The following is a 72,089-nucleotide window of genomic DNA, read 5'->3' as shown; positions in this document are numbered from 1 at the left end:
CATCGAATTTCACAAATACTTTTTCTTCCCTAGGAATAAAAATTCAAAAGACATAAATAAAAACTTTTCTTGACACTCAACACCTTGCTGCCTGAGAAAACTGTTTCACTCTTCCCAGTTTCTATTGGAAAGAAAAAGGTATTTTTGACATTTTTTACATTTCTCTCTAGCTAGAATAAGCTCTCTTTTGTTCCAAGTTATATTACACTACTAACCAGAACATACAAAACATTTGTTAGACCAATTCTTGAATACAGCTCATCTGTCTGGAACCCACACTGCGTATCGGACATTAATACAATTGAACATGTCCAGAAATATTTCACAAGAGGAGTCCTCCACTCCTTCGCTCGCAACAAAATACCTTATGCCACCAGACTTGAAATTTTGGGATTAGAAAATTTAGAACTACGCCGCCTTCGGTATGACCTGAGCATAGCTCATAAAATCATCTGCTACAATGTCCTCCTATCTGTCGAAGACTACTTCAGCTTCAACCACAACAATACACAAACACACAATAGATACAAACTTAAAGTGAACTGCTCCAAACTTGATTGCAGAAAATATCACTTCAGCAACAGAGTGGTCAATGCCTGGAATGCACTACCTGACTCTGTGGTTTCATCCCAAACCCCCCAAAATTTTAACCTTAGATTGCCTAGTGTTGGCCTCACCCCATTCCTAAGAGGTCTGTAAGGGGCATGCATAAGAGCACCAGCGTGCCTACCGGCCCTGTCCTAATATTCTCTTTAATTGTATTCATTTTATGTATTCAATTCATGCTTATATATATTATCTAATACGTACTCGACAAATAAAAATAAATAAATAAATAAATAAATAAATAAATAAATAAATAAATAAAATAAAATAAAGTTGGCAGCAACACACAAGATAGTTCTTTACAGGGAGGAAGGTATAATGCAGTCTATAACTGTATTAAAGTCTCTCTTTCTCATTCTCTCTGTGTGACAGAAAGATAATTTAACATTTAACTCAGTCTGTTCATATATAGAAAACTGCTTATTTTTCCCATTATAGCATAGAAGTAAATGTTTATGGAGATTCTTAGTCATCCAGGTCATAGTTGTCCCAAAGGTGCTTTTTCAAGAGGAAACTGGATTTTCTGGTTTTTCTTTGAAGATGTTTTGTTTTTCACCCAAGAAGCTTCTTTATTCTGAAGAAGCTTCTTGGATGAGAAGGAAAACATCTTCAAAGAAAAACCAGAAAGTCCAGTTTCCTCTTGAAAAAGCACCTTTGAGACAGAGGATTTAATAATGTTTTACACAACAAGATGAAGCAGCCATGGTCCTTCTCCTAAAACTACTAAGGATGCAGGTTTGGATTAGAAACTTTGTTACTTCTTTGGACATAAGGTCTGTACCCTGAAATCATCTCATTTGCAAGAATAAGTTTCTGCCAAAGTTTGTAGTGGTAGACCAGAGCAAGAGAGAACAATCAAAAAGTAAGACGCATCCTGACACATAAGATGGAGAATAGGAAGTAGCAGAGATAGTGATATAACAAGGGGGATAGCTAGAGGCCCCAGTCTCTTTTGATACAAGCTTTAACTTCTCCAGGGTAGACTAGCACACAAATCACAAACTTCTACTTAGCATTATGCCTGAGTACTCTATAATGTAACATTGATTACAGAAATATCATTGCCTTAAAGATGCTTAAGTAATAAAATGGCAAAAGGATCTTTGAGGGGAGAAATAATTGCAAGATGATTGACATGTTTTCTTTTAATGCAGTCTATTACTTGAGTCCATCTCCTCATCTGGTGAAAATTGGTGTTTGCTTCCAAGAAAGGAAGCCAAGTGACCCAAGAGGAGAGTGCTCTATTATACCTTTTTTGGAAATGATTGCCCTATGAATGAATCCTCCTCATAGAATTTGCTACGATGACAATTTGGCTCTAATCTTCCCTTCCATTCTTATAAATGTTAAATACTATCTTTATCTCAATCTACCTTCTCCAATCTGATATCCATCAAGTATGCTGTGATTCCATTCTCAAAGTTGTGGTACCTACATATTATCAAGCACACTAAACTGGGGAAAGCTAAAACATAAACCTGATGTCAGCTTTCCTTTATTTTTAAAAATTTAGAAATTTATTTATTTTAGAAATTTAGAATTTTGTAGATCATTTTCTAATTCCATAAAAAAAAATCTTAAAGAAATCTCTTAACCATTATAAAACACGAATTTTTCCATCCATTTCAAGGCTTTTTATTTGAAAATGAGAATTCATCCAATTTTTAACCTGTTCTACAGAATATATAACATGTATATCACATTCTCTTGTTATGTTTGAAAAAATAATTGCTACCAACCTGCCTTCCATTGAGGACCTGTATACTGCACGAATCAAGAAGAGGGCCGTGAAAATATTTACAGACCCCTCGCATCCTGGACATAAACTGTTTCAACTACTACCCTCAAAACGACGCTATAGAGCACTGCACACCAGAACAACTAGACACAAGAACAGTTTTTTCCCGAAGGCCATCACTCTGCTAAACAAATAATTCCATCAACACTGTCAGACTATTTACTGAATCTGCACTACTATTAATCATTTCATAGTTCCCATCACCAATCTCTTTCCACTTATGACTGTATGACTATAACTTGTTGCTGGCAATCCTTATGATTTATATTGATATATTGACCATCAATTGTGTTGTAAATGTTGTACCTTGATGAACGTATCTTTTCTTTTATGTACACTGAGAGCATATGCACCAAGACAAATTCCTTGTGTGTCCAATCACACTTGGCCAATAAAAATTCTATTCTATTCTATTCTATTCTATTCTATTCTATTCTATTCTATGTTTACCAGAATTCCCAACTTGACTGAAGACTATTGGAGTTGTGGACAAATAGATGTAAATATATCTAAATTCATAGCATAACTATTTGTGATGCTAGGTAATAAGCACTTGGTGAACGCTAACCTTGTGCCAAATATTATGTCTCTCATTTCTTATTCTGTTTGTGGAAAAGACACATTGCATCTTCTCATCATTAGAAACTGATAACAACCTCCTAATCAACTGCTCTCTTATTTTTCTCCCTCCCTCCTTTTTTCCCTCTGCATTGTGGAATTAGCATGCGTCTATGTTTGCAAACTCTGTGACACTGTAATCTAACACCACTGTGTTATGGTTAGGTAGGGCTGCTATATTTCCATGATCAGGTTTTTTTAAAAGCTTATCCACTGGGAGAGGCAGGATTTATACTTGGTGAAGCCTTAAATTGTATAAAAGTTGGAGACTTCTTGTTAAAAAGTTACTACCAAAAAGTTTCATTAAGATACTGTGCACTAAAACGTGGTCTTGGGCTGCACAAAAAACCTGAAGACATAAATATGCCTTTTAATGATTTAATAGCAAGATGTTTAAAGTGAAAAAATACAGATTACTTTCAAATGCATTTTCTGATTACATATTTATCATTTGGCTGGCTTCATGTCTCTTATAGATTGTAATATACCACTATATTATAATAAAATATAGCATATCCTGGAAACAATACTTAATGCAATTTTTAAAATAATTTTAAGAATCAGTAATATATATAGAAAATGCTGACAAAATAAATAATCAAAATCACTTGTAATAATCAAACTTGTTTGCAAAGTCAGAAAACTGGTATAAGATACAACTTAAAACATTTTCTTTCTTGTTTTTCAAAAGAAAAACCATGATTGTGTGCTCAAATCATATGCTGCACAGCTGATCGCTTTCTATGCACATTAAATTAATTGCATATAAAGCCATTTTAAAACTACACATAAAAATTTGCCACATCAGATTTTCAAAACTACAGTACACATAAAAAGCCACATAAAATCTAAAAATTAAAAAAATATATGATTTTTTTGGTGAGGCTTCGCGGATTGTAAGCCCCTAAAACTGTAGCTTCTTTAGTTTATGCCTAAATCTGGCACTGGGAAGATGCAGCCACTAAGATCTGAGAAGAAAAATTCAGTTACCTTCTTCTCTTTTCCTCCGTGAAAAGAAAGCTAGTTTATATCACTAGCTTTATAGTTTAGTTTTAGTTTAGTGCTATAAACTATAGCACTAGTTTATATAGTGAGTTATGGACATGAGCCATACATTTATTATAAACACAGATAATTACCGGCAAACTGTAGTATATTTATTGGTTTCTTAAAAAACAAGGAAGCTAAGGATTACTAGTAAGCAAATGGCATATGTATGAAAAACTTGTGGAGAAGGCAAGATCTGATATGACTCAAAGGGAAGAGGAAGAGGAGGATAGACCAAATCTCTGGAAAAAAGCAAGCAGTGGTTTCATGTAGATGTTAAATAGTATAAGAGGAGCATAAAGGACCCAAAATATCTCATAAAACCACAACTGTTGTCTAGAACAAATTCCCCAAGCCATGACTGAGATATGGGAGAAGGAGAGTGTCTCCACTACTTATATAATTGTGTGTGATATTATGAGAGAAATCTGAAAGTACGAAAGGGGTGGAAATTGTGTTATATTGTCATGAAGTACATTGATCATTTTGGCATTATTATGCCTATATAGATGCCTATTTTGGCTACTCCTTCTTTTGAAGTGTTTGGTTGGGAAGAATAAGAACTACTGCAAAACATTATCCCTGAAGCTCCATTGAGCAAGATGATTTAGATTAGAAGGATGCTGTGGTTGGAAGTTATTAAAACTCATTAACAGTTCAAATGAATCAACAAGAATGTCTATCCCCATTCAGTTCCGAGCATAAGTCATCTACCAGGCTGACCTTGCCTGGTTCTCTTTCAAAGCCAAACAGAAATCTGAACTGGAATGAATCCAAAAATCAATATTCTCCAATGTCACCTGTGTACATTTTATGACCTTTTAAAAAGATTTATGATGTGCTATATTAATCGCACAAAAGTTATATGATGGCTCCTCCCCTACATATTCCATGTGTGTCAGCCTATAATCCCCACCAACCTCAACTAGCATTTCATTGGTTGTGGTAGCTGAGGGTTATGGCAGATGTAGTTCAATGTTTCTAGAGAGTACCCACAGTCAATCTTTTTATCTATTACTGTTACTAATTGGGAACCCAATGCAAGATACAGTAGATAAAAAAAATCTAAATATAACTTTTCAAAGATGTGTATCAACTAAGTGCACATGTAGACACGCAATTTGGGGAAGCTGGAGTTGTATGTTCACAAAACTGTTTGCAAAAGGAAATATATTTAAAGAGCAAGCATATTGGGTAGTATTCTATAAGACTGAGGAGGAAAATCTATGGCTGTTGATCTTCTGTCCAGCTTGCAACAGTCATACATAAACAACTTGTCTTATTACTAATGATGTGGGACCTATAATTCAACTATCATCTAATAAATTCATAGTTCACCATCTATGTTTTATGACATACAAATGGATATATTAAACTCTCTTCATAATGGAATTTGGAAGCCATTTTTATTTGACTTTGCTTATGATTGAAAGGCTCTGTCAACAGATATTTTATTTTTATTTTATTTTATTTGTCACAACAATATATATAAGTATCACACAAAAGATTATATAGTATATAAACATATATATGAGGAAATATAAGGAGGTATAAGCATATATATATATAAGAAGAAAAAAGAAAAACAATAGGACAGGAACGGTAGGCATGTTTGTGCTCTTATGCACGCCCCTTATGGTCCTCTTAGGAATGGGGTGAGGTCAATAGTAGAAAGTTTTTGGTTAAAGCTTTTGGGATTATGGGAAGAGACCACAGAGTCAGGTAATGTGTTCCAAGCACTGATGATTCTGTTACAGAAGTCATATTTTCTGCAATCTAGATTAAAGCGGTTAACATTAAGTTTAAATCTATTGGTTGCTCTTGTATTATTGCAATTAAAGCTGAAGTAGTCTTTAACAGGAAGGACATTACAATAGATGATTCTGTGAGTTAAACTTAGGTCTTGTCGAAGGTGACGGAGTTCTAAGTTTTCTAAGCCTAGGATTTCAAGTCTGGTGGTGTCGTGTCCCACTCCCCCACTGATGACCGGGTCAAGAAAGTCCGAATCAAACGTGGCAACGAAGCCTCTGCAGCTTGCCAAATTCCTTCGAGGTTTATCAGGGCAGGCAGGAGTCCAAGTTGTGACTTCAGCGATAGAGTCCGATATCAGGAAACTAGATGAGACTTTGCTTGACTCAAGGTTGGAATGCCAAAAGCAGGTCCTTTATATAGGCTGTGGGGTATGGCTCCATGACTCAGCATTTATCCAGGCCTGCCCCTCCCTTCCTTCTGCTGGCGTCGCCTCTCAGATCTTCGGAAGCGAGGATCCTCCCACTTTGAATTGTCTTCTGCTGTTTGGGAAAGGGAGGGGTCAGAAGGAGTAGGCCCGAGCAATTCCAATCCCTGGCTGGCTTCCTCTGACATGCCGTATGAGTGAGGTTTCTCGGGCTTATTTGTTCACTCCTGGAATCCTCTCCAGGCATGGGGCCAGGGCCGGGGGCTGGAGGCATGACAGGCCATTCATCTTCATTATCAGACTCGGAGTCTGATAACAGGCCCGGTTGGAGACGGGAGGGGCCCGGCTGAGAGAGGAAGGAGGACGAGTCACAAGAAGTGGGATAAGGTATTTTGTTTTTTTCAGAGGAATGGAGAACTCTTCTTGTAAAATATTTCTGGACACGTTCAATTGTATTGATGTCAGAAATGTGGTGTGGGTTCCAGACAGGCGAGCTGTATTCTAGAATTGGCTTAGCAAATGTTTTATATGCTCTGGTTAGTAGTGTAGTGTTTTTGGAAAAGAAACTACGCAAGATTAGGTTTACAACTCTTAGAGCCTTTTTTGCTATGTAGTTGCAGTAGGCTTTGGCACTTAGATCATTTGATATGAAAACTCCAAGGTCTTTAACGGGATGGGGGTCGTCTGTAAGGTAATGTCCATCTAGTATGTACTTAGTGTTTAGGTTCTTTTTTCCAATATGTAAGACTGTAATTTGTAATGCAAGACTGAGCATTTGCTGGTTGATATAAAGATTTAGATATTATACCTCAACTCTTTTTAAAAAACAACTTTATATCCCTTCAAAAGAATTCATTCAATAATTAGTTAGCAAGATTTAAATTTATGTTTCTGTTGTTCAATACTACTCACTATGCTTGCTGTTAGATTGATAGGTATAAAAGACTCGTTCAAACAACTTCAAATGAGATACATACAGATGCATATCTCTTTTCTAATCTGCTTCTTGTGGTTTCTAGGAAATCTCAGCTTATGGAATGAATTGTTTGTGTGCAAAAAGTCCATTGATTAAAATCCCCCAGAACCAGATTTTGATTTATGTGATAGGTTATCTTTTTTTCTTGCTATGTGTATTCATTTAATTCTTTTCAGCAGTAAAATATGACAGTTAAATATTTGTTTCCTTCCTTTTGAACCATTTTAATATACATTTGCATTATGGAACTGATTGTTTTGTTTTTCTATAGGAATCCTGGAAAAACCTATTTTTTTTTTTTTTTTTTTTTTGTTCAAAAAGTTTTTATTGGTCAAAAAAGGTTTATACAAATACATATCAGGTATGGTAAATTTTCATTTTCTTATCTAAAATAAAATTTTACTCAAATTTTTAACACATACAACAGCCATATGGCAAGCAGGTGACAAGTAGTTAAGTTTACAAATCTTACATACACAATAAAGAAGGGTCAAGAATAAACAGAATATCGTACAAAAGAGAATAAGGAAAACCAACACAATACCAAATATCTTTATCACTTCCTAGTTTTGGATCTCAGAACTCTGGGTTCAGCCTGACCCAACTCCAGGGCCGCAACAGCGGCAGCCCACCGCCCCATGATCTATAACCTCCCCTTCTTCAATTCCTGGGTCATCTGATTCCAGGAGGGCTTTGTGTTCCTCCACGTAGGCCGTAGCCTCCGCAATTGTACTAATTTTTTTCGTAATGCCCTCCCGGAAAATCATCAATCCCTCTGGCATCAGCCATCTGAAGCCTACTCCCTTCTGGTACAATTTGCTTGACAAAAAGTAATATTTCTTTCTCATTTCACGTACCTGTCTGGGAATCTGCCTCAGAATGGCTATCTCCCTGCCCCTGTAAGTCAGTGCCCCACTCCTATGTTTTCTAAGAATTTCATCTCTCGTCTCTCTTCTCACAAATTTGACATGAACCTCTCTGGGAACTGCATGCGTGCGTGCATATTGTGAATTAACTCTATAAACTCGATCCACATCCCAATTCATGAAATCAACACCTCTCCCAAGAAATTCTCCCAACAATTTAGTCACAACATCTCTCAAATCTTCTTGGTCCACTTCTTCCAAATTTTGAAACCTAAGGAAATAAGACATTTTATCCATCTGTAGTCCAAGCACAGCATTGCCTGTCGTCTCCTCTCTTTTCTGCACTGCCGCATCTCACCCTCCAGACCTTCCACTTTCTGCTTGTTTTCTGCTGAGACTTGTTGAGTATCCTTTAAATCCTTTTGGATAGTCACAATTTCTGCTCTTATTTCCGTTTGGCCTCTTTGCAAATCATCCAGTTTCTTGTCCATATTGGATAACTTTTCCAGAATTCTCTCCATCTCTCCAGCAGTTGGTCTCTGACCTTTTGCCATTTAAAAAAAAAAAATTCAAAATCCTCAGGCAAGCACAGTATCCTTGTAATTTCCTCCGGATCCACCAGGGGGCACTCACAGGAGCAACGAGTCCAGAGTACAGTTAGTCAACCAGGAAGCCGAAGGGAAGTGATGTCATCAAAATTCTCATAGTGAAGGCGGAAGCTGGACGCCACCACTGTTCCCCAGAGGGAGGGGGGGCCTCAAACCCTCCCTCCTAAATTTCTCCATCACCTCTTCTCTCCAGAGCTCCACAAAACCGGTAATCTTCTTATTTTAAGTTCTCCTCTCTCCAGAATGACTCGTGCTCCTTCCAGCCGCGGGAGAAAACCCCCGCACTCCGGGCACTCCACTCGCGTTACCGATATCCCTTCCTTCTCCATTCCTCAATTCTTCTCCGTTCCTGTTCACCACCAGGCTGCTGCAGTTATAAATCCAAAGCCCGGTGTCACGGGCACAGCGGCCCAGGCGACGACCAAAGTAATGGCCGTGGCCCGTGGCCTCCAAACCCCGCCGAGCCTAGGACGCGCCAGCATCGGTCCCCCCAGTCCTGTATGTCGGCTGGGAGACCCCTGGCGAGCCGTCCGTGCGGCAGGTGTCCTTTTCGGAACACCTGGCCCCTGGGGGCCTCGGCGGCGGCCGGATTCGGGCGCTGGGGGCAGGAGAAGCCTCCAGACGACCGTTGCCTCTGGACACCGGAAGTCGTCTCGGAAAAACCTATTTTTAATGAGGTAGACCAGTCTGGCGCCTTCCAGGTGAATGGAATTTCAGTTCCCAACAGGCTGAGAATTCTTGAAGTTTTACAGATTTGGATGTCGTCAGTTTCAAGAGGACTTTGCCTCTTAAAAACATTTTAAGTTTTGGGCTTTATGTTAACATAAAAAAACAGGGAATATATATATGCATAGACATGTTTACTGGCACACACATTTATCACCAATTAGGATTATTGGCTTAAAAAACCAATTAAACCAAACCATTTTAAACTGCCTATCCAAATATTGCATTGTTACAATTCACGGGCTTTGCCATAGCTAAATATTCAGATCCCAAAGATGACTTGCCAAATTACTTTCACGTAAGTGTCACATAGTTCGTGAAAATAACTAGCAATATGTCAAAATTTATTTATTTATTATTTATTTATTATTTACATTTGTATACCGCCCTTCTCCCGAAGGACTCAGGGCGGTTCACAGCCAAATAAAAATACAATACTATAAATACAGATTAAAAATACAATTAAAAAACTTATTAAAATTGGCCAGAATTAAAATTTGGAACTAAAAACCCATTAAAACCCATTAAAACACTAACCCAGTCCAGCGCAGATGAATAAATAGGTTTTAAGCTCGCGGCGAAAGGTTCGGAGGTCCGGAAGGTGGCGAAGTCCTGGGGAGTTCGTTCCAGAGCGGAGCCCCCACAGAGAAGGCCCTTCCCTGGGTGTCGCCAGGCGACACTGTCGCGCCGATGGCACCCTGAGGAGCCCCTCTCTGTGAGGCGCCTGGTCGGTGAGAGGTATTCGGTAGCAGCAGGCGGTCCCGTAAGTATCCCGGCCCTATGCCATGGGCGCTTTAAGACATTCACCAACACCTTGAAGCGCACCGGAAGGCCACAGGTAGCCAGTGCAGCGGCGCAGGATAGGTGTCACTCGGGAGCCACGAGGGCTCCCTCAATCACCAGCCGCTGCATTCTGGACTAACTGTAGCCTCGGATGCCCCTCAAGGGAGCCCCATGTAGAGAGCATTGCAGTAGTCCAGGCGAGGCGTCACAAGGCGTGGTGACTGTGCACAAGGCATCCCGGTCTAGAAAGGCGCAATTGGCGCACCAGGCGAACCTGGTGGAAAGCTCTCCTGGAGACGGCCGTCAAATGGTCTTCAAAGACAGCCGTTCATCCAGGAGAACGCCCAAATTGCGCACCCTCTCCATCGGGGCCAATGACTCGCTCCGACAGTCAGCCGCGGACTCAGCTGGCTGTACCGGGATGCCGGCATCCACAGCCACTCCGTCTTGGAGGGATTGAGCTTGAGCCTGTTCCTCCCCATCCAGACCCGTCGGCCTCCAGACACCGGGACAGCACTTGATGGCTTCATTGGGGTGGCCCGGTGTGGGCACAGCTGGGTGTCATCAGCGTACAGCTGGTACCTCACACGAAGCCACTGATGATCTCACCCAGCGGCTTCATATAGATGTTGAACAGAAGGCGAGAGAATCGACCCTCGGCACCCACAAGTGAGGCGCCGGGGTCGACCTCTGCCCCCGTCAACACCGTCTGCGACCGGTCGGAGAGATAGGAGGAGAACCACCGATAAACGGTGCCTCCCACTCCCAATCCCCAACCGGCGCAGCAGGATACCATGGTCGATGGTATCAAAAGCCGCTGAGAGGTCTAATAGGACCAGGGCAGAGGAATAACCCCTATCCCTGGCCCTCCAGAGATCATCCTGCTTGACCAAAGCCGTCTCAGTGCTGTAACGGGCGGAAGCCGGACTGGAGCAGGTCCAGATAGACAGTTTCCTCCAGGTGAAGGGGAACTGATATGCCACCATACTCTCTACAACCTTCGCGCCGAAGGTTGGAGACTGGACGATAATTACCTAAAACAGCCGGGTCCAGGGAAGGCTTCTTGAGGAGGGGCCTCACCACCGCCTCTTTCAAGGCGGCCGGAAAGACTCCCTCCAACAAGGAAGCACTCGTAATCGCCTGGAGCCAGCCTCGTGTCACCTCCTGAGTGGCCAGCACCAGCCAGGAGGGGCACGGGTCCAGTAAACATGTGGTGGCATTCAATCTACCCAGCAACCTGTCCATGTCCTCGGGAGTCACAGGGTCAAACTCATCCCATACAACATCACCAAGACCGCCCTTAGACAGCTCGTCCGAATCGCTGCAATCTTGGTCCAGACCGTCCTTCAGCTGAACGATTTTATCGTATAGATAACCGTTAAACTCCTCAGCACGTCCCTGTAACGGGTCATCCCGCTCCCCCTGGTGAAGGAGGGAGCGGGTCACTCGAACAGGGCAGCTGGGCGGTTATCTGCCGACGCAATGAGGGAGGAGGCGAGCAACGCTTCCCTCAGTGCCACTAGGTAGGTCCTAGTATAGGATCTAACTAGTGTCCGATCAGCCTCTGAGCGGCTGGACCTCCAGGAACTCTCTAGGCGTCTTCTCCGGCGTTTCATCCCCTCAGCTCCTCGGAGAACCAAGGAGCCGGTTGGGATCTCGCCGGGTCAGAGGCCGCAAAGGCACGACACGGTCTAAAGCCCGCCGCAGCCCGTTCCCAGGCTGCAGCCAGTTCCTCTGCCGTGCCGTGAGCCAGATCCTCAGGAAGTGGCCCAAGCTCCGTCCGGAACCTCTCTGGGTCCATCAGGCGCCTGGGACGGTACCAACGTAATGGTTCCGTCTCCCTGCGGTGTTGGGTAGCGGTCAGAAAGTCCAGGCGAAGGGGAGGTGATCTGACCATGACAAAGGTTCAATGACTATTTCCTTTAAGTCCAGATCTCTCAACCACTGACCAGAGACAAAAATCAGGTCCAGTGTGCCACCCCCGATGTGAGTGGGGCCATCCACTACTTGAGTCAGGTCCAAGGCCGTCATGGAGGCCAAGAACTCCCGAGCTACCGTCGATGACGAGCCGGCAGATGGCAGGTTAAAGTCCCCCATGACTAAAAGTCTGGGGGTCTCCACCGCCACCCCGGCAAGCACCTCTAGGAGCTCGGGCAGGGCCGCTGTCACGCAGCAAGGAGCCAGGTACGCGACCAGCAAGCCCATCTGACATCTATGACCCCACCTCACAAAGAGGGATTCACATCCGGATATCTGAGGTACAGTGGTCTCCCTCGGCTCTAAACTCTCTTTAATCACAACCGCCACCCCTCCACCCCTACCCTGGGCCCTCGGCTGATGGAATGCACGGAAACCCGGTGGGCACATCTCAACCAGGGGTACACCCCCTTCATTGCCCAACCAGGTCTCCGTAACGCCTATAATATCCGGCACCCCTGAATTAGATCATGTATTAGGGGCCACACGGCCCGTGCGTTCCATACCACCAGACGAGGCCCCGGGCCCGGAGGGCCCTGACCACCGGGGGAAGGGGTAAAGTTGGGGGGACCGGGGCACGCGATCGCCTGCATACATCGAACGCGTGACCCCCTATATCGATACGATCCCCCCCTTCCGCCATATCTGCCCCTCCCACTTACCGTGCCAATAGACTCACCCTCACACAAAGGAACACCCTCCCCCATAACCTCCGAACCCATTTGATAATCGCCACGAGCATGCGCTGGAACTGGTTTCCCTCGACGGGCTACCCCATCACCCGCCCTACCCTCCACCCCTTAAAATGCCCTGTCTAAACCCCCAAAGGCTCTTTCTTCTCGCATGCCACCTCTGTGGGTCCCAAGACCTGTCATTGAGGCCGGCCCTTGGTAGCGATATGGGCCATTCCTGCGGCGGGGCACCTGCAGGCGCAAGAGTTCATGTGCAGTGTAGCGCATAGGAAAGTGCGAATCGGCGAGGGATGCTAAGGTGGTAAAATCCCAAAGTAATAGAAATGGTGAGTCTTCTAGCGGGAGTCCAGTTGGTCAAAGGACAGATGGAGCAGGAGCCGGATAACGATAACAGAACAGGAACAGACAGGCCGACAGTCTCCATAGCATGCCTATGGGAAGCAGTTCTACAGATCTTAATCAAGTAGGCGTGGCTAGCGGTCAGCCCAAGTCCCGAGACCAGTCCAAGCTAGTCCAATCCAGTCCAATCCACTCCATCCCGCTGATGGAAATGCATGACCGCCCAGTTTAGATGACCCATGGTCCGGGATAGGGATAGAGGGGAGCGGAAATAAAATGGAGCAAGCCAGGCCATAAGGCCACAAAGGAAAATACGATGGAGCACGCCAGGCCACCAAGGGCCATTCGATGACACATGATGGAAAGCTGCGACCAAACAGGCCACAAGAGGGGACCAACCTCAGCCATGGTTCCGGCCTCCTCTCCCACCGAGGCATTACCACACCCATCCTCGGTGGGGCTGCCTAATACAGGGCGCCGTTGGACAGGCACCCGCGGTCCACAGCCCCCCGGGCCCAACCAGCACCGATGGAACTGGCGCCCGATGGAACTGGCGCCGAAGGAGCCGGCAAGCCACCGACAGGCAAAAGCGGGCGGGATTCGCGCCAGCGAAACCAGGCGAATCAACACCCCGAAGCCGTCGGAGCCAGGCCGGAATCACCGACGATCTCACGCCGCTGAAATTTGGCCAAGATCGCCGGGGTCGCCGCTGGAAAGGGCTCCGCTAGGCAGGGCTCGCCGCTGGACCGCTGGGCAGGGCTCCGCTGGGCAGGGCTCCGCTGGGCAGGGCTCCGCTGGGCAGGGCTCCGCTGAGCAGGGCCCGCCACTGGGCCGCTGGGCAAATCTCCGCTGAGCAGGGCTCGCCGCTGGGCAGGGCTCCGCTCCGCTGGGCAGGGCTCCGCTGAGCAGGGCTCGCCACTGGGCCGCTGGGCAGGGCTCCGCTGGGCAAGGCAGGGCCAGAACCGAGGCCGAGGCCGAAGCCCGTAACAAACAGCAGGCCTCCCTCGCCTCCCACGCATCTTCGCTTCCTCCAAAATGGCCGCCCCCTTCCGGACCGCACTCCGTCCCTCGGCCCGTTCTCGGCTGTCGCATGACCGAGAGGCCACAAACCTCTCCAGCGGCAGCCAGACCGATCGAACCACACGCCGAGGGACCGGAGCAGCCTGGTGAGTCAGCCCAAAGCCTCCATTTCAAGGAAAAGCCGCCATCGCCGATTCGGGCTCCTCTAGGTCGCTACCATTCTCGCGCATGCGCAGGTGCCTTCCCTAGTGAAACCATTCTCCCCAGAAGCAGATTTAGAATTGCAAGTTTTCTGGATGTTTTATCCCCATCTTATTATATCAAACTTAAAGCAAAACAGTGAAGATGCTTCCATGTTCTATACTGAGCCCAATCCCAACGATCATATGCGTCACTAGCTTCTTCCACTTCCTCAATCTCATCTTTATGGGTAATATGGAGAATCAGCCCTAATTTATAAAACCTGCACTAATTTATCAGACATATCTAGCTTGTTTTTCATGATAATGTGTAGTAGTAGTGTATCCATAAACTGAATAGAATAGAATAGAATAGAATAGAATAGAATAGAATAGAATAGAATAGAATAGAATAGAATTTATTGGCCAAGTGTGATTGGATACACAAGGAATTTGTTTTGGTGCCTATGTTCTCAGTGTACATAAAATAAAAGAAAAAGAAAGAGAAAGAGAAAGAAAAAAATACCTTCATCAAAGGTACAACATTTACAACACAAATGGTGGTCATAGGTTGCAATTTAACCCTTAGTGATAGCAACAAAAAGTTATAGTCATACAGTCATAAGTGGAAAGAGATTGGTGATGGGAACTATGAAACGATTAATAGTAGTGCAGATTCAGTAAATAGTCTGACAGTGTTGAGGGAATTATTTGTTTAGCAGAGTGATGGCCTTCGGGGAAAAACTGTTCTTGTGTCTAGTTGTTCTGGTGTGCAATGCTCTATAGCGTCATTTTGATAGTAGGAGTTGAAACAGTTTATGTCCAGGATGTGAGGGATCTGTAAATATTTTCACAGCCCTCTTCTTGATTCGTGCAGTATACAGGTCTTCAATGCAAGGCAGGTTGGTAGCAATTATTTTTTCTGCAGTTTTAATTAACCTCTGAAGTCTGTGTCTTTCTTGTTGGGTTGCAGAACCAAACCAGACAATTATAGAGGTGCAAATGACAGACTCAATAATTCCTCTGTAGAACTGGATCAGTAGCTCCTTGGGCAGTTTGAGCTTTCTGAATTGGCGCAGAAAGAACATTCTTTGTTGTCCTTTTTTGATGATGTTTTTGATGTTAACTGTCCATTTTAGATCTCGTGATATGATAGAACCTAGAAAATAGAATTGAAAATACATTACAGTATAATAATTCTGCTTGTCATATCTACATAATCCCTGATATAAACAATTCAGCATTGCTAAAAATGCCTGAGACTGAAATAAGGTGATATGTCACATTAATTAACTATCTGCAATATCAATTCTATCTACAATTTGCAAGAAGCTGTTGCAGCTATATAACTCCATTCCCAATTGATTCTTATCAAAGATTTAAATGACAAGAACATTGGGGAGAAAAGACACTGACAATCCTGATACAAGGTTTCTGTCACGTGGAAAATGCGAATTATTTTCTTATGCCTTTGTCCATTATCGCAGAAAGTCAGTCGCAAGATTTTATCAATTGAAGAAATGTCCTTTCTTTTTGTGGCTGATCTCAAAGGGCAAACATTTAATTCATGTGCCTGAAATCTTGAGAATTAGTTGGGAACTAAAGATAGGCCTTCAGGCTAGACTATATAAATAGCAAATAGGCAGAAATTGCACTTGATGAAGTTAGTGCTATCTACAGAAAAGATACAGATCCTGCAGGGGCTCTGAAGGGGGAATAGGAACAGTTGAACTACCGGGCTGCTGTAAAAGATGTCTGATCACCCATAGCTTATAAAAAATCCTACCAAAATACAAGTGGATGAGACTTGCTCCTTATTTTTCTAGAAGACAGCAAGAATATTTTTAATGGAAGCCAAACTAAAATCCGTTTATCCACTGGTACACACAGTATAAAAAACCCATAGTCTCTCTTTGTAATACAGTACTTAGTCAAGAGAATACATTAGTTTGGAAACATCATCACAGTCAGTGCAAGCAATTTATTTTTAATATCAGAAAGATTAAGGGTAGCAATGGTGGCTGAGAATATACTTGCATGTGATCAGCAAACCTAGTTGTGCAGGAAGTGTTGAATCAGTCCATGATCCAGCACACTCCAGGTCTGAGTAGTTACGGTAATATCTAATACCTAGAAACACTAAAGAAAAAAAAGTTTAGAATACACAATTTTCTTGTCAAACAAAGCCTTCACCAGAGAGATTATGTATTGGCTCAGTATGGCATGCTTGTACCGTAACTGTACAATTAGCAGGTTCAGTTATGTTTTCTAACACATGGGTGGCCAACAGTCATTCATAAGTAATTTATTTCCCTTTCTAAAATGACTTCCAAAAATGACATTTTGTGATCGGGAAAATTTTAAAATTATTCTCATCCCTGGGCAAAAGTTCATTTTGGGACAACTATATTTTGCAACCACAAGTTTCCAGCTGTTACAGTTATGATTGAATTGAATTTAGCTATACAAGGCCAAAAATATTTGCTTGGACAAACTTTAACAGTTGGCTTTAACCACAAAATCCAGTACTACATTTGTTTCTGGATAATGAGTGAACTTCTGTTGTATGAATATTTTGTAAAATGTATTTGTATATATGCTGGAACTCTCAATGAACAACAGAGCCAACAGATAAAAGGCTGATGACAAGTGTAATAAAGTATACACTTACGGTACTTTATTCCAATTGTTTTTTTTAAAAAAACCCAGAGCTCAAAAAGCAGTAACGAAAGGAGAAAAACTTTTATTTTATATAATAAACAGATATCCTTTTCAAGGTCAAACACCATTCTTCATGGTCCACACAACCTGATGTGAAAATCCCATAAAACCTTTCATTAGACTGCTCTCCCCTCCCTGCTTCATTGAGAATTGCAAGATTAGGCCAGAGATAATGAGTAGCTCACTGTGGAAATACAGTAAGAAAGAGTCACACTGAAATTAGATCTAGACAACGCGGTAATGAAAAGCATTGACCAATATTGCAGTATTATAACTGATGGGGATATTTATCATAATTTTGTTCATTATGATGGATTGTTGGTTTGAGGATTAGCCACATAACTATCCAGCAAATGGAGGCAAGGCATATGTTTGAAGGTGATGATATTTACTACCTAAGTCATGACGGATGTAAAACCGTTAGTAACATAAACAGTGTTGGCTTCTCAAATATTGCTGACAGTTTAATTCTGCTTCTGCTATTAAAATGAAATATGAAGTAAGAAAACAGAAAGCCTGGAGACATTGAAATTGTTCAAATATATACTGTCAGCTTTCCTGTTAGTCAGTGTTGTTTAAAGTCATATCTATGAGAGAACTTGTATCTGGGTGAATGTGTGTAATATGTACTTATACCAAAATCATAGATCTCCAGTACTGCAGTATTCCAAAATACGTATTTTCATAAATATTCTGAACTTTGAAATTCATATATATCAATGTTGGTCAATATTTTGGGCTGGTGTGCACATTTGTAATTTTGAGAGCATAATGTGGACTCTTGCACAAATGGCTACCATGAATAGAATAGAATGAATAGAATAGAATAGAATAGAATTTATTGAGCAAGTGTGATTGGCCACACAAGGAATTTGTTTTGGTGCATATGCTCTCAGTGTACATAAAAGAAAAAAAAAACCTTCATCAAAGGTACAACTTTTACAACACAAATGATGGTCATAGGTTGCAATTTAACCCTTAATGATAGCAACAAAAAGTTACAGCCATACAGTCATAAGTGGAAAGAGATTGGTGATGATGAAGTAGTTTTATTATTTACAAAATGGCTGCAACAATAGGTGTGGCCATTCACGAAACAGTCCTTTACCAGAAGGTGACATTTAAGGCAGTTCCATTGCATCAGTTCTTTCAGCTTCCAACGATGCTCCCTGTCACGATAGCTGAGCTTTGGGGTTATGTCCCCCTGTCAGTGGACACACTTCCCCTCCAAACCCCTCCCCACACAAACATATGGCTATAGCTGTTTACCATTTGTCTTTTATAGGAATGCCCATAAACGTATGAAGGGCCAAAAGATATTCTTGTAAATCAATATGATGCTGGAGACAATTACTTTGCAGCAAGCCCGTTTTTCATTTCTAATCAGTTTTGAATTAGAAGGAACCATCTTTAAAAATATGAAGTCAGAGGAGGACAACCTGGTAGGATCCCAAGGGAGGTAGCCACTACTCAGTCACAGGTGCCACTTAAGACTTCCTTGAGCAGTACTTCTACGGTGGTTTGAAGGAAGACACCAATGAATAGCAAAACCTTATTTGTTACCAAAGAGCCAAAAATTGTAAATGTCATTTCTTCTCCTTTGCAAATAATGGTCAAGTTAGGTTAGAACAGACAGTATAAGGAAATTAGAAGGGACAAATCAAGCAGGACACAGGAACAGGACACAGCTTTTTTCGGCAGTGATGGGAGTTGCCCCACTTTCTGCGCTGCCTTCTGGGAAGCGGGGATGGTATCCATCTTCTGCTTCTTGGCCCAAATTCTTTTACAGGGCTATGTCACTGCTCCTTCCATTTTCTAACCATGTTGTCCAGCCTTCTGGCTTTTCGGGAAAATGGCAAGAGCTGCCTCTGCCAATTGGCATGATATGAAACCGTGTGGTTGGTTGGGGGCTTGAGGTCACTCCCTCCCCAGCCCCTTTACATTTTTAACCTTTAAATTTTTAGCCTCTAATTTCATATTTTATATATTCTAGCCTCTAATTTCATAATTCTACTTTTAACTCTGTTTTTAATTAGGTTTTTTACGTTACTGTATATTTTTTATTTGTAAACCACTCGGTGTCACTTAGGTAAATAAAATGTCCTATTGAAGTCCTAAAAAAAATTCACAACTGTTAACAGAATAACTGAGTTGGAAGGGACCTTGTAGGTCATCTAGTCCAACCCCCCCCGCCGCTGCCCAAGTAGGAGACTCTACACCATTTCTGACAGATTGCAGTCCAGTCTCTTCTTGAAAGCTTCCAGTGATGAAGCTCTTCTGGAGGCAAGCTGTTCCATTGTTTGATTGTTCTTACTGTCAGAAAATTTCTCCTTATTTCTAGGTTGAATCTCTCCTTGATCAGTTTCCATCCATTATTCCTTGCTTGGCCTTCAGGTGCTTTGGAAAATAGGTTGACCTCCTCCTCTCTGTGACAGCCCTTCAAATATTGGAACACTGCTATGACGTCTCCCTTGGTCCTTCTCTTCACTAGACTAGCCATGCCCAGTTCCTGCAACTGTTCTTCATATAGCCTCCAGTCCCCTAATCATCGTTGCTCTTCTCTCCACTCTTTCTAGAATCTCAACATCTATTTTATAGTATGGTATGGTGACCAAAACTGGATGCTGTATTTGAGATACTGCATCTATATGCCAGTATTCTAAGGCTTTAGAGCAGTGGTTCCCAACCAGTGTGCCGCGGCACTAAGGGGTGCCGTGAGATCTTTTGAGGGTGCCGGGAACTTTTGAGCTACGGAGATTTTAAATATCTATTTCCTTATAAGGGTGCCGGGAACTTTTGAAAGGCTTTCCAAGGGTGCCTCAAACAAGAAAAGGTTGTGCCTCAAACAAGAAAAGGTTGGGAACCACTGCTTTAGAGAGTGGTATTGGTACCTCATGTGAATCCCTCTGTTAATGCAATTTAGGATTGCATTGGCTTTTTTGGCTGCTGCTGCACACTGTTGGCTCATATTTGCTCCATTAAGACTCCAAGATCCCTCTCAACAATTTCTGCTGTTAAGCCTGGTGTCTCCCAATCTATAATTGTACTTTTGGTTTTTCTTGCCTAAGTTCTCACAAACCAAATCAAACTAAGTACCTCTGCTATGTAATTTTCCGGCTAATTACAAATTTTTTTTATTCCCTTGGGAAAACTCCTAAAGCTTTTATTTCCTATCTGCTAAGCCATCATTTGACAGGAACTGCGTTCATACGTGGCCCCTAAAGGCTGCCCTCCCACCCAGGCTCTATGTGCACATCACCACCATCCATATAAATGCTGGTGCCTGTCAAGGACCTTGGAGTACTCATTTCTAAAGATCAAAGTGCCAGAGCCCAATGTAACAACATTGCCAAAAAAGGCACTAAGAATTGTTAATCTAATCTGGCATAGCTTCTTCTCTGGTAATATTGTACTACTAACTAGAGCAGTGGTTCTCAACCTTTATAGTGCTGCGACCCCTTTAATACAATTCCCCATGATGTGGCCACCCCCAACCGTAAAATTATTTTCATTTTGAATTTATCGTACCTGAAGCCGTATTGGCTAGCGATCTGAACTGCTTGCGATTGCCTTGAGGACGGAGGCATTAAAGCGGAGACTCCTCCCCTAGTAAGTTTATCGCGCCTGAAGCCAGATTAGGCTAGTGATTGGGAGTGATTGCAGCTGGCTTGAGAAGGAGACATCAGAGCAAAGATTTCTCTCTTTTTTAATTCATTGCGCCTGAAGCCGAATTCGGCTAGCGATTTGAAGAGCCTGCAGCTGGTTTGTGGAGTCAACCATTGGAGCGCGATTCTTCGACTCGCAAGTATACTTCCCATATTTTTGATAGTTTTAGGTGACCTCTGGCAAATCGTCATTCGACCCCCAACGGGGTCGCGACCCACAGGTTGAGAACCACTGAACTAGAGCATACAAAACATTTCTTAGACCAGTTCTTGAATTCAGCTCGTCTGTCTGGAACCCGCACTGCATATCGGACATAAAATAATGTCAAGAGAGGCCAGAGATATTTTACGAGAAGAGTCCTCCACTCCTCTACCCACAATAAAATACTTTATGCCACCAGACTCCAAATTTTGGGCTTAGACCAGAGGTCTCCAACCTTGGCAACTTTCAGCCTGGCGGACTTGAACTCCCAGAATCCCCCAGCCAACAAAGCTGGCTGGGGAATTCTGGGAGTTGAAGTCCGCCAGGCTGAAAGTTGCCAAGGTTGGAGACCTCTGGCTTAGACGTAACTACGCCGACTTGAGTCTGACCTAAGCATAGTACATCAAATTATCTACCACAATGTCCTACCTGTCAATGACTACTTCAGCTTCAACCACAACAATACACGAGCAAATAATAGATACAAACTCAAGGTAAACTGCTCCAAACTCGATTGCAGAAAATATAACTTCAGTAATAGAGTGGTCAGTGCCTGGAATGCACTACCTGACCCTGTGGTTTCTTCCCCAAACCCCCAAAACAAACAAACAAACTAACTAACTAACTGAAATGAATGAATGAATGAATGGATCTGAGGGTTGAGGCAATCAGCGTTGCGGGAATTTTTATTTAGGGATAGGTACTCATTCCCCACCTTTAGCCCTTCGTCAAAAATGCCAGGCGGGGAAAAAGGGCAAAAACAAATTCACGCATTTCGCGATCAGCGAGCCCATCAGAGGTTTGCACTTCGGTGGACTACAATGCACGTCACCCAACCACGACTCTGACACACCCGGGTGCGAATCATGGGAGAACCGGGACCTCAATCCCTTCCTGGCTCAGACCCGCCGCGGCTCTTGGGAGCAGGCGGCTTTCTCTTCGCTCTTGCAAGCGGGCGCTTTCTCCTCCGAGGGGCGGAGCAGGCCCCGGATGCACTTTTCCCGCAGGCTGGTCGGCGCAGCCGCCGTGCTCTTCGCTTGGTGTCCTTAACCTTCGGCCGCTTGCGACGCGGCCTGGTGGGGACGGGAGTGGAAGGGACTCTCCTGTCCTCGGAAGGATGTCACTGGTGGCGGAAGCCTTCGTGACTCAGATAGCAGGTGAGGGGGGGGGGGGGAAAGCAGCGGCGGGAACGGGAGCGGAAGGGATGACAGAGGCAAGCGTCCCTCCTCCTCTTTGCAAGACCGCGGAGTTTGGCCCGGGCTGCATCTCGCGAAGGAGGAGGAGGAGGGGCGCCCGACCTTTTGAGAGTTGCCTGGACTAGAGTGGGCGGAGGTCAAGCTGGGATTCCCTTCTGGGCCGGAAAGGTCGCCTTCTGCAGCGCGGCCAGGCTTGCCCAAGTCCCGTTCGCTTTTGCATTTTGGAGAAACACTCCCCGCTCCCATCAATTCCATCCACATGGAGGCCTGTCAGTATTATTAGCGGAAGAGCCTTTCCTGCTTCCTTACCCTGCTAGCCCAGAAGGGTTTGGAGCTCGGTTCCTAGATGTCTTGGCCAGCCTGCTGTAGAGAGGTGAAGGTGCTGGCCTACAAACTGGGAGGCTGAATTGTAGGCATCCCTTTTATTTATTTATTTTTATTTATTTATTTATCAAATTTTTATACCGCCCTTCTCCCGAAGGACTCAGGGCGGTGTACAGCCTAAATAAGACACAATATATATACAATTAAAATCAAAATTTAAAATAAAGCATATTACAAAAAGGCCAATGTATAAAAATTTAAATTTCAAATTTAAAAAATTTAAAACCCCACAACAATAAAACCCAATTTAAAATGTTAAAAAACCATTATGCCAGTCCAGCTTGAATAAATAAATGTGTTTTTAACTCACGGCGAAAGGTCCGAAGATCAGGCACTTGGCGTAGGCCAGGGGGAAGTTCGTTCCAGAGCGTCGCTGCTCCAACAGAGAAGGCCCTACTCCTGGGGGCCGCCAGCCGATATTGTTTGGCGGACGGCACCCTGAGGAGACCTTCTCTGTGAGAGCGTACCGGTCGGTGGGAGTCATAAGGTAACAGCAGGCGGTCTCGTAAGTACCTGGGTCTTAAGCCATGGAGCGCTTTAAAGGTGGTAACCAAAATCTTGAAGCGCACCCGAAAGACCACAGGAAGCCAGTGCAGACTGCGGAGCAGTGATGTTACATGGGAGCCACGAGCGGCTCCCGTTACTACTCGCGCAGCCGCGTTCTGGACTAACTGGCGGCAGTTTTAGGCAGGAAAGCAAGCTGGCTGGCTGACTTTCGCCCGGTCATTCTCTCTCTCTCAGCCCAACACACCTTACAGGGTTGTTGGGAACATGGGAGGAGGGAGGAGCAAGGAGCATTATGTATGTTCACCATCTTATTTAAAAAAAAAGATGGGATTAAAGAAAATAGTAATAATGGCCTGCAGTTTTGAAAGGCCCAAGTTTGTCATGAAGTTGCACCACTGTTGTCACTCTGCTGCTTGCCCCTTTCTTACTAAGTTTTTAAAAAATTTTAAAAATTTATTTATTTTGTCGAGTACATATTAGATAATATATATATTATCTAATATGTACTCGACAAAATAAGTGTAAGCATGAATTGAATACATAAAGTGAATACAATTAAAGGCAACATTAGGACAGAGACAGTAGGCACGCTGGTGCTCTTATGCAAGGCCCTTACAGACCTCTTAGGAATGGGGTGAGGTCAACAGTAGACAGTCTTAGGTTAAAGTTTTTGGGGTTTTGGGATGAGACCACAGAGTCTGGTAGTGCATTCCAGGCATTAACAGTTCTGTTACTGAAGTCATATTTTCTGCAATCGAGATTGGAGCTTTAAGTTTGAATCTATTGTGTGCTCCTATATTGTTGTGGTTGAAGCTGAAATAGTCATTGACAGGTAGGACATTGTAGCAGATGATTTTATGAGCGATGCTCAGGTCATACCGAAGGCGGCGTAGTTCTAAATTTTCTAAACCCAGAATTTCAAGTCTGGTGGCATAAGGTATTTTGTTGCGAGCAGAGGAGTGGAGGACTGTTCTTGTGAAATATCCCATTGCCCCAACTTAACCTAACCCAACCCAACCCAGCCACACAAATAAAAGCAGAGGCATAATGGCTTATCCTGAGTGTTTTTGCTGCCATGCATTTTGTAGTTGCTGGGACTGTGGAGGTTTTCATGACTCAGTAGTTGTAATAGTGTCAGTATCATGAACATGCAATGTGAAGAGTTATCTCATTGAATGACCCATTTCAGTTTTGTGCGTGTTTCAGACTTGTGAGATTCCCTCTATTCTTTCTTAAATCCGCCAATCCTAGCCATGTGCAAAAAGAGGTATGGAGGCAAATGCAAAATGATATTTTCCAGGGTGGAGCCAGTGATTTTGTAAATTCTGTGAGTTATATTTTTGAGATTTATCTGCATATTGAGATTTGTAAACCCTTGCTTATCTGTTTCAAGGGGATGCCAGTGGGTCAAGGTCTGTCTTCTGTGCATCTTTTAAACAGATGAGCTTAAGTAGGAAATGAGGCATTACTTAAAATTGAACATGATGGAAAGTAAAGGTAGTCCTTGGGTTACAACAGCAGCTGAGACTGTGCTTGGTTTGGTAAGTGACATTGGTAAGTGATGGTGTAAAGCATGATGTCACATGATCATATTGTTAGTGATAGCAATCCAGGCAGTTTATGTTGCCATTGTAATCTGAAAGTGGAAGTCAAGTGGGAAGTGGCAAAAATTCCAGGTAAGGAGCGCAAAGATGCCATAGGTGATGGGGGATGCCCAGTGAAGGCCACATATTAATTGGGGGAGGGGGAGCACAGGAAAATCATGAGAAGGAGGATGTGGATTGATATGAGCACAAGGAGGCCAAGGGAAGGAGGCTATGGGTCAGTATGAGTGCAAGGGAAGGAAAGTGCAGCACGGTGCACAGGAAGGCGGGAGGGATACTCACAATAGCAACTTGTGACATTTCCTGCCAGCTTCCCCATTGACTGCCTGGGAGAAGCTGACAGGGAAGCTCACAAATGATGCTGCAATGGTTGGAACGTTAAGGACCAGTCATAAGTAGGAGTCATTCAGTGCTATCACAATTTCTAACAGTTGAGCACATAGCAACAGTGATCCTGGTTGCTGTTATTAAATGAAGACCATATAAGTTGTTAAGCAAGGACTTCATGTGACCATCTTTTGACTGGCTGGCTTGAAAACCCGGTGTTCCTCTAGTAAGTAAGAGAGAGTGCTAAGATTTTATATTCTTTTTAAAGAGTGAATTGACCATTTCGTATTTTTATGATCAGTTATATACTTGGGACGATGATATATGTCTATATCATATGATATATTACATGTGCATTATGATATAGCCTGTAAGTTTGTTCATTTTCTTTTTATATTCTTAGCTTCCTGAATTTCCCATAGTGCTTATGATCTGAATAATGATCTAAGATGTTTTGAGTCTTTAAGAGTAATAGTAACCAAATAGTAACCTTGGATTCATAGATACACTCTTACATACTGAATACATAAGAAAATTTAAATGCTTTGTATATTATGGAATTTATCATCCTGGATTATAATGCAAAAGTAAGACATATCCTTTAACTGTCAAGATAACTATGTGATTTAGGAATGTGCTAGCAACCAAGTGTTCTTCAGATTTTTATTGCAATTCACAAATATTTTAACTACTTACCTGAGGTGGGCAGTGCGGAAATAAAAATAAATAAAAACTATTTTAACTATGACTACATTGGCAGGAAGTCATGGGAACTGAAATCAAAAACACTTAGTAGGCACCAGTTTAGTTCTCCCTGATCTATTATTTTGAAAGTTAATACCTTTAAAATAAAGAAGTTTGCATTATTATGCCTGGGATAAAGTCATCATAGCTGAAGCCCTCAGCTGTAAATTTCATGGGGTAGCATTGGGTTAATTAACTGCCTCTTAATATAATCTACCTTATAATTTGATGTTGGCAGTAATGGCAAATATTAGCTGATTCTGTATACGTTATCCTGTAGAAAGATAGGATGCATATATGAAAGATTTGGATATCTAATTATCCTGCATTTATACTGCCTAGATTATAATATATAAATAGTCCTTGCTTAGTGGCCATAATTGGGATCAGCAGCCCTATTGCTAAGTGCGGCTGTTGCTAAGTGAAAAATCATGTCATCTTTATGGACTTACGACATTACTTCCCATTCAGTTGTTAAAGGAGTTACCAGAGTCATTAAGCAAAACATTACATGACTGTGACTTTTGATTTTACTTCCATGTTCTCCATTAACTCTGCTTGTTGTAGGCTAGTTGGGAAGCGTGTAAATGATGATCATGTATCCATCAAATGCTGCGGCAATCAAACTTAATTGTCGATCATATGACTGTAGGATATTGTGATGACTATAAAGGGAAGAATTGATTGCATATATGGCTTTTGCAGTACACTGTTTTTTTACACAGTTACAATTTCAAACAATAATTGAACTCAGTTGGTAAGTAAAGACTACCTGTATATTAAGTCCATGCATTCATCAAGCTAACCCAGTGAGGTGTCTTCTCCACACATTCACTTTTTAAAATAATGTATTTTCTGTCTTGATGTTTTCTTTATTCTCACCTTCTCTACCTTAGATGTATAGTAGCGTAGTATGGTCATAAATGTGAAACTGAATATCAAAAAATAAAAATGAAATTTGATTGGACTAGTAGAAGACCCTGTTCATGAAAACAGTCACTCCATTATGCAGTTCCAGTTAACTATAACTGCTGTGGTGAGATGGCAGCAATAAAATATTGATCTTCATTGCACATGCAGTTAAATGGCTTAGGGTTATTATATTTAAAAAAAAGAAAAGGAAGTTTTTTCTTGGCCCCAAAATGGGTTGTGATTTTAGTTGGGACGTCATCTCTTTAAAAATGCCTTTTCTTTCTAGAGAAAGGATGTAGCCTGTGCCAGGCATAATTGCTGTTTATCTGTTGTACAATAAATGTTGATTTTCTGAAATGTTGCCCCTTTCACTTGGTAAGTTGCATTTGTTTGAACATGCTGAGCATAGTCTGTTTCTCTAATGCACTAATGATTAAATATAAAATGATGACCAAATCATTTATGAAGCGTTAAGAGGTTTTTTCGTGATGATGTTGGCTAGATAATGAAGAAGTCATTTTGCCTGCATTTTACTCTGCAAAATTTTACTGATTCAAATTGTGGTGGATCTGCTTGACATGGCTTCACATTTTTTTTCTCTAATGCTATAAATGGTAACCATATTTCAAACTGGTTTTCATACACTGCAGTATTTAAAATCTATTTTAGGTAGATATCCAGTAGAACCTATTCTTATTCATATTCAGACAAATATGAGGATTTATTGAGATTTATCATATGCATATCACAAATGAACTCTCAGGATAAGGAAATAAATTTCCTATACTGCTTGAGAGTTAACATCTTGGTTTTTCAGATGTATCAGGGTTTAATCTTTCTTATTGCAGCAACTTAAATATCATATAATTGGAAAAGAAAAGTGGTTGCGAGAATGATACATTAGTGAGTCTGAAGAAAGAATTTTCCTAAGCTGAGTGAAAGATTCGTTCTGTGGATATTGAGTGGAAAATATTTATTTACTAAAAATTGAGAGATGACCTTACACTGGAAGAAAAGGCTACTCTGACAAGCAGACTTTCACCATTTGCCCATTAATACTTGGAAAACTTTTATGACACAAAACTGTACCCTGAAGTTCATCTTCAGTAAATCCAAAAATATGCATTTTGATTTTGCAAGTTGAGCCACGACTGTTCCGTATTTTAAATATACAGAATGCAGCGCAAACTTAAACTTTCTAAGAGTGCTCTTCTAATGAACAAGGAAAACAGGATAACAAATACCTGCCTGTGTATGTTAAAGTAGTATACTGGTGTATTGCAAAAGCACAACATAGAGTTTAGATGCAAAATACATAAATAGGCTTTTTTTTTCCTTCAGAAAAATGGAATGGGTAAGAGAGAATAGACAGCAATATATTCCAGATTGAAATGTGTGTTCAGTAATAGATTTCTTCCGATACAGTTCAGATATGTCTGACCAATATACCATATCTTTGGACTATAAGACGCACTGGACTATAAAATGCACCAAAGTTTTCAAAGAGGTAAACAAGAAAAAAAAAGTTTTTGCCCTCCCCAGCCCCCAGGAGCACTCTGCAGGTCTCCCAAACTCTCTGCGTGTCCCATTTTTGCGAAAAACAGGCCCGTTTTTCACAAAAATGGGATGTGCAGATGGTTTGGGAGGCCTGCAGACTGCTCCTGGGGGCTGAGGAGGGCAAAAATGCGAAGCATGGGCGGTTTGGGAAGCCAGAAATGGGACGCGCCGGATGGGGTTTCAGGAGGCCAAAAAATGGCTGTATTCGGTGTATAAGATTTCCATCCTCTTTAGGGTGGGGGAATGTGTCATGCTCCAGAAAGTATGGTATTAGTTACTTTTGGTGAATGGAACAAAAAAAGTTATGGTGAAATAATCTTAAGAATGATTTTCCACTGCATTTTTGTCAAATAGATAACAAGACATCTGGCTAATACAATTCAGCAACCCCAGCAGATTTGAGATTGCTACTTCTACTACTGTCAACTATTATGTCAAAGTGTATACTTGAAGGATTATAGTTCAAACCTGTTTCTAGCTTTTTCCTTTACTATATTCATAACAATCTGTATTGTTTAGTAGATGGAGTTATTTCTTATGATTGGCAATTTTGTGAGAAAACTAACTAGTTCATAACACATTTTAAAGAATCCTGAACAAGAAATGTCATATCTGTAATTAATTAATTCCCCACCCCCATTTCTTCATTTTCACATGTATCTATTTTGCAGCATTATGATGTATAATCCCCATCTACCTTAAGTGTAAACACCAGGAGGGTACCATCCTGCCCACTTCTTTTACAGATACACCTATCTGTTTCTGTGAAGAGCAGGTTTTGGCATATTCCTTGAAGCATATTTTTCAGGAAGACAATATTCAGCTTGATTTCCTCTTGGAAGCATTTCTTAAATATGAATGAACTTATAGCTTAATAAACATTCCATTAATGTAAGCTTCATTCTATCTCTGGAACAGTCATTTGAGGTTTTAACTTGACTTTGTAATTAGAGTTATACCTATGTAGTCCAAAGCCAGTACATCTACTGTACAAGTATGCATACGATTGCAATTTTAATTAATATAAAGAAAGATTATAGATGAATATATAATATTGTACTCTAAAACGATGACTTAAAATAAATATTTGGGATTCTTTTTCTTTTTTCTTGTTGCTTCTCTCAAAATTCTTCAAAACGTTAACAGGTCTCTTTCATAAGTCCAATATAGGAAAATTATTCAAGTCACTTTTCTGGTTTGTTATGCAATGAACTTGTTTTCCTGACCCTTTTTATGAATAGTATAAGGTCAGTTTTATGAAAGAGCCTAAGTACATTTTGAAATTGATTATGTCTTCATGTAGGTATTTATGTTGGATGAAAGTGAGCAGCTAATTTATAAAGGGAAGTATTTGTGCATTCTCTATTGATCATTCCTAATGGATGAGAGATTATTTTAAACTGAAGCATCAGACTGGTGGCAGGTTTGTTGAAGTAATGAAGGTTTTGTATATAGTTATTTTAAAACAAGAAAAATTCAAACTATCAGGAGATTCCTGCATCTGTATGCCATTGGAAGTACATTTTAAAAATTATTTATGATGTATTACTGCTTAGTACATTTGTTTGGAGAATTAGATTTTTATTTTCCAAATGTGTTTGAGAATTTTCTAGAATTTTTTCCATATTTTTCCCTAGAATTTTCACTGCTATTATACACGATCAATTAGTAAATCAGATTTTTATTTTTCAAATATTTTTCATAATTGCCTAGAAATACTATAGTATTCTATAGAACGTTTTGTATAATTTTCGCTGCTGTTAGGCAGGATTTAGTTGTAAGCGCAATCATCTCTAATTTTTATTTGTTTTATTACAGAGCACGAACTCATTGATGTTCTAAATAGTTTTAGTAAGCACATTTATAGTCTTTTTGGCAGATACCATGAATTGTACAATGATAAGATTCATCACGGTGTCAAAACACATTTCATACAACTAGTTATCCATAAAGGTACTCACAGGCACAAGGAACTGGTGTTTGGCTGCATATCCTTTGAGTTGAGTTGGAGGGCAGGGAAATGTAAGAAAGGTAGGGCCAGTTTGAAAGATCTGATTCACACTTCTGACACTTTGCTCAGCATGCTAAATACTGTCAGTGTATTAATACTTGCTACCTCATTTGAAAATGAGCTTGCTACTACATTTGGGAAATATGGCATGTCACAATTTCTATGGCAATTGTAGTGTGATTTGTAGATTGAGGAAGGGGCCAGGTACAGAATAAGGATTGCATATCTATGTCTTGGCTTGTTTGAACTTTAGATTGCAGTTTATTACCTATATCAACAGACGGAGAGGAAATTAACCCAATTTATTATACAAGTCATATATAGCCCAATTCACTTATATTTACTATTTACTATATTCTTGATATATTTACTTGATTTATGCAATGCTCAGCCTATGTGTTGATTTGCTTTTAAAACCAGAGAAAGTTTTCTTAATTGACAAAATTATAGAGATGGAAAGAGGACAGATTCTTGAATTGTTCCGTGAGGTATCCTTCCTTAATAATGGCACTGGTTAAGAATGATTGGTTATGGGAACTGATACAGAGAAGTATTTTGATTGCTCCTGCAGTAAAACCATCCTTTTTAAAGCAATCTCTTTCAAAGAATGATTAACAGTTGGAGCAAATATGATTGACCTGATTTTGGGATAGCTAAAGACAGTTTAGGATAGATTCGTCTTTCATCACATCAGATAGCATATTTTTTTAACAATTCAAGTTGGCACCATTTATTATGCCGCCTGAAGGATGTATTCCTATCTGTCTGTTCTGTGGTTTGATGTAAGATGTTTTATTGGGCTAGGATGACAGGCTAATGTTCTTTAATGGGCAGTAGCCAAGTGAGCCAACCACATCTTTTATTAGGTTAGCTACAGGTAAATGATCTAGATTGTGAAGACATACTAGGAAACAGCTCTTAATGTTTTGAGAAGATGAGTGATACTTGTCTCTGACCATATTTTAGCTGAACGAAAGAGATAATGTTTTTGCAGAGAAACAAGACATGAGGAAGAGAGCTAAATGGAAAATATATTAAGATACTTTTGTATATTCTTAGATGGGGCACTTCTGCTTGTTAAATAAGCTTAGAACTATAAAACAGTGTGATTCTTTCTAGTGATTTCTCCTGTCCCATCAATTTTGTTTGATGGGTCTTATGCTTGATTTTATCCCTACCGTCTTTTAGTGTAGTTTAAGTATTATGGACAAACTTCATGGATCAAAAGCATCTAGCAACCAAATAATAAATTTGGCTTGATTTCATTATTGAACAAATTATACCTTTGTTGTGTGATTTTATCTGGGCTTGGAAGCTAAGCCAAATTGGCCTTGATAAAGACCTGTGGAAAAATCACCAGAAAATTCCATGGCTATATACTAATCTGGAAAGTCAACAGAAACATTGAAGAATGTGAGAAAACTATTTGGATGTGTCCATGAAGTCACTAGGAATCAAGGTTGACTTGAAGGAGACTTAAACATTAATCAAGTTGATGGATTGAAAATATGACCGAGCTAAAGCAGCATGTAATATTAGTGCCTATTATTCTACAAATTATGCCCTCACCTATTGTTCTCAAGGCAAGATACATGCTGTACATTAAATGTGTTTATTTTTCTGCTCTCTTGTTGAGAAATCTGATCCTTCGTATTTCCCTCATTCTTTTGGTTTTACTAATTTGAAGTTATGGTTTAGTTCAGAAATACCATATATGAATAATCCTTTTTCTGTGCTGGTGAATTATAGAATTACTTCTGTAAACAAGTCATACGTATTTTATATTTACATTTATAGCAACATCATCCCCAAAACTCAGTAGGAACAACAAAGTAGTCTTTCTGGCTAGAGCAATACAAAATTTAATGCAGTTCATTGATATTTATCTTGCTGAATCTTCATTTTCAGACATCCAAAACTGTTCATAAAAGACTTCTAAAATCATAACTTTTATTTTAGGAATATAGGAGACTGTATTATATTGCCTCAGATTATTGCCCATTTAGTGAGTGCTGTATTGTCTGTACCAATCTTTCCCAACCCAGGATTCCTTCAGGAGCATGGACCAATCCTATGCTGGACCATAGGGACTAGGGATAACATTTCAGGTTTCTAGACTTGCATGAAGATGAGGTTTTAGTGCATCTTAATGTTAGCTCACTTTATCTTAAACAGCATATCATAGAAACACGTGTCATATTTGCCTTGCTTTGATGCTTCCCTATTTTTATATTGATCACCTTGTATATTATTCAGTGCAGGGGCCTCCAACCTTGGCAACTTTAAGACTTGTGGACTTCAACTCCCAGAGTTCCTCATTCAGCTTTGCTTTTAAAATCATTTGCTGGCTGAGGAACTCTGGGAGTTGAAGTCCACAAGTCTTAAAGTTGCCAAGGTTGGAGACCTCTGATTCAGTGGAAAGGTCTGTCAGCAATCCCCAACTTTTTTGGCAGATTTGAACAGATTAATGTTATAATGAAAAAAAGTATTCCATTATGACACTTGGATAGAGTTAACTTCTCTGTGTACTTTAGACTTTGTAGACAAAACATTAGTGCAGAGAGATCACACATGCAACAGAAGTACATATTTTGAAGGCTGTGGTTTTCCTCTTACAACATACAGTAATGAAAGCTGGACCAGCAGAATTTAATTGTGGTCTTGGAGAAGATTCAGGAGAATACTTTGGATTGCAAGAAAAATAATTCAGTCCTGAATGAAGTGAATAAAGCCTGCTCACAGGAACCATCAATAACAAAGCTGAAGCTTAAATATTTTGGACACGCAAGAGCCACTGGAGGGGACTGTGATGTGTGAAAGGATCAAAGGCAATCAACAAGGAGACAGATGGTTAGGTGCTATCACTGATGATCCAAGTTTTAGCTTATGAGAACTCAAAACATTAACAGGCATTTACTATACACATTTATATGATTGTCCATCTTAATTAAATAACACAGATCAATGAACAAGCATAAAAACATAAACATACATATAAAAATAGTAGAAAAAGCAATAAAAGTTGCTAAGTAAAAACATTTATAATATAAACACAATCAGCACAAGGTGAAAAATCCAAACTGGGCTCCAATGATATGCTGATCCTGAAGCATCCAAATGACATGACACTGAATAGGTCACAAAGAATTGGAAATGACAGAACAGCAACGTATCATTTATATATCTTACAGCCCCGTCTAGCTCCTGTGCAAAAATAATTTTAGCTCACTGGAAAAGTGGCATACAATTACAAAGCTGTCAAGCATTTTTGTTATTGTGGTTCCAAGGTCATGCAGAGAATCAGCATTCTTAATTTTTACTGATGGAATTGTTGCAAAAAGCACCAGCTGTGGTAAATGGGCTTAGCAAATCATTTACATTGTATCAATTACAATAATTTTATATCTCTCCTATCTGTAACTAGCATAAACTGAACGGTATTTTGATTTATCTTTATGCAGATTCTTTCTCTGAGCAAGTCAATTAACATTGTCATGCCAAAGTGCAAGAATGCTATGCCCGGCAGTGTTGGCATGTCAGTACTACTGATACCATGTTCAACCTTGTATATTCATACTTTGAATAATAAATCGGAGATGGATTCTCATCAGGAAAATCCTGGTCCCCACGTTTCCTTTTTAAATTTGCAAATAGCAACATTCTCTATCTTGATATTGTCCAGATGTTTGGGATTGGATTGCTGGAGATGATGGGAATTGTCAAAAGTTCTGCAGATCTGGAAAGGCCCAGCATAAGAAGGTCAATAGATAGTAAAAACAATGTTGTTTGCAATGATTTATAAAGAGGACTCTGTTTTTTTCATCAAAAGTATCTTCATCATTCTCCCTCCCTAGCAACTTTTGGTTATAGACCATAAAACCCCAATAGCTTTCTCTTGTGGTGGAATATAAACTGATAAATAAATAAAACCTTTGCTACCTGTTTGCTTACATAAGCATCCTAGCTTGCTGAATTTCTCGTCTGTATAAATTGCAGAACGGATCCTACAAAAACTTTCCTTTCACCTCCAGGATTCTTTAGATAATCTTAAGTATTGCTTTCCCACCCACCTCTTTTCTTTCACACACCATAGACTATTCTGCAAAGAGGCAAATTACAGATTACAGATGTCACAAGCGTGCAGCATAGAAAAGCTTTATCATGGTGAAATGCTCCTTACAGTTAGGGAAATTTTAGAGCAAGATTGTGGCAGCTAAGATATATGGCAGTTTCTGGGATTTTTAACAAGCAGGCTTGTTGACTGGCTCTCAATTGCTATATTAGGTTTTTCTTTCCATCTATCTCCTTAGTGGGGTTTTTTTTTTTGGCAAAGAAAAGCATCCCTTTTTGAAAAGGGATACTGTTGCTTTAACATTTGTAGGGAATTTGTTACCCTTAGCATAGGTATGAAAATTGGAATGTTATTCTTACACAATTTTTCATTGCTTATTTTTGAGCCACTTTCAAAGCGGTATTCACATTAATATACACATTATATATTTTTATTTACTGAAATATGTAATAGCTTGTGTGTTTTTTTTAAATGAAACTTAGTTGTGCCAGTGCTTGTCTTAGTGACTCTCCATATGTATTCAACTACATCTCCGTCATTCTTAGCTTATAATAGTGTGAATTGTAATCAAACATTGAGGGCACTAGGTTAGCCCGGGGAAAGATTATGCAATCTAAAAACTGATAACATATATTATTCTTGCAGTTTCCATCCTTGCCTCTGCATAGCAGCCTCTCTTTCTTTTTTTCCCTTTTCCCATTGTTTGATTAGCCTCTTTTTCAGCTTGTTAATTTAAAAAGTATTTCTTCTAAATATTTATGCTTTATCAACCCTGATTTAACTTCCTTGTATCTTTATGCTCATTCTAGAGCTGTGCGGGTTTTTTGATTCAAATCTCTTGGTTAGCGTAAAGATTGCATCTATTGTCTCATACCTCCATCCATTTTCTTTGGCAGCACCTTATCTTTGAAGCTCCTCGCCTCCAGTTATTTGTATAGTTCAGTCCATCCTATCCTAAAAAAACATCACAACATCTTTATTTACCAATTCAGATTTCAATTTAGAGCCAAAGTTTGCATTTAAGCTGCTGTTTTTTTACAAAAAGAAATTGTACGTGCCTGTAATAATTATAAGCATTGCAGCCATTTGAAGAGAGAAATTAACCCTTCCCTTTGTGTTAGTTTCCTGAGTAAACTCTCTCTTCCAAACCTATTATTTACTGTGGGAAGGGAATCATCCGTTGCCATCTACTCCAGATTTTGTTGGTATTTTCCATTGGAAAAAAATTGTCTAAAATGTAAACGTGCTTCAAATTTATACTGGAAATGTGAACAAGAGGGGATTTTTTATCATGCTTGGTAGACATGTAAAAGCTAAAAAAAAAGGATTCAAATACATACATTAATTCCGAGGATTTTAAAGATTAATAGGCAAGTGAAGTCAGACTTTTTTCTTTGGGGATTGATTGACAGAAAGTTGGAAAAAACTCATAGAACTTTGCTTTTATATATGATAACAGTAGTGGGACTTCTATATATACAACGATGGAAAGATTTGGAAGAGTGGATGTTGAATATGATGGAGCTTGCTGAGATGGCAAAATTGGCAGCTTTAATTAGAGAAAACACACTGGTTAATATTAATGGTGACTGGAAACCCTTTCTTGATTTTTGAAAGAAATTAAATTGTAATCTATTGGTTTGATGATTAGAAAATAATAGATGGTAGAAACAATGAAAATTATGTTGCAATAGAGTAAGAGGTCAATTTAAATTTATGCTTATGATTGTAAAAGAAAAATCTGAAGTCATTTTTATTTTTTTCTTTATTTTTTCTCTGTATTTTTGGCTTTGTTTTTTCCCCCCTTCTTTTTCTAACCTTAAATGTTACTTTCTGTTTTTATCTTTCTTTAAAAAATAGTAAATTAGGGTAAAGCTATTAAGTAGAGGAAGCTGCCTTATTAATCTAAATTGAGAGAAAATCTGGTGTAAAAGCAATAACAAATACTCACCTTCTAAATTATGGTTTTTTTTCCACCCTTCCTATAGCTGCTGAACCTTGGCCTCAGAATGCTGTGCTCTATCAGCCATTGAAAGGTGTGTATTTTATTTTTCTCAATTAGCTAAATTTTCTTCATTAAATATGCATCCTTATAATTAAGTGAACCCTGGTGGGGGTGAAGGGCAGGAGAGGCCTTGTTGAAAAGGGAATCCTTTACGATGCTTATCTGGTCAGAGGACTGTGCTAAACTTGTATTTGCCAATATAAACCTGCTATTCATGGCCTATAAGGTCCTTGGTTTATTATTGACTCATTATATTGGCTGCTGTAGGCAGTGTAAAATGATGTGGTTTGCAGGCCCAGTTGGCAGATTTACTGCACCGATAGCTGAGGCAGCAGATTTTTGAAGTCTTGTGGTAAAGTGGGCTCTCGATAAAAAGGAACTGTTAAAATGTATAGGCTAGGATGGTTCAGGCTCCCTTTAGCAGCTCTTCATATATCATCAGATCACATTATGGCCCCCATTTGGGGCTCAGCAGCCTGCTACAGTTGTCAGAAGACTGCAAAGTAATGAAGACTAATAGGTAGCAGCCCTAGTCTTCTAAGCATGGAATTTTTATTGCTGTGTACTTGTCATCTTTCTTTTGTGTGACAGACCTAGACACAGTCTGCAATATTAACTGCAAGCTGGGTTTTTTTTATAGGTTTATGAATGCTTTTACTTTTTAGCAAGAAGAATTACGAAGTTGTAGGTTTTATTTCTGTTAGGAAATGAGTGATTATTAATTTTTTTTGCCTATAATAAAGAAAACCAAAAACCTTAGGACATATCTTTTGTTAGGGATTCTTTAATTGTTGGGGCAATAGTACAAATTATAGGACACATCAGGAGAAATGTTTATGGGACTTCTGGCCTCAGGTTTTGTAAAGTGGCATTAATGTAATGGGGCGTGTGATTTGTGTTAAAATAGTTTGTCTCTGTGTGTTTGTATACCATCTATTTTTGTACTCATAATGATGTGCAATTATCAGTAGAGGGAAGAACCATTATTTTAAATAATTGTACTGCATTTTATTTTATAGAGGAACAGATTTTGCTTTCTGATAATGCCGCCTGTCTTGCTGTTCAGGTAACTATAATTATTTTCTTATTTTGTGGTTGCTAATATTTCCTGGAAGAACTGCCCCGCCCCCCAGCTTTGTTAACCCATGCTTTGTTGATATGAATTAAATTTTGCACCTTTTTGTTGCTCCGAGTTCCTGTCATTCCTGTTTGATAGACACCAGTATTTTTGTTCCAAATTGGCTCTGGTATATTATTTTCTAATAAGGTAATAGAAATATAAAACATTTTTTCAAGATCGTTTCTACCCCCTAGTCTTGTCAATTTTTTTTCAAATTTTAATAATGCATAGATGCGAGATGCAAGATAGTCCAGTGGAATATTATGCTTGATGAATTATTACAGGTTATATCTCCCATGCCTTAGAATGTGAGAAGAGTAGGCCTGGCACCCTTTGAAAAAGATTCAGAAGAAGTGCTTTGGGCTTCATGTGAGGGCAGCTCCTCTCTCCTGTTCATTAAAGCATAAACAACAACAACTTTCTATCTAAGCCTGAGAAAGGATATATTGTTGGTTTAAAAGGTGCATTAAAGGATGTGTTGCTTTAATTATTTGATTCAGTTGATTTATATCTTTCTCTACACTTATACTGTACCTTGAAAAACGTCATGCATACCTCATAAATATTTCTCATGCAAGGCATGAGACACTTTTTTTGGGGAACAATTTTAGAGTGATTTCACCTCTAAAGCAGAGTGCTCTGGAATTGGAGTCTGATCCAAATTTGCTTCCACAACTGCCCATGTCAAGTGTAATTAGATGCTAAACCAGAAGCCTTCCTACTGGCTTTGTTATTGTTTTAGAAGATCTGTCTATCTTGACACTCATATAGAATCATCTATATAGTCTAATAGCTGTCGTTAGCTTTATTTTCTATGAATTTTAAAGCTGTTGGAGTTGGTGGGCATTAGTATATTGTTTTGTAACATCTTTTAGAGAATTGATTACATGCAATATGTAGAAGTATATATGTAGAACTTTTAACCTGAATCTTTCACCGTACAGCTTTATTGGATGAGTAACAGTAGAAAGAGTTCCTCTTTCATTTTCATTTGCTACCATTTGAATATTATCAGTAGAGGGGGGTGATTAGAAGCTACCTCAAAAGAAGGGTTAGCTTCTAATCACAGTACTCAAATGGTAGCAAATTTGGCTGCCATCGTTTATTTTAAAACTGATCTTAAAGTTGAAATCATTTAAATAAAACCAAGGGACTTGAAATGCCTCCTTGTATTTATGAATTTGGGCTTCTTTTTGTTCCCCTGTATTATACCTGTGGTTTAGTATTTTAAGAAGAAAGAAAAACTTCCAAGAAATGTTTTATATATATATTATGCATAATTTTCAAAGTTTCTATCAACTTTTTCCTTTTCTATTTACATTTAAAATATAGCACACAAAAAGGTACACATATAATTCTTTCAGGGTACTGTTTCTCTTTTATCATTCTCATTGTTCTTTCTCTGCCCTTTTCTTATACCCTATCTGTGATGTTGTGACCAAAAATGTATATATACATTGTATGCAAATAAAACAATGTTTGAGGAAGAGCATTTTTGCAATTCAGTTTTGCATTTCTTTCTTAAATCCCTTTATCATGTTTACCTTTGTCATTGCATTGAGTAGGTGATTTACCACTGCAACGTCTATTTTTTGGTCAATCTTCATATATGGGAAGTTAGGATATTTTTTCTCAATGTGCAATGCTTTCATTTATATTAAGATAATGGGCATTGCATTAATTAAGAAATTCAAAATCATGCTAATTAAAGTAGGTAGTTTGCTTGATAGGTCATTAAAATCCAATACTGTTTTCTACCTTTTAAGGGGTACCAATAATAATGCCAATATTGCATTATTTACAAGAATATGTGAAGTCATGCATCAAAAACAAATTGCCTTTCCTAAGAACTATGGAATAAAGAATGGTGGATGTCATTTTCTTGTGAATAAATAAAATATGTGTGCTTGAAGTACAGGTAGTCTTCACAGACAATATTTAGGACCAGCAACTCCATTCTTAAGTGACACAGTTGAAAGTAAAAAAAAATCATGTGATTGCCTGACTTACGAAGTCAATTAGTCAGTTCTGGCTGCGTTTGTTAAGTTAGTCACAGTAGGTTGTTGAGCACAATGTTGCATGACTGCAACTTATGACTTCCTGCTTGCTTCCCCATTGACTTTGCTTGTTAGAAGCTGGCTTGAAGGTCACACTGTGGGAATATGATGGTGATCTCTGTGGGACACGGCAACCAGTTTGGTCTAGTGGTTAAAGCACCAGTCTAAATATCAGGAGATTGTGAGTTCTAGTCCTGCCTTAGGTACGAAAGCTAATTGGGTGCCTTTGGTCCAGCCATTCTCTCTTAGTCCAATTCATCTCACAAGGTTGTTGTGGGGAAGAACCTTGTGAGGAAGGTGTATTAGGTATGCTGCCTTATTTGTAAAAATAATAAAGAGATAAAATAAATCATTAAAAATGCTTGCTGGTTGCTAGCTATCTCAGTTGCAGTCTCATAACTACAGTGGCCGTAACATTGAGGACTGGTAAGTTTCTTCATTCAGCACCATTGTATAGTCATTGAATAAATGGTCAGCAAGTGAGGACTATAGCAGTTAGGGCTGCTAAAGGGAGGTCATATTTAGAAAAACGGAGAATTAGAAACTTATAGAACTTGACTCCTCTAGCTTCTTGGATATTTCTGAGAGAACTTCAACCATGTGCCTAAGGGCTACTGAAACCAACTATCTGTACATTAGTGACAGAACTTTCTTTTGCTGGCACAAAGAAAAAAGAGATATGAACAGTATTTATTTATTTATTTAATTAATTTTATTTTATTTATTTTGTTTATTTATTTTGTCACAACGGTATATATACGCATAAGCATGAAATAACTATACGACATATAAGCATATATATAAGCATGAAATAATTATATGAGTTGGATACGATCAAGGGGAACATTAGGACAGGAACGGTAGGCACGCTGGTGCTCTTATGCACGCCCCTTACAGACCTCTTAGGAATGGGATGAGGTCAATAGTAGATAGTCTTTGGTTAAAGCTTTGGGGATTTTGGGAAAAGACCACAGAGTCAGGTAGTGCATTCCAGGTATTAACAACTCTGTTACTGAAGTCATATTTTCTGCAATCAAGATTGGAGCGGTTCACATTAAGCTTAAATCTATTGTGTGCTTGTGTATTGTTGTGATTGAAGGTGAAGTAGTCTTCAACTGGAAGGATGTTGTAACAGATGATTCTATGAGTTAAGCTCAGGTCATGTCGAAGGCGGCGGAATTCTAAATTTTCTAAGCCCAGGATTTCAAGTCTGGTATCCAGTATCCAGCAGGATCAGTGAGAGTTTAGGATTGCTTTGAATAATCTTTAGCATGTTAAGTATCTTCCTATTTATTAAGAACGGAAGATATTATAGGATTAAATCATACCAAAAAACAATATGCATAAGTATTTTTCAGGATGTGTACAAATTTGACAGGAGCAACTTGGAATTCAAAACTGATTTATTGGAATGTCCAAGAAAACCAACTTGAAGTCTTCAAAGTTGTACAGAACCATTATAAAGGAGTTTCGGACACAGTTGTATACCACATACTGGGAATAAGTTTACCTAATTTACTAATTTACCTAACCTAATTTAATAAGTTTCAAATAAGTTTACTTAATTCCAGTGGGATTTGCCATTGAATAAATATAAGTAGGCTTATTAAAAATAAAATTGAAGCTTTCGTGGAATAATATTCCAGGATAGGAAAAAAAATACTTCCAAGTTAACATTTTATTCTGGTTTTTGAATGTTTGCATTTGCTATATTAATAAAGGATGAAATATGTTTAAGAAGCCAAATGAAAATGCTTGGCAATCCATGATGTTGCCCCATCATTAGAAATGATGTTCTTTCTGCATCTGAAGAAAGTATTATGTAATGAACAATAACAATTCAGTTCAGGGGTGAAATGTTCCTGGTTCGGACTGGCTCGCGCAATCGGGTAGCGATGGCGGCTGCTGGTTCGGAGGACCGGTAGCAAAAATCCCTGGCCCCGCCCCGCTGCCTCTGCTGAGCCGCACCATCAGCAGAGGTTTTTTTTTAAATTTTAAAAGCAGGTTTTTCTTCAGCCGAAACATGCCTTTAAAAGTAAAAAAAAGCCTTTGAGGATCCCACCCCTTAGCTGAGATAGGCAGAGCCTTTAAACTTTAAAAAAATTTTTTTTAAGGCTCCTCTGGTGATCTCACCTGAGTTCCTCATCAGCAGAACCTTAAAAAACATGTTTTCTGTAGAAAACATGTAGAAAACCTCCTTTTAAGAGATTCTAAGGCACTTACCTGATTACTGATCGAACGCATGGCTTTTTTCCCAGCCCGAAAGCCCCAGTTTCAGTTTCAGCACCAGACAGAATCAGTTGCTTAGCTAATCTATTGCATCACTGAGCAACTAATGCTGGCTGGCTTTGCTGGCTGAGGAACTCTGGGAATTGAAGTCCACAAACCTTAAAGTAACTAAGGTTGGAGACCCCTGATCTAAAAAATATAAATAAAATAAAATAAAATAATAAAATAAAATATTTGTGCAGCTTTCTGAGATTTGGTGTGTTTCTGTAGTGTTTCACTCCAACTACACAAACACACAAAATCTCAGAAAGCTGTATGTGGTATTTTGTGTGTGTGTGTGTCAGTTGTGTTGTGTTGTGCTGTGTGTGTGTAAAGTATGAAAGTTGGTTTTTGAGCTTTTTGTGGCTGTGTGAAGTGCAGCTGCTTTTACATTGTGTGTGAGTCAGTTGTGTTGTGTGTGCGTGTAAAGTATGAAAGTTGGTTTTTGGTACCTCTTATTGTTTTTTATACTTTGTTTATTATTTTTATTATTTATTGTTATTGGCCACGCCCACCCAGTCATCTAACCACCAAGCCACGCCCACCAATTAAGCCATGCCCACAGAACTGGTAGGGAAAATTTTTAGAGTTCACCCCTGATTCAGTTTCCTATCTTGATAGTCCCACATGTCTGAGAGATGATCCCTGGAAATTCCTAACTTTTTGGGACAACTTCTCAGTGATTAGAAGGAAAGGGGTAAATGGGGATATACCAGAGCAGGTGAGAAGAAGTAGCCCCTGTAATAGAAATGAAACCATGTGTATTTTGTTATAGAATAGTTTTAAAAAAATCCTTGATAAAGAATGGATAGTATTAATATATTTGAAATGATATTCCTGCATTTCTACCAAGAAACCTTAAATCATCATAATCACAAATCAAAGTTCCTTTCAGAGGAGAATTTTGTGTATTTCAGTTCTGTTTTACACATGTCACTTAAATGATAAATTAACCATAATATATTAAAATCTTCTTTTTTCAATATTCTTTGTGTGACAGCAAATAGTGGCTATGACTATAAATATGACTTCAAAGGATATCTGATTTTAAACTTTATGGAACAATTTTCTTTGATGTAAGGTGATGTTATCAGTTTAGAATAATCTGTAATAAGAAATATAGAAGTTATGCCTACTTGTACAGTTACTACAGTAGCTATTATTAAACAGTACTTAATAATACTTAGGTTGTCTTATGATTATGAATTCTGTTTTTTGTAATTTTTGGTAGTGGTTCTATACTTTATAAAGATTTCATTTGTACAGTGCACTATTCTCCTGTGCATTACTTAGAGAGTCCAAAGCAATGGGTATTAACTTCATCTGACTGGCCGGAGACTGAGTTGAATTTGTTTAAACACACCTCCTCTTTCTGAGTAGCTCCAGTTTATTTACTCAGTCGGCCATAGAGAGACTTATCCTCCATTAGCTCCATTGCTTGGACTCTTTAATCAGCACAATTAGGACTTAAATTTCGGAAAAAATCCTCAAAATTTTTCAAAAAACCTCCAAAAGCATATTCTCCTTTGTTGGAAGCCCGGATTGCGGCAAAAGAGGCTTGTGCTTCGTGCGGAGCCCAGTGCTGCTCAGCTGAGCCACTAGAGCGAGAGTGGCAATTTCTCCTCCGTGGGCCATAGAGCCATGAGGGATCGCCAGATTGCCGGATTGGACATCACTGGAACATCGAAATTGTGATTGGCGACTGGCGAAGTGCAGGAGACCGGCTTCGCACTAGCAAGGATAGAGAAAAGATCCACGTTGTCCGATGCAAACTCTCCTTGCCTATGCTGCGGTGGTTAGGTGCCTGGAAGTTGTGTTGTCAGCTTTGCGCCATTTTGGGATTGCCCCCCACCCCCTATGCAGCTTTTAAAGCGCTTTCAAGCTGTGGTGCCGGCTTGGCGCTAATGGATCCTTCTCTTCTGATTCCTATTCTAGGATCCCTGGATCTGGGGCAATAGAGAGCAGGGAATTATTTCTGAGGCTTTTCCTAAATACCAGGCCTCTAATCCAAGATGGCGGATTGCAGCAGGTCTTCTTCCCAGGTTTCAGCCTCATCCTCCCTAGGACACCATTCCAATGTGGCCCCAGCCCCTCCAAGGAGCAGATCCAGTTCAAGGGGACCCTTCACCAGATCTAAATCTTTGACTTCCCACCACACTTCTGCTGCTGCAGAAAAGGATTTCTTGAGAAGGCAACGTGCCCTGGACAGGCAATTTGATAAAGCTAAACAAAAATTAGCAGAGGCCTGCAGGGAAGATACTGCCCCTTCTGAGGGCAACAGAGGTTCTAGCTCATCATTGCAGGCTGAAACCTTTCACCAGCCCCAGCAGAATCAGCCTGGATGGTCTCTCACCTTTCCCAGTGGTTCAGGAGAAAACCAGGAAGCAGTCAGTGCAGTTTTTCGAGAAACTCCTAGACCTATTCCATGGCCACCGCATCAGGCACCATCTGCCACCTTCACTCCTACCGCAGCAGGAATCCACCAAAGGGAGGATAGCAATCCTGGCATCTTCCAGGAAATCTGCAATCTCATCATGCAAACTGTTTCTCAAGGCATTGAGACAGCCTTTGCTCAGAGAGCCATCCCGGCCCCATCCACATCTGGCAGCACGGGCCATAGGATCCATTCTGAGAGCCATCCAACCAGGGAATGTGTGCAGCGAACCTGTTCTCCTACCCCCTCTCACCATAGTGAGGGTTCCTTTATGGGTGATGAGGTCATGGCAGACTTCAACCTGTCTGAGGATGATGAGTTTGCCCCAGACAAACCTGCTTCTACTGGGCTGTTTTGTCATGAGCTTTTTTATACATTATTACATAAGTCCAAAACCATGACCAATATGGTGGTTGCCTCACGGCAATTGGAGGGAGCCTCAGATCCGTCAGACCCCACTAAATTCCTTTTCACTGAACCAGTTTCAGAGCAACAGGCAATTCCATCGCCAAACCTCTTTATTGATGTCATTCAGCATCAATGGGGTCAGCCTGGTGCCATCCCTGCTCCAAGTGGTTCAGGCAAAAAGATGTACACGAATGGATCAGGAACTCGAGGACCTTTTCAAGGTCCCAACTGTAGATGCTCCCATGGCCACCTTGACCTCTTCTAACATATTGCCTTCAGATGCAGCGGAAGGCCTCTGAACCGAAGATAGGAGGGTGGAACTTTCCACCTGCAAGACTCATCAAGTTGCTGCATGGGCCATTAGATCAGCCACGGCAGAATCATTCTTTGCAAGAACTTCCTTGATCTGGCTCAGGCAAATGCAGGCAAGGGCCTCTCAGAATGACTCCCGATTGCACCAGGACATCAACAAATTGATTGCAGCTGCTGAGTTCACTGCTGATGCTACTCTTAATTCAGCTAAATTTGCATCCTGAGCCCTTGCTTCCAGCATCACCTCCAGGAGGTTATTATGGCTTTGACACTGGCAAGCTGACGTGAAAACCAAATGGAGGTTGCGGCTGCCCACTTCAAGGATGGTTCCCTCTTTGGGGTGGTCCTGGATCCTATTTTAGTTGAGGGGAAGGATAAAAGGAAAGTTCTTCCTTACGTTTCTGGAAGATCAGACAGACGTTCCTCCTTCCCTTATCACAGGCAGCCCTTTCGTACCTAGGATCCCAGGTTCCAAGCCCCGGCCTATCAAAGATCCTTCCAGTTGTCTTCAGATAGAGTACCAGACAGACAGCCTTTTCGAGACAGAACCAGACAACCTCAAGCCAGACGCCCCTTCCGTGGATCCGGCTTTCGGCCTTATCGCAGAAACAAATGACTATTCCGATCAGGATCCCATCGGTGGTCACCTTGCCATGTTTGCCAGCACTTGGCAAAGCACGACCACTGATGCCTCAGTGCTCCAGAACATCACACTAGGTCTCTCCCTAGAATTCAACTCCGAACCTCCGAGGAGGTCTGTTCAATGCTCTGTTTCCAGAGACCCCACCAAAAGAGCTCTAATGGAAGCTGAGATTCAGCACCTGCAGTCCATCAGGGCCATAGACCCGGTACCTCCTCCTCACCAGGGGTCCAGCTTCTATTCGATTCTCTTCTTGGTGGAGAAAAAATCCGGAGGAAGCAGAGCCATTCTGGACCTAAAACAACTAAACTTGCACATCAAGTATCGCCAATTCAAGATGCACTCCCTGCATTCGATCTTGGGAGGCATCAGACGGGGAGATTTTCTAACATCCATCCATCTCAGAGAAGCCTACCTGCACGTTCCCATCAGGTCAGCCTACAGACGCTTCTTCAGGTTGTTATCCAGGAGCCCACTTTCAATACCGGGCCCTGCCCTTTGGCTTCTTGTCTGCACCTCGCACCTTCACCAAGATCCTGGATGCAGTGTTGGCCTGCTTGCAGGCAACCACTATAAGAATGCAATGTTACCTGGATGGCATATTGATCCAGTCTGCTTCCTTCCAACAGGTGCTGCAGGACCTCCAGGTAACAATTCAAACTCTACAAGCTCACAGTTTTTCTGTAAACAGGGAAAAGAGCCACCTTGCGCCATCAACAGACATTGTCCATCTGGGTGCAAGGATCAACACAAAGTCCTGCCAAATTTTTCTTTCTCGAGACCGCTTCAACAACATCAGAGCCACAATGAGAAAGGTAAGGGCACTCAAGAGGGCCCCCCTATCGTTGCTTTCCCCATTACTTGGAAAAATGGTCTCCTGTCTGGCAATTGTACCGTGGGCATGCCTACACTCGCAACCTCTGCACTGGATGCTTCTGCCAAGCCAAAGGGCAGGCACCAATTATACTGAGACCAGGATCCTCATTCCCCCAAGGGTCAAGAAATCCATGCATTGGTGTTTGTCCCCAGCCCTGTCAAAGGGCTGCTCGTTTCAGGAACATCACCGTCTCATCATCACCACGGACGCCAGCCTTTATGGCTGGGGTGTTCACCTCCTAGATCAGGTGACCCAGGGTCGTTGGTCACCAAGCAACCTAAAAAATGACATCAACTGGTTAGAACTGAGAGCCACCCACCTGGCTCTCAGACACTTCCAGACACAGATAGTAGGCCATTGCGTGTTATTGCTGACGGACAACACTACCACAAAGCTCATGTGAACCGTCAGGGGGGTACTCAGTCCCGCCTTCTGATGAGCGAGGCAGCAGCGATGGCCCTGTGGGTGGAGAAACAACTTCTCTCGCTACATATCCAGACTCTCCAACACACAGGCAGACTGGTTGAGTAGGACCACCATCGATCAGTCAGAGTGGCAGCTACATCTGGATCTGTTTCTTGCCATCACGACTAAATTCGGCCTGCTAATAGTACACCTCTTTGCCAGCCCAATCAACAAACAACTTCTGCGATTTTTTACCAGGTTCCACACTCCAGGAGCCGAAGGAACCGATACCCTTTAATGCCAGTGGCCCTGGGGCCTCCTTTACGCCTTTCCTCTGACCCCCCTTCTACCGAGGGTCATCCAGAAAATCCTGGAACAGGAGGCGGAGGTCCTTCTCATAGCCCCTTACTGGCCACGACGGAGTTGGTTCACAGATCTCGTGAGTCTATCCATTACTCCTCCTTGGCGGATTCCACCAGATCATTTCTCCCTACGCCAGGGGGCCATTCTTCATCAGGAACCTCAATGGTTGCAGTTAGCCACCTGGCACTTGAGCAGGAGATGCCGAAGAAGGACAACCTTCCCAGGAAAGTTATCTTCACCATCCTGGCCTCAAGACGTCCATTGATAACTCATATTTATGACGCCACATGGTCATCTTTCTGTTGCTGGTGCCTCAGACATCATGTAATCCCCACATCTGCTTTGATCCCGCAGGTTTTGGATTTCCTTCAGGATGGATTGGACAAAGGTTTAGCCACCAACACACTCTGCCGGCAAGTCGCTGCTCTAGCGACTTTCCTGTCCTGTGAGGGGGCTACCACCCTTTTGCAACACCCCGTATTCGTAATTTCCTGAAAGGAACTTGCAATCTGTGCCCCCCTCCGGTCCACAGATATCCTTCCTGGGATCTGACCCTTGTCCTTCAGGTGCTCACATCATCTCCTTTTGAACCTTTGCGTTCTGCCAGCCTCAAATTCTTGACATTCAAGGTCGCCTTTCTGATAGTGATTACTTCTGCTGCAGAAAAGGATGTCTTGAGAAGGCAACATGCCCTGGATAGGCAATTTGATAAGGCCAAACAAAAATTAGCAGAGGCCTGCAGGGAAGATATTGCCCTTCTGAGGGCAACAGAGGTTCTAGCTCATCATTGCAGGCTGAAACCTTCTCACCAGCCCCTGCTGAATCAACCTGGATGGTCTTCCATCCTCCCTAGTGGTTCAGGAGAAAACCAGGAAACAGTCAGTACAGTTTTTGGAGAAACTTAAAGAACCATGCCAGAACCACCATATCAGGCACCATCTGCCATCTTTACTCCTACAGCAGCAGGAATCCACCAGAGGGAGGACAATATTCCTAGCATTCCCAAGGATATTTGCAATCTTATGCAAACTGTTTCTCAAGGCATTGAAACAGCCTTTGCTCAGAGAGGATTCCCAGCCCCATCTCCATCTGGCAGCACGGGCCAAAGAACCCATTCTGAAAGTCATCCAACCAGGCAATGTGCAGCGAACCTGTTCTCCTACCCCTCTCACCATAGTGAGGACTTCCTTTATGGGTGATGAGGATATGGATAACCTGTCTGAGGACGAGGAGTCTGCCCCAGACAAACCTGTTCCCACTGGGCTGTTTCATCATGAGCTTTTTTATACATTATTACTAAGGCCAAAATCATGGCCAGCATGGGGGTTGCCTCACGGCAATTGGAGGGAGCTTCAGATCCGTCAGATCCCACCAAATTCCTTTTCACTGAACCAGTTTCAGAGCAACAGGCAATTCCATCGCCAAAGCTCTTTATAGATGTCATTCAGCATCAATGGGAACAACCTGGTGCCATCCCTGCTCCTAGTGGTTCAGACAAAAAGTTGTACACGATGGTTCAGGAACTCAAGGATCTTCTCAAGGTTTCAACCGTAGATGCTCCCATGGCCACCTTGGCCTCTTCTAACATATTACCTTCTGATGCCGCAGAAGGTCTCTGAACTGAGGATCGCAGGGCAGAACTTTTCACCTGCAAAACTCACCAAGCGGCTACATGAGCCATTAGATCAGCCATGGCAGCTTCATTCTTCGCAAGAACTTCCTTGATCTGGCTCAGACAAATGCAGGCAAGGGCCTCTCAGAATGACTCCCGATTGCACCAGGACATCAACAAATTGATTGCAGCTGCTGAGTTCACTGCTGATGCTACTCTTAATTCAGCTAAATTTGCATCCTGAGCCCTTGCTTCCAGCATCACCTCCAGGAGGTTATTATGGCTTTGACACTGGCAAGCTGACATGAAAACCAAATGGAGGTTGCGGCTGCCCACTTCAAGGATGGTTCCCTCTTTGGGGTGGTCCTGGATCCTATTTTAGTTGAGGGGAAGGATAAAAGGAAAGTTCTTCCTTACGTTTCTGGAAGATCAGACAGACGTTCCTCCTTCCCTTATCACAGGCAGCCCTTTCGTACCTAGGATCCCAGGTTCCAAGCCCCGGCCTATCAAAGATCCTTCCAGTTGTCTTCAGATAGAGTACCAGACAGACAGCCTTTTCGAGACAGAACCAGACAACCTCAAGCCAGACGCCCCTTCCGTGGATCCGGCTTTCGGCCTTATCGCAGAAACAAATGACTATTCCGATCAGGATCCCATCGGTGGTCACCTTGCCATGTTTGCCAGCACTTGGCAAAGCACGACCACTGATGCCTCAGTGCTCCAGAACATCACACTAGGTCTCTCCCTAGAATTCAACTCCGAACCTCCGAGGAGGTCTGTTCAATGCTCTGTTTCCAGAGACCCCACCAAGAGGGCTCAAATGGAAGCCGAGATTCAGCACCTGCTGTCTATCAGGGCCATAGAGCTGGTACCACCTCCTCATCAGGGGTCCGGCTTCTATTCAATCCTCTTCTTGGTGGAGAAAAAATCAGGAGGAAGCAGAGCCATTCTAAAACAACTAAACTTGCACATCAAGTATCGCAGGTTCAAGATGCACTCCCTGCATTCGATCTTGGGAAGCATCAGACGGAGAGATTATCTAACATCCATCAATCTCAAGGAGGCCTATTTACATGTGCCCATCAGGCCAGCCCACAGACGCTTCCTCAGATTCAGTTATGCAGGGGCCCACTTTCAATATTGGGCCCTGCCCTTCGGCCTCTCGTCTGCTCTTTGCACCTTCACCAAGATTCTGGATACAGTGGTGGCCTGCTTGCAGGCAACCACTATAAGAATGCAATGTTACCTGGATGGCATATTGATCCAGTCTGCTTCCTTCCAACAGGTGCTGCAGGACCTCCAGGTAACAATTCAAACTCTACAAGCTCACAGTTTTTCTGTAAACAGGGAAAAGAGCCACCTTGCGCCATCAACAGACATTGTCCATCTGGGTGCAAGGATCAACACCAGATCCTGCCAGGTTTTTCTTTCTCGAGACCGCTTCAACAACATCAGAGCCACAATGAGAAAGGTAAGGGCACTCAAGAGGGCCCCCCTATCGTTGCTTTCCCCATTACTTGGAAAAATGGTCTCCTGTCTGGCAATTGTACCGTGGGCATGCCTACACTCGCAACCTCTGCACTGGATGCTTCTGCCAAGCCAAAGGGCAGGCACCAATTATACTGAGACCAGGATCCTCATTCCCCCAAGGGTCAAGAAATCCATGCATTGGTGTTTGTCCCCAGCCCTGTGAAAGGGCTGCTCGTTTCAGGAACATCACCGTCTCATCATCACCACGGACGCCAGCCTTTATGGCTGGGGTGTTCACCTCCTAGATCAGGTGACCCAGGGTCGTTGGTCACCAAGCAACCTAAAAAATGACATCAACTGGTTAGAACTGAGAGCCACCCACCTGGCTCTCAGACACTTCCAGACACAGATAGTAGGCCATTGCGTGTTATTGCTGACGAACGATGTGACGACAAAAGCTCATGTGAACCGTCAGGGGGGTACTCAGTCCCGCCTTCTGATGAGCGAGGCAGCAGCGATGGCCCTGTGGGTGGAGAAACAACTTCTCTCGCTACATATCCAGACTCTCCAACACACAGGCAGACTGGTTGAGTAGGACCACCATCGATCAGTCAGAGTGGCAGCTACATCTGGATCTGTTTCTTGCCATCACGACTAAATTCGGCCTGCTAATAGTACACCTCTTTGCCAGCCCAATCAACAAACAACTTCTGCGATTTTTTACCAGGTTCCACACTCCAGGAGCCGAAGGAACCGATACCCTTTAATGCCAGTGGCCCTGGGGCCTCCTTTACGCCTTTCCTCTGACCCCCCTTCTACCGAGGGTCATCCAGAAAATCCTGGAACAGGAGGCGGAGGTCCTTCTCATAGCCCCTTACTGGCCACGACGGAGTTGGTTCGCAGATCTCGTGAGTCTATCCATTACTCCTCCTTGGCGGATTCCACCAGATCATTTCTCCCTACGCCAGGGGGCCATTCTTCATCAGGAACCTCAATGGTTCCAGTTAGACACCTGGCACTTGAGCGGGAGATGCCGAAGAAGGACAACCTTCCCAGGAAAGTTATCTTCACCATCCTGGCCTCAAGACGTCCATTGATAACTCATATTTATGACGCCACATGGTCATCTTTCTGTTGCTGGTGCCTCAGACATCATGTAATCCCCACATCTGCTTTGATCCCGCAGGTTTTGGATTTCCTTCAGGATGGATTGGACAAAGGTTTAGCCACCAACACACTCTGCCGGCAAGTCGCTGCTCTAGCGACTCTCCTGTCCTGTGAGGGGGCTACCACCCTTTTGCAACACCCCGTATTCGTAATTTCCTAAAAGGAGCTTGCAATCTGTGCCCCCCTCCGGTCCACAGATATCCTTCCTGGGATCTGACCCTTGTCCTTCAGATGCTCACATCATCTCCTTTTGAACCTTTGTGTTCTGCCAGCCTCAAATTCTTGACATTCAAGGTCGCCTTTCTCATAATGATTACTTCTGCTCGCAGGATTTCCGAGATGGCAGCACTTTCAGTGAGAAAGGACTTGTGCATTTTTCACTCTAACAGGGTCATTCTCCGTTTAGACCCTATGTTCCTTCCTAAAATAAATACTTGGTTCCACAGGTCACAGGAAGTCATCTTATTGGACTTCTGTCCTAACCCCAAACATCCGACACAACGTCGATGGCACTCTCTGGACGTATGTAGGGCCCTGCGCACTTACCTTGACAGAACAGCTCCATTTAGGAAGATGGAATCCTTATTCATTTCTTTCCCTGGATGCCAAAGTAACTCCATCCACTATTGGCAGGTGGATAAAGGCCTGCATTTCTATGGCTTATGACCAGCAGAAACACCACCTTCCGAGCCACATCATGGCACATTCGACGCACAGTGTGGCCACCATAGCTGTATGGACCACTCAGGCCTCAATCTTGGACATCTGCATAGCAGCCATGTTGGCCTCTCTTTCACCCTTCATTCAAAACTACAAGATGGACCAATTTGCCTCAGCTGAGGCCTCATTTGGACTGAGAGTACTGCAGCAGGTTCTCCCTGTTGCTGAGACTTCGGATTCTTCTGTTCCCCGCCCTAGGGATATTTAGCTTGGGTATATCCCATTGCTTTGGACTCTCTAAACAGGGCACAGGAGAAGGAACTTTGGCTTACCTGAAGGTGTGCGCTGCATGAGAGTCCAACCCCTCCCTAAATTCCTTTGAGATCAGGAGCCTGGATAACCTTGTTCCTTTTCCAGGTTGAATTTTCGAGTTCGTCTTCTCAAGTTCCGGATCTTCGTTAATAAACTGGAGCTATGCAGGAAGAGGAAGTGTGTTTAAACAAATTCAACTCAGTCTCTGGCCAATCAGATGAAGTTAACACCCATTGCTTTGGACTCTCACGCAGCGCACATAGAAGGAACCTTCAGGTAAGCCAATGTTGTTTATATGGTTGGAACCATTTAATTATTATTTAATTATTTAAAGATGGTTTAGCAACAGTAATTGGATAAAAATATGTCCCACAGGCTTCTGATTGAGATATATAACAGGAAACTTCTTTCTGCAAATTGAGGAGACTTTCACCAGTTACCAATTTATTTCCAAGCCCAAGACAGTGGGTTAGACATTTACAGCCTTTCATGGCTTGTAATTCTCAGAAACATCAAACACCTGCACCTATTGTAATGTCAGCATCCACTGAGTCTCACAGCCATTGGGGATCCATCATAACAGGGGGAGCTAGAATTGAGAAAACCTTTTTTTTGCCTCCTAAATCCGGAATATCTTTCACTTAGAAATTTTGCCAGAAATTGTTCTCTTAGGCATTTAAAGTTACCATCTTCTATGCCTTGGATTGTTAGGATCCTTTCTGCTTCAATTTCTGTATTATATTGTTTTACAATTATATTGTAAGCATTGTGGTTTCAGATGGTTAAATCAGCACCGATCATTATTAAGTTGGAAGGCTGCATGAATTAATAGAATATCTATAGAAATATGGTGAGTAATAGAAGAATCAGTAAAGATTCTAACTTTTACTCCAACAAAACTAGAGAACGACGCAGTGGCCAATAGATTGGAAGAGTTGAGTCTACATACCAATGCCAAAGAAAGGAGACTTAACTGGCATGCAAGCTGTTGTATGATAGCTTTAATTTCACACATTTGTTGGCAAAATATAGTAGAAAAGGGAAATGCTGCTGTTCAAAGTGGCTTTGGGAAAGGCTGAGAAATAAGAAACATTATTGCTGATGCATGCTTTATAATTGAGAAAATGAAAGAATACCACAAGTAAATGATCATGGACAGTACTTCATTTATTATAGAAAGATCTTCATGATATTGACTATATTAGTCTGTGGAATGGAAAATGGAAATCCCAAAACAACTCATTGTCCACACATGAAACATACACATAAGAAAGGAAGCTATAAGTCTAGGTAAAACTTGGTTAAAAGACTCATTCCAGATCAGCAAACCAATAAGAGAAGACTGAATGCTTTCATTCATTTGTTTATGCGCTGAATATATATTGAAGGAAGCTGGATTGGAAAAAGATTGGTGTGATTTTAAAACTGGAAAAAGAAACAGAACTGTTGGCACTGTTCTGATAGCTGAAAATGCAAATGATCTGCAAGTTGTAGCAATGAAAGTCAAAGGGCACAATGAAAAAAAAACTGTTCTATAATTCAATGCAGAGAAGATCAAACTAAGAAAACAAAATATTGAAATGGTAGATAGCTTCTGTATTTTGTAATTGACTATCAATAGTAAAGGAACTGGCAGTCAAGAAATAAGTTGCAGAGTAGTATTTGGCAGACTATCGATGAAATCCTTGGAAAAGATGTTGCGATGTATTAAGACCCACAAAGTTTTAAATTGTGTAGGCAATGACACCACGTGGAAGCAAAGTCTGGACTTTGTAGAAGCAGGAGAGAAGCAGTAATGGTGCTTTTGAACTTTGATTATTGGAGAAAGCTCTTGCAAACACCATGGATACCCAAAGAAGACAAACAAGAGGATCTTAAAATAAATCAGAGCTCTCACCCAACACACAAATGTTGGTTGTGTGGTTCAGATTATCATATTGACATTATGTGAAGACCTAGTTCTCTAGAGAATTCTATAGTGCTGGAAAATGCAGAGGGAACGTGGGGGGGTGGGGGTGGGGGGGAAAGGACTGTCAGCAGCAAAATGGGTGGATTTGATTGCAGAGATATAATTGTACTGAAGGGCCAGATTGGGCCTGATGGAGAAGACCTATCTATATGGTTGCTAAGAATTGATGCTGGCCTAATAGCATTCAATCAAAGCATTATTTGAAGTTCTTGCCAGCAATGCTACTTTCTTTTTGTATTGTAAATTCAGAGCACTGATAGTAATCTGGCCTTCATTAAGGCTGAAGCTGAATAAGATATTGTTATTGCATATTGTGTTTTAGAACATTTACAACATTAGCCTTGGAAATCTGTACTATCTGTTAACCTATAGTAACTGTATACTCCATTTACTTCCTTCTATTTATATCACAAAAATGAACATTTCAATCCATCCTGTGTTTTTCTGCAACTATTGGCTTTCTGTCAATAACAAATATAGACAGGCTCAGTATAGTAAGAATCACATTAGCAAAGAATATGTATTATTTCTTTAATTGTCTAATGTAAATAGATTAAAGCAGCATTTCTTACACTGATAATTAGTTACAATCCTTTATGTGCTTACCTGAAAGCTTTCTTTCAGTTAGAATTGTATGAGATTGCAGAGTTAATGGTTTTGAAGATAAGTAAGTGGAGTTGAACTTGCAAATTATTTCTCCTTTAGTCCCTTCTGTGCCTGTTCCCCCCCTCCTCTTCAGAGAATATTCAGCCTCTCTAGAGGAGATTTATGATTATACAGAGGGGCAGGTGGAAAGAAAATCTTTTCTGCCATATGTTATTGGTTGGCAGAAAGAGAGTATTGGATATAATTTTACCTTTTTAGATAGGTTGAAGGAGAGAGTTCTGAAGAATCATTCTAACAAAATGTAGGCCTTATCCTTATTCTTAGTATGTTCTTCTGTAAATTAGCAGCGTGCCTTCTTTCTCCTCAGTTTCTGTGAGACGCAGAAGTAAATTATAATTTAATGAGTTGACGCTTAAATAATAGCTTTCCTCTGAAAGAAGAAGCATTTTGAATTTTTCACTTTTAATGGAGGACACTACAGTTTTATGTCATTTGATTTTAGTTCAGTGTAGTCTTTTCCTTTACAAGTGTGTAGGCACATTACATGAATGATGACATCTAATCTTCTAATAATTGAATATAATAAAGGTTTCTAAAGTTGCCTTGAAGATGTCCTAGACGAAAGCTAGTTTAGATGATACATCAAATTGGAAGAAGGCCAATATGGAGTGTTTTTGGTCTCAGCACTAGAAAATTGCTTGCACACTTGCTACCTGGACTGGGAGCATTTAAGATGGTGAAGTCTGAACAATATGAGGCTGAGGGCCTGATAGATTTCTGTTTTTTTGTTGGCTGGTGCTCCAAATTCATGATTAGATGCAGACTTTGCTTGAGACAATGAAAAAGTTTCTTAAGGGCTACCCAAACCCTTGAAGAGAAGATTGTTTTCTTGGAAAAAAATTCTTAAACAATTTTTAAGCATCATAAGTAGAAACTTGGTGATATTGGAAATATGGTCAAAACTCATGGCAGTTCGATTACAATTGACAAGTATTGGTAAAAAAAATCGTTAAGTCACAGGGAAATTAAAAGAATTATTTTACTGTGATTCTTTCATTTTTAACAAGTGGAACTAAGATCTATCCAGATATTATTTTTAAGTGAAAAAAGCTTCCAAAGCAAGGAAGCAAAAATTCTGTGTGTGTGAGAGAGAGAGAGAGAGAGAGAGAGAGAGACTGTTAGATGGACAAGTACGGTACAAGATGGTGGCTTGAGAAGGTTTGGAAGAAATTACTTGGTCCTGCTTTCAAGAAGAAACTTTCCCTTTTCATCTGGGACATGTTTTAGAGTGCATGTTGCAGACAATATTTGGCATGGCCAAGTTAAGGAAGAGGGACATTTTAAAGAAACCAAATATAGAGCTAATAGCAAAATGGATGAATGATACATGGGAAAATATTTCTTTGGATATGGTTCACTATTCATGTTTGAAGTGTAGCATCAACAATGCCCTGGATGGAACAGAAGATGATGCAATATATGCAGATGACAGAGCAGATGCCAGTGAGAAAAATGAAGATGAGGAAGATAGAAATGATGCTGTATTACAAGGGAAGAATCTGAAAATCCTTTTGCATAATCAGATGATGAAGATGGGGATTTTTCAAGATTTTGATAATTTTTGTATGGTTTCCCAGCAAATTCTGAAGGACTTCATTTGTTTTTATATTTTCTATCAAGAAAGTTTGTTTTCTAAAACAGATTCCATTTTAAATATGACAGTTGGGTAGTTCTGGATGACATATTTTTCATGATATAGATAGATTTTGGTTGCAATTTTGAGGGTCAGCTTATCCTCAGATAGGTTTATCTGTGATGTATATGGTATGAAAAAACCAAGGATTTTTTTGGGCAACAATGTGTGCATTCTGAGATGTGGTTTTTAACAGAATTTACAAACTGCTGCAGAAATAAAATTGAAGAAACTTAAGACAGGAGCAATGAGACAGAAATCTGCTACATTAAATTCTCTCTAAACCTATCCAGAAAGAAGACTAATGAGTGTCAATGAGATGGTCAACATGAAGAGAAGTCTCTGGTTCCTGTTTTTCGAATATGCTCTGTAGATTCTTTCTTCACTCCATTTTTTAATAAGATTGTTAATATTTTACCCTTCCTTTTGTTTGTATCTTCCTGCTGAGAAATAAAGGGGGAAAAAATCCTAAAAGGTAATTCCTAATAATAATAATAATAATAATAATAATAATAATAATAATAATAATAATAATAATAATAATAATTTAATTTTTATACCGCCCTTCTCCTGAAGGACTCAGGGCGGTTAACAACCAAATATACCATACAATAAAACCAAAATTAAAAAACTTATTCAATTTAGGCAATAATTTAAAATATAATACATAAAATAAAACCCAATTTAAAATCCCATTTAAAATTCGTGATATTTTTCTAGACAGGATATGCAGGTATAGGTTTCAAACACTTGGAATTTTAGGATTTGTTGTTTGGTATCTTCTATTGTATCTTCTATTTCCTATTTTTTGGGACTGGAATGGTAATTTTATGTGATAAATATTCTCAGGATTGTAGAGATTATAAAGACCTGCTGATTGCTTTATTATGAATCTGACTCAGATCACCATTCGGTTAGAAATTATTTTCTTCCCTTTAGGTAAATTATTTTTTGCAGTATATCTCTCTCTGTGTGTGTTTGTACACACACACACACACACACACACACACACACGCACGCATACATACGTGCATACATACATACATACATTTACTTCCTTCTTACTTACTTACTTACTTACTTACTTACTTAGTTTATCTCAGTTGCTTTCCAGCTTTCAGTGAAATGAATATCCAGAAAGAAGCTTCACTGCTTCATCTTTGGAAAGAATGGAAAAGTAATATAATGTACACAGAAAGTAACAATGTCAGTTGCTTTGTAAATTTAGTGTTTTAATGGAAGGATGCTAAACTTTTTGGGGAGTTAAGGATGTAACATCCTTTGTATATGCCAGCACTGCATATAAAAGCATCAGCATGGACAAGACCAAACTAAATTTAAGTCAATATATTGAAATGTATTTAATTTAGCAGTAAGTGTAGTATGATGTTTTACAGTCTTGGGATGTCTGAATCTGTACCCTTGTTAAAATTGAATAGGGGGGAGCACACAGTCTTCCCTCATGGTTTGGTGATGTAAATATATTAATTAAAGTAAGTGATAATATATCCCATATAGTTCTCTGAGTTGTAGTATGTATGTATATGAAGAAAGATGGTGGAGTTTGGTTACCAAGCATAAGAATAACATAGAAACATAAACACAATTGGAGTAAAACCTGAAAGAAACTCTTATGATGCATTGGAAGCTCCTTAGTTCTTTATAGTGAGATGAAGGATCATTTTTCTCTAAATGATTAAAAAAAAAAAGGCTGCTGATTTTCATTTTACTGATTTGTGTTTCTTTTAGTGTGAATTTATAATTTCAGTTTGTGATTTGGAACTGTAATTGTGTTGTAAACCGGAGAGAGACCGAACAGTATAATGCAAGCCTGACAATCCATTCTTTAAGTAGAATAATGGCTGAAATTCTTCATGATTAGAAATACAGTATCAACATAATCGATTTAACAACATTACACCGGAGCTGAAAATAGACTGAAATCCCAAGCCAGGCATCTACCGTGTCTGAGTGAAACATCTTTCATATGGTTCTAAGATGAAATTACTCCTGAATGAATAGCATCTTCATTTATCTTCAAAGCCTCCTCTGTGGTACCGGTGAATGTACTCTTCACACATTCTGCAGCAGGAATTACATTACAGCAGCATTCCAGGGTAGTATAAAACTGATTGTTCTGGAAAATGAACCTGGCTTTGCAATAAATTACATTTGCAGGTACAAAAGAACGTGTTGCTTTGTTTAAAGTAGTCACAAATACAATTAAACTCTTAATTTATGTTAAACTATAAATGCGACTATTATCATAACTGCATTAGGCATATACTCTATCATTCCAAGAATGATATTGAACCATTTTCATTTATAATTTTAGACAGACGTTGCAATTTAAAGCATCTGCCACTGCTTGATAGGAAAACTGGAATATTTTGTGCATTAGTTCATGTTGTATAATTTCCACTTTTTTTCCACTTGTCATTTTTTAATGAAAGAAAATGCAGATCCCTTTCAGTGTCTGCATATTGACATTCTCTACAGCCGTATTTTAAATATTAATCATTACAATACTACTAGGACTGGCTTTGATTTATTTATAAGATTAATAATATGCTATTCCAGAAAAGCCTTGGTATTACTTAAAATATCTGAGCGTGGAATCTTTCTTCATACTTTATGGAAATCATCTCTCTTCATGTTTTTTTGTGAGAATAGGTTTATGGAAATTTTGCTTGTCTCGAATGTGTATTCTGTTGTGGTGGAAGAACCTGAATATCAAAGCAAAAAGTTTATTAGGGAGCAATGCGTTTGTCATTGCTGCCCACTGTTCCTCATTTTCAGGTATAGCCACAAAGCCTATATGTTTTGGAAGTTAACCACTCTCGTCTGTTTACAGAGCTGACCTGTTTAGGGGCTCAAACACCTTAAGACTTCTGCTTTTTTAGGAGTGAGAAATTTCTAAACCGAGATGTCTTCTAGGGGATCCTTACCCACAGTTTAAGTTGCTAAGCTACTAGTCCATTAGAAGTGCCAAGATTTATTTTTCAGTCAGCTCAGGTCGGTATAATGCAAGGTACAGATAAGGCAGCTTTACGTGCTGTAGGTTGGACACTTTTAATAGTTGATTAAAGTTATCTAAAGGACAAAAGAATGGATCTTTTTAAAAATGTGAAGTAGGCTATACTTTAATTTGTGGGCTAAGCTCCATGAACAATTGGAATTGTAGCAGAAAATTTCATCAATTCATTTTAAAACTACAATAATCATTATTGCCAAAATGGAATGTAAAGTTTTTTTGGGTGCAGTTTCTTTTTTTAGAGAGAGGTTATCACAGTAAAGTGCAAGAAAATGGAGATTTTCAGATTGCTGTAATTCTCTGTTCATTTATAGTTGCGTCCAGAGTGATGAATTTGTGATAAGTGCAATGTTAGAAGCCAGTACCTAGAAATATACTTTTCCTAGTTATCTGTTTTGGAAAATAATTATAAATAAAGGAATATTTCTTGTGGCTTAAAATTATAAATACTAAAAACTGTTTTGCCTTTGTATAATGTGGAGATTTTTAATTTACTCTTCTTTATTTTCAGGCTTTTTTACAAATGTGCAATCTGCCAGTCCAGGTGGTTTGTAGGGCAAATGCAGAATATATGTCCCCATCTGGTAAGTGTACCAATCATTTACACTACACCTGTGCTTGGAAACTATGGCAACAGTATCTCATCTTGGAGATCAGTTGGAGTTACTGTATGCTGCACGATGCAGTAGCTTGTTTCTTGGTATGCTACAGATTTTTTTTCTTGCAAGAAACAGAAATAATACCTTTTCATCATTAAACTGTATTAAACGGCAGTGTTGTAAGGCCAAGGTAAACATACCGCTAACAATTCTGTGTGTTTAAATGTGAATTGCCTCGGTCAGGATGGAAGTAGATGGAAGAGTCTGGTTTTAACATTAGATGAGGAGAGATGACCTGTCTTCTTTCTTACATTCTACCTTTGAGCAGCTTTTTCCTTTAATACCCTAACAAAGATTACTTTACAGAATTGAGCTCTTGGAGTGATTGCAGAGAGAGGGCCCAGATGGAGGTAACCAATCATTGTCTATGTCCTCATGTACCCCTTTCAGGTTTTACAAGCAGGTCCTCTTCAACATCCTCTTCTAATTTGGGGGCAATTCTATATGCAAATATACAGGGCTGCTGCTGTGCTCTCTTATTTGGTCTCATTATGAACGAAAGTAGCATATTTTTTTGGTTATTTGATGCTTATTATCTGTTGAAGGGGGCATGTTCAGAAAGGAGTTTCCCACACTTCATTGTAGGTGAAGAGTAGGACTGCCATATCTGGCTTGCAAAATCCAGGCAACCACTGAATGTCAACAAAGAGATCATGAAAAATATAACTCTTTGCTTTCATCTAGAAGTCACCCAGATCTTTGCAGAGTGAGTAAGGTAGCATACCTGCATATTCACATGCAGACATAACTTTCCTCATTGCAGGAAACAAGATGTGTCTGCAGTGGGCACAGCTGGACTTGTTAACAATGAAATCCATGCAGGCTAAAAGATGCTTCGATTGAGTATTGTGGGACTGAGTTCACTGAGATTTATTCTCCTAAATTTCATCATCTAGGCATGTCCCCTTATGGCCTAGAGAACTATTGGGAATATGTACATTGTCTTCTATGAACATAGCCTGCTAATTAGCCAATAATGTGGTGTGTTCTTATTCCCCATTAGCTGTGGTAAAAGGAAATATCTAAATAAAGCAAAATTCAATGTTAATGGGAATGTTTTTTCCCCAGTTTTTGAGTTGGCAGGTTGAAAGCATTTCCTGCTGCCTACCGCAAAAGCCTTTTCATCATGCATTATCATATACATACTTGCCTGTAAATTAGAGCTTGGATAAACGGGGCTTCTGTGAACAGAAATTGTGGTGCTAATTCTACAAGGTTAAAATTCAGAACCACAAATGCATTTTCCTCTTTTTATGAGATTCCACATTTGAGGACTGCTTGCTTGGCGCTGCTCTCTTTCTCTCCATCTGTTAATAGGAGAGCACTTAACTCGCACCTTGTGAGAGCACTGATATGCTGACTCTTGCTGTAGGAACACCAAAAGCTCATTCTGTTTATGGTATGGTAGTTCCGTAGAAGCAAAAGCTTGATTGATAGGACCATAGAGAAGTCTAGAAGTTCAAAAGGCCCTGCATTCCTTTTGCAGTGTATGTCATTGTGCAGAGGCTGGCTTGCAATTCTTTTTTTTTTTTTTTTGAGCCAGTGTAACTGTCAGTGACCAAAATTCCCCCCCCCCTCTTTTCTCAGTAAAAATAAAAGCAAGAATAGTCTAAATATTCATTGGACAGTATTTCACATTTATTTGTGTAGTCCTTCATTGAAGAGACTGACATTACAGGTAATTCTTGACTTACCACAGTTCATTTAGTGAATGTTCAACGTTACAGTGGCCCTGAAAAAAGTGACTTATGACAATTTTTCGCATCCTCATGGTCATGTGATCACAATTCAGATGTTTGGTGACTGGTTCATATTTATGACTTTTGCCCGGGGTTATACTTTTTGCAATCTTCTGACAAAGTCAATGGGGAAAGCCAGATTCATTTAACAACCAGGTTACTAACTTTATCAACTGCAGTGATTCATTTAACAACTGTGGCGAGAAATGGCATATAATGGGGCAAGTCACTTTAGAAATTCTCATCTTGAAGTCAATTGGGTCGTAAGTTGAGGACTACCCATATTTCACAGCAAGAGGTTCACTGCGTGCTCAGTTTCTGATGAGGCGTCACTAAGGTTTGAGCACAGAGTTAGCACAGATAACAATTTTTATTAGAATTATAGTAGGGTGGTAGTTTTATTATAGGTAGGTCAAATGTCATAAAAAAGCGTGCAAGCTTTTGAATTTTTCAGGACTTTTTATTGGGGTATAGGAAGAAGTAGAGAAAAGTAAAACTTAGGTTACCGTAGGTGCTTTAGTCTAAAGTTTTCAGTATCTCAAAATGAAAATTTTACATTTCATAGGAAAATTACTAATGGATAATCAGATCATATCTAGTAGTTTTTGAATAAAAGGTAATAGACACCTGTCTTTCTCCCTTTTTGAAAACACAAAGATTGGCTGGATCACTAATGTATCTTTTATCAGAAGTTACCCTGAATGCTGTTCGTGGATATTATTTTTTAAAAATCTGTATCTTGTATATTTTACATAATTTCTGTGAAACTGACACAGTACTATATATTAAAGTATAGCAACTTTAGCATTTACTTTAGTATTTGGAACAAATATTAAGTGGTGATATTTTGTGACATTTGTTTTCAACAATCTTTGATTTGTTACTAATGTACTGCATGAAGGCTAGTTGCATACTTCCTGCACCTCTAGATGAAATATGATCAATTTTTCAGTCAATTGATGGTGCAGATTCATACCAAAACAAAATACACGTGCTTGTACATATGTATGCATGTGCAGTAGCCTTTCTGCTATTAACTGGTGCTCAGGGTAGTTATGTTCTCGATTATGAATCCTCAGACAGAAGATTCTTGTCATTTGGGGGCTTTGGTTTATGTAGCCTGATATAAATTGTTCAACCCCAATAACGCTTCTGAGGGAACAAGAAGCACTTTTCTGCTACCAGAATTCCCTGGATGCAGAAGGTCAGATTTTTAGGAGGAGCTGAGGTCTTGGTATCACTGAATGACAACCAAGCTACACAACTGTGTAATTTTGTTTAAAATTACACATGTTGTTTTATTGTTCCATTACTTTCCCCCTCCACCCCTAACAACTAATTGTTGCATTGAGCTGTTCTTTTACTATAATTTTGATGATGATGATTGGTCAAAGATACTTGACTTTTTTTTTATAAGGACAGTAGTATTTGAGTTTCACAGAGATTTGTATTCAGGGAAGGATCAACTACTTTTGCCTAGAACAAATACTATCAACCTATGTTTTCATACATCTTTCAAAACAGATACTCAAACACAAAACTGAAATCTCAGTTTCACTGGGTCCCTGTTCTTATCCTTCTGGTTCATTCGGAATGCTATGTTGGTGATGAATGTTGAAATATACTTTTCTTTTCACCCACAGGAAAAGTGCCCTTTATTCATGTCGGAAATCAAGTCGTTTCAGAACTCGGACCCATTGTCCAGTTTGTAAAAGCCAAGGTAATGTGTATATATTTTTTTAAAAAAGATAAATACCTATTCTGCAGTTGTTTTAATTATTTGTTTATGAAATTATCCTGACAATTTGATAAAACCATAGCTTTGAAAATTAAATACTTTATTCTTTCAGAAAACACTGCATTAATTAGCTTTTAAAATGTTATCCAGTTCAGTGGGTTACTTTTCTGCTGAGTGCTTATGTGTAAAAAGACTTGTACATTTCTATCTATTATTAACTTTTTTTTGTACAAACAATATTCTGTACAATATTTATCTTTCTCTCTATACATGTCCATACTGAAGAAACCCTGCTACTTATCCAGATAGCACACAAATTTGTATTACCCAAGAATTTCAGAAAGAATTTCAGAAAGAGGTCCTACAGCCGCCTTGCTCATCCTGATGTCTTTTAGTTGTATTTAAATTGCAGCTCCCATATGAGATCCTTAAACTGAAACAAGTTTAAATGATAATTATTGTAAAGTCTTCTTTGAAGAGAGTTCAACTGGTGAGGTAATGTGCTTGAAGTTTTCCTTGCAACAATACAGACGAAGCATGAAATTGTCTTTTGGATTTTTTATTTATACTTTACAATGTAACCTATAGAACTGGTATTTCTTGGTTATTTCCCACCAATCCTGATTGGATCATTTGATTCAGGATAACAAACTGGTATTGTTGGGCCATCTTCTGAAGATGAAATTTGTGCAATGTAGGTTTCTGGCTGCATTATAATGGCTGATGTTTAGGTCTTCACATTGGCGGGAGAAAGAAAGAAAGGAATTTTCTCTTTCTTTAGCTACTTGCATGCTCTGAAACTATCTTGAGAGTGTGATCAAGTTTCAAGAAAATAAGGGAGATGGCAAGATATCTGTAAGGGAGATGAAGAGGGAGTGAAGATATGCTTCTTCCAGTAGGACCTTTCAGCCAAATACATATTTGTCTTGAATACAGCGTTAATTCCATTTTGAAGCAAATGATATGAACCCAAATATTCTGGGCTTCATACATGGTGATATGCATCATTTGGGTATCTAAATATTTTCTGTAGCTTAAATTTCTCGTTCATTTAGGATGTATATGTGTACGCATAATTTTGATTTTAGGCGAGCAACTTTTCCTTCCTTCTTTCCATCTTCCAAATTTACTAATTCATGTGGCCTTAAAAGCCAATTCCATAACTGAACTGATTAATAAGTAGACTTTTATTTTTACCTTTTTCTCCAATATTTTTCTCAAGAGTTATTATTCTGTAAGATGGTGCCGTGATGTAATGTTATAATATCAACTTGTTCGTTGATTGTTTTCAGTTGATATACAGTAGATAGAAATTTATAAACTAATTACATGGTAATTAAAATGGGAGAAAGCTAAATTATAGGTTGAATCCTAGCATTTGTCTAGTGTAAACATATTTCTGATTATATATTCATATACAACAAGGCTTCAACAGTAACTACCTAAAGAATTCTCACTTGATTCAGCTGAGGCAAATCCTTTTTAAATGATTTTTTTTTTTACCAATTTTAGCGGTTGAGATATCTCTTTGAAAGGGCTTCCATTTTTCAAATTGTTTCTCTGTATGTCTTGGCTCTATAGGAAGAGGCCCGAGCTGTCCAAAAGCCCTTTGGATCCTGTCCTACATCTAAGATAGGGTAGGCATCACCTTGGTGCTCTCCAGAGGGTTTGGATTGTAACTTTGATCATTTCAGAACCTTGGCCATGCTTGCTGTGGCTTTTGAAATTAAGATATATATTTTTTTAAAAAAAAGAAATGCACAACCGAGTTGGCTATTACCGATTGCTGCATGCTCTGTTTGCTATCTTGGCTGTTGCCAAGAAATAATGTTGCACTTAGTTCTTGGCTTCTGCAATCTACTGCATAGAGAACACTTTGTTTAAATCTTAAAAAATTCCAAATAATCAATATTTATGCTTACTCTTGCTTCTTTCTTTAGTCTTGTAAATCAATACCCATGCATCGTATTTTAATAAGGTATTTACATCACCATAACTCACTTCAGTTTATTTACAAAGATGTTGTATTTATAAAAACCACTCAGCAGAAAAGCAAAAGAAAGGTTTACTGATCACTCTGTACTTTTCTATTTAAAAGATTTCACTTCAATATCCCCCTCCCCCCCAGAGCCTCTAATAGTCTTTGAGATCTACAAAGCTGCCTCTTATGTGTAATGTTGCAAGGGATTGTTTTGAATGAGAGAAAGGCCTGGACTTCAATAAAGTTTGGAAAGGACCCAAACGGATAATTTTTGCTCTCCTTTCTCTTTCCTTCCTTCTCTCCTGCCTTAGGGCCATTCACTTAGTGATGGGTTGGATGAAGTCCAAAAAGCTGAGATGAAAGCCTACATGGAATTAGTCAATAATATGCTTTTGACAGCGGAGGTATGGCAAAACACTAGTAATTTGTCAGTCTTGGGAAATGAATTATATCGAAGAGGGGGAGTAAAATGCTATTTTCTTTGTAACATTGCAAGCCACAGCTACCATTTGTGTATAGAACAAAAAAGGTGGACTTATGATTAACAGTGCTTCTCAAAAAGCAGCACACTTTTATGTACACTTCGCAATCCTTTTCAGATTATTTTTGGTGCACTGAAATATTGTATTTGCTTCATGATAAATCTAGTAGCCGTATTTATGTGTTTTAAATGTTATTAATGGCTTGTTTGGTAGAGCTAGGAGAGAAAGCTGCAAGGAATAAATGACTGTGTAACCTTCTCCGTTATGAAGTTTAGTATTCTTTGGTTTCTAGCTGTATCTTCAGTGGTGTGATGATGCTACAGTCCAGGAGGTGAGTGATTCTGCAGCATACATCTTAATTAAATTTTAATAAGAAAACACTTTTGCTCACAATTGCAAGTCCCTACTCATAAATGAAACATAGAGGTTTATACCACTAATGATACCAGGTTTTTTTTTTTTGCTTTAATTTTGCTTGCATATACATTTCGGATTACTCTATGTCATTATTGGATGTGCTGGTTTTAAAGCAAATTTTTTTAAAATATAATTTTAAAGGCTTGCTTTTTTAGCTGTAAGTTATAAATCATTACACAGAATCAGGTTCTGAGGCAGAGCCACGGCAATAAAATCATAGTTAGACTGTATAAGAACACAAAAATCCTTTTTCCCCCCTTTAAAGATCACTCATCCAAGATATGGTTCTCCTTATCCTTGGCCTCTGAATCGTGTTTTGGCCTATCAGAAGCAATGGGAGATCCAGCGTAAAATGAAGGCTATTGGCTGGGGCAATAAGTCACTTGAACAGGTCAGTCATTAGTTTCCAAGTCTGATTTTTTCCCCTTAGAAAATGTAAAATGTAAGGTTTCAGGGAGGCACTGATTTCTTTGTATCTTCTTGGTAAATTAAATAAAAATTAGCCTTTGCTGTCTATGATCTGAGATAATGGTTTTACTGTGTGATATATTTTGATTTGCTAGATACATTTTTTAATTTCTGTTTTTATAATACAGTATGTTTATAACGAAACAGGACACTTAAATGACCAGAATATAAGCTGTATAGAGCTTTAAAATTTAAGATCAATGTGTTGAAAAAATGGCATCCAGTGTAAACCTTTCAATATTTGAGTAATAGGACCATAGTACTGGGCATTAGATGGTTAACTATGAGTAGAAGTTAGTATTAGGTGAAGTTCCCAAATGCTCTCATATATGTACTTCAGGGTTATTTTTTAACAGCAACTGCTATCAGATGTTATTCTAGAGGTCCTTTTAATGTTTGGATGAAGGCTTCTTGAAGGAAATTTGGGGGAGGGGGGAAGTCCAAGTGTTCACAAAAATTATATATGAGGTTATTTGTATAGGTTTGTCTCTGGGTTGAATCTAAATACTTGGTCTGGAAACATGTTAAGGACTAATCCTGTTTGATTTTTAACAGGTGCAGGTACATCACTGTTGCATTTAAAGCAGGGGGGTCAAACTTGCGGGCTGCGGGCTGAATGGGTCATGCGCTGGCCATGCCCACTCTTGTTTTAGTGAAGGGGGAAAAAGTTGTGATATGTCACATGATGACAACGTGACGCCGTGAGTTTGACACTCCTGATTTAAAGGATAAAGAATAAAAGATCATATGGGAAGGACAAGAACTTTGTAGGACGAATATTGTTAAAAATGTTACATATGCAATGTATTTTTAACTAAAGCTTTTGTTTCTTTAGCAAATTAAAATTATTTTCTGCTCTTCTGTGATATCTGTATTCTTTTTAGGTACTTGAAGATGTAGATCAGTGTTGTCAAGCACTTTCTCAACGGCTTGGGACACAACTGTATTTCTTCAATAAGAAGTAAGTTATTTAATTTAAGAGTTCTGCCAAGAATACATTTCCTCAAATGATGGGCAAATGTTTCTCCTGCTGTATTTCTTTTCTTTTTTATAGATGAAATAAAAAACTCTTCTCTTATCTAACTTTTGGTAAAAAGGGCATCATAGTAGCTGCCTATTGGTCCAGGAGCTAAGAATCAGGAAATAATTTCTTTCTGTATTTCTTAATTTATGAGTGAAGGAATGGCTAGATTACCTCTGGGCAACTTGAGAGAGCTACAGAAGGAGGCAAGAAGGAACATCTAGGAAGGTTAATGGGTTCAAGTTACAAAGCACTTGTGTGAAGAATTTCAGTGAAAGGAGTTTCCAAAAAAGTTTTTAAAAATTTGATTTTTGTCTAAATCTGAACACACTCTAAAATATAGGTTAAATTAAAGAAACGCTACCACCGCAAGTTTATTTCCATTCTAAGTTATTTTTTTATTATATCCCTAAATAATATGCTTTAAAAATAGTATTTACTTCATATTTTCAATGCTTTGATCACTTGAATTGATAACAATTCCATTCTCTCAGAATATCTCATTTGATGGTGTGTGTGTGTGTGTGTGTGTGTGAGAGAGAGAGAGAGAGGAGTGTGTTTTTACGTTCACTTATATTAACATTAAGCTTGAATGCAGTCTAACTCTTGATCCTCAGATTAAAAGGACAGAACTCAGAAAACAAAAACTCAAGATCATTGATGCTTTGCAGTGACAGGGTACTTAAGTGCCAAATCTAGTCTTCTTTTTGTCTTTATTAATGTCCCTGCAGCCCATCAATTTCTTCATCATTAAGGCAGGTATGGCCAGCGGTGAAATGCACTTATCTTCTCTACTGGTTTGGGAGTGTGAGCTTGTGTGCCTCTTCTGCACATGCACGTCCCAGCAGGTGGGCGGAGCCTCCCACTACCAGTGCTACCGGTTCACACGAGCCGGATAGATCCGGCTGGATTTCACTGCTGGGCATGACTGTGCCTTGGTGAAGCATTTGCATGCTTCTTCATCATTGTTGTAGTTTTCAAGCCTTAAACTGGCAACCTTCTGTCACCATCTTAAGGGGAAGAGGTCCAATAAAGACAGTTGATAGCATTTTCTCCTCAAAATGGAAGGATCAAGATAGTATGCCGTGGTCTGGATAGATAACTAGTATTAATGCCTAATGTGACTTGCAATGGTTGTGTTCTCTCATCCAACATACTAATTTTCTTTTGTTCCTAGGCCAACTGAATTAGATGCTTTGGTATTTGGACATCTGTTCACAATCCTTACTACCCAGTTGATCAGCGATGAACTGTCGGAAAAAGTGAAAGGCTACAGTAACCTCACTGCATTTTGCAGAAGAATAGAACAACACTACTTTGAAGTTAAGACAGCCTAGTCCTTCCTTCTCCAAACTGTCTTTGATAAACGGAATGCTTATGATGATAGTAATAATAAAATTAATATGTTGACTATGCTTGTTTTATTTGAAAAAGATAGTAGCACAGATTTGAAAATTGGGCTTAGCTCACAATTTGAGTCAGCTGCACCAAAACTGTTGTAGCCAAGAGAATCTATCTGTGTGAATTCAAGAAACCCACTGTATTTAAAGCAAAATTGAGTTTTTCATTATACATGTTTTTCATTATACATGTGCCATTTTAATATTCTTTTGAAGTGACCTTGAAACTATATTGTATCAAGATGTAAAACAATAAAGTTTAGACAATTCTATAAGTATTTTTCTTAATATTTTTTAACTGCCTATACATGCTACATTTTTACAATTATTTGCATTACATCCATTAAACTACTAAATTGGGATTGGTTATCTATGTAAAATGTTTACATAAATAAAATTTGCATTTTTATCCTGCTATTAAGCAGAATTCTTTTATCTGGTTATTTAAAATATTAACAGTAAATACCAAGAAAAATTACACATAATACAGAACCTCTAAAATGCATTAATTTATAGTAAAATGTAAAAATAATAAATAAAAGATAAAATTATTCAGTTTTTAAATCATTCATAATTCTGGAGATCAAGAAAGTCAGTCTGAATAAATCCCTTGTTTTTGAGTTGGTTATTTCTCTTTTTTAATTACTTGTCTTAAAGTGTTTGCTAGGTCATCTGAAGGTATTTGTCCCACTTTATATTTTTATATCCTGTGAAGACAGAAATGGTAATTTATTTTAAAAATTATTAATTAGAACCTGTATTGAAACTATTTTTCAAATACAGCAAAGATGGAACCATCATACTGAATTCAAAATTGACTATTCTCTGGCTTTTTGATCAGTCTTTTCAACTGAAAACAAAGGTTATGAAAAAGGAATATTCTTGTTCTTTAAAATGCTTCCATTCGGGAAATAAGTGGAAAACCAGTTCTTTGAAGATGGCTTGGCTGCTGCACATGTTTATCTAGGTTCCTATTTACAGAATGGTTTTATTCTGAATTATGGAATAAAGGATTATTGTTCTCTGTGATGTCAGTAGCCAAATTTGTTTCCTGCTTGAATCATCAGTAATCTAAATACCAATTTACAAGACAAAATGACTACCAGTCTTGTTCAGCAGCATCCAGTCAACCTTTTAACTTCTTAAGGCCTGACACCATGCATTAACTCCGTTTGAAAGTGTCTCTTGGACTATAAATCCCCACTATCTCGAAATGACATTGCAAGAGATATGATCTATTATAAGCAAATAAAGTGTGCATAAATCTATTTGAGCCACTTAGACTGCACTTAAGGATATGGAGATGAGTGAATTACACTGCAAACTCAATAAGTAAAGTAAGATGAGCTGCAAAGCTATTTCATATAAATATTTTTTGTAAACGTAGGTATATTCTTTGTCAGTCCCCCAATCAACATCATTCCCTTCTAATCATTTGAGTTATTAGAATTCTCTATTTAAACTAGGTTAAGCGCGAGAAATACTTGTTTGACTGACAAAGCTAAGAGGCTACTGCACTCTTTCAAAGTATTCATTTGGATAAGATGCCTTTTTAAGAACTAAAACAATCGTGGCATAAGTAGGATGAAAAAAAGCTAGGTTTTTAAGATTGGAAAATTTTAGAACAGTCTAGTAGCTAACATCAAGAGAAACTCAACTCATACTTACTGTTCATAATACAAATTGTAATTGTGAATCATTGTAATTAATAATAGATGGAAGTTAGTCTGGCAGTATATGGCTAGAATACATGTTACATGTATTTCCGTGTATATCATCATCTAATTTTAAAACACTAGCACATTTAATAATACCGATGAGTGTCATGTAAGAAATATTGCCTTTAAAATTACCAAGTGGTTTTTGTTGAAAATGAGAAGTTTAAGTTTCTTTCCTTATGAAGGGAGGTTCAGTTTGTATTGCACTTTATATTTATTATATGACCTCTTCATCCCATATATAGCTTTAAACTAAAAGTATCAGATACAAACTTTTAAAAATGTATATATTAATATGCATATAGTATGCCGTATTCTGATAGTCTTCTGAAAAGATTTGTTGGACCTTATAACAGGACAATTACACTGTAGAAAAATCTGTTACTGATCCATGCTGTCTTGATTAAAAATTATGTTGTTTTGATGACAGTGATGCAGCAACTGTTGAATTCCTATTTTTCCTGATTACTTGCTGTAGTGATGGGCTAATGAAAGTTGGATTCTAACACTGTCCAGAGGCAGCAAGTCTTCGGCCTGTGAAATGTATGCTTTTTACATGAAAATCAAATTGTCTTATGTGTTTATTGTAGCAGTATAATGGAATTTTTTTCTGAGCAGATTAGAATGGAAATGAATTGAAATAGCTACATGGCACATAATGCTTTAATAAGAAATAGTCATAATTCATAATTGGAGCATAATGAAGACAACTGGATGTACTTTTCTATACATTAAGAGAAA

At 39.7% G+C, this 72,089-nt stretch overlaps 1 protein-coding gene across 1 annotated transcript; it reads left to right on the top strand.

The window, feature by feature from the left end:
• Window positions 1-21,984: 21,984 nt before the first annotated feature.
• Window positions 21,985-70,047, top strand: MTX2 (metaxin 2). Its single transcript, XM_058189955.1, has 10 exons — window positions 21,985-22,156; window positions 36,302-36,349; window positions 37,338-37,384; window positions 60,237-60,309; window positions 63,767-63,843; window positions 66,154-66,246; window positions 66,617-66,655; window positions 67,007-67,132; window positions 68,094-68,170; window positions 69,408-70,047. The coding sequence occupies exons 1-10, from the start codon at window positions 22,117-22,119 to the stop codon at window positions 69,565-69,567; spliced, it is 780 nt and encodes a 259-aa protein (XP_058045938.1). The 5' UTR covers window positions 21,985-22,116; the 3' UTR covers window positions 69,568-70,047.
• Window positions 70,048-72,089: the final 2,042 nt, after the last annotated feature.

Source organism: Ahaetulla prasina, chromosome 1 (assembly GCF_028640845.1).
Source record: "Ahaetulla prasina isolate Xishuangbanna chromosome 1, ASM2864084v1, whole genome shotgun sequence".
Lineage (NCBI taxonomy): Eukaryota > Metazoa > Chordata > Lepidosauria > Squamata > Colubridae > Ahaetulla > Ahaetulla prasina.
This window is presented reverse-complemented; position numbering and strand designations above follow the sequence as displayed.

Coding starts and splice junctions, on each gene's coding strand:
- MTX2 (XM_058189955.1), top strand. CDS start 22,117: ATGTCACTGGTGGCGGAAGCCTTCGTGACTCAGATAGCAG. Junction 60,310..63,766: donor AGAATATATGTCCCCATCTG/GTAAGTGTACCA, acceptor TTTCACCCACAG/GAAAAGTGCCCTTTATTCAT. Junction 66,247..66,616: donor ATATGCTTTTGACAGCGGAG/GTATGGCAAAAC, acceptor TTTGGTTTCTAG/CTGTATCTTCAGTGGTGTGA.